At 38.4% G+C, this 72,089-nt stretch overlaps 1 protein-coding gene across 1 annotated transcript; it reads right to left on the reverse strand.

Moving 5' to 3' along the window:
- Positions 1–614: 614 nt before the first annotated feature.
- On the reverse strand, positions 615–24,005 carry pcdh11 (protocadherin 11). Its single transcript, XM_067599413.1, has 4 exons — positions 23,297–24,005; positions 16,860–17,439; positions 8,099–10,606; positions 615–2,701 (listed from the first exon to the last, which is right to left on the reverse strand). The coding sequence occupies exons 2-4, from the start codon at positions 17,397–17,399 to the stop codon at positions 2,618–2,620; spliced, it is 3,132 nt and encodes a 1,043-aa protein (XP_067455514.1). The 5' UTR covers positions 17,400–17,439; positions 23,297–24,005; the 3' UTR covers positions 615–2,617.
- Positions 24,006–72,089: the final 48,084 nt, after the last annotated feature.

Consider the following 72,089-nt stretch of genomic DNA (forward strand, 5'->3'; position numbering starts at 1 on the left):
AGTATGAATCTCCCTCTCAGATGTGTAAAACCCAGTGTGTGTACACAACTGTACATCACAATCGCAGGGTTATCATTATCAAATGATCATTATCAGCTCAGAAACAAAAAAAGAAAAAAGTCATGTTGTTCCAAAAAAAGCTACTGTTCTGCTGTTTTCTGTCTGTGCACTTCAAAGGATGTTTCTTCCACAAAATTTCCATAACTTTTTATCTGTAATCTGTTCCTAATGAGCGATGTATATCTAAACCATTTCTTTGTTTCTTTCTCCTAGTTAAGCACTATATTGTTGCAATATGTAGAAAAAAAAGAGGAATGGGCAGTTTTTTTCTATGACTGAAATCATCCAATTAATGGTGTCCAACCAACACAGACACACATGCTTCTACAAGCCACAGTCTGTTTGACCTATACTATATGCTCCTGCCTAACTGTATATGAGAAAAACAAATGATTATTCCACAATCCTCAACATGGGTTTTGCCTCATTTTAGTTTTACTGTTCTCACCAAGCAGATACAGTTGATAGTGTGCAGAAAACTGAGCTGACTGAAAGACACAGAGTGATATTAAATGCTCAAAACAATGAATAAGAGGAGTCGTCAAAATATGCAATACAATGCAAAAGACTTTAATAAATTTCAGAAGCGCACACATACATAAACAAAACATTTACAGTTTTCTCCACACTGGCAAATCAAAGTCAATTACAAAGATCATGTAAGGTGCATATTGTACTTCACATTGAATAAAAGTGAGGTTGTCTGTCTCCCTTACAACGACAAAAGCTCTCCCCATGTATGAGTTTTTTTTTTCTTTTCCCCATAGATCAGGCAAATCTAATCATTACACAGTGCTAGGATGCTATGTATATTTCATACTGTGGCTCCTACGCAGTAGTGAATACATTTGATACCATAATTACATGAATATACCTTCTTCAATAATAACAACCTGCCTCACAAGAAGGCAACACACATAAAATTAAAAGCTTTAAAATAGACATAGTCCGTAGAGTCATGACATATTAAGACTGGAACAAAATCAAAAGGGCTACTGGTCCATACAGTAATTTCATTTAACTATATATAGTCTCTCAGACAAGGCAAACAGCCTCTGGTCCAATCCATCTGTGCATTTCCAATTGACTAAACTGACTATGTCTATTTTACTGAGTCTAATTCCATGGTTATATGTATATGCCTTATCTATCAAAGCAGTCTTTAGCTTATCAATGAACAGGACTATTGAACAACAATGCTGCTAACCCATCAAGCCAGTTACTGGTGTATACTGTAGAAATTATTCTAGTCAAGACATACTGTACCATAATGATCCTATAGGTGTATAGAAACAGTAGAGGCAAATGATGCTCTGAACAAGAGACCAAAGAAGTAGTAAGTGCACCGTTGTGGATTTTCTGTCAAATGTTAACTTATTGCTGTTTTTAAACTGAAGCCTGGATTACCTTTTCATTTTTGTGTTCAATATTTTTCTCATTTGAAAAAAAATATTTTGTCAGTGTAAATAAGTGCACAAAGTCAAGTGATTTTTGCTTAAGTCTACCAACTCATATTAAAGACTGCCTGAGGATTATTACTATTCTTTGTTTACCATCTGGGGTCATTTTAATATGGATCTCACAGGTTAAATCACTTCCGACTTAGGAATTGAAAGCGACGCACAAAAGGTTAGGCTTAGTGCTCTTCAAATCTGCCCTACATAAACAGCTTTTGATTATAACCCCAGCAGTTAGTCTCTTGTGATTGTGGCTTAGCTCAAAGTATTAAACTTGTCCTACCATTCCTTCTAGTGTAATGGCGTGAGCATGGCGTTTAGTAACACAGTTGTAAAGAACTACAGATGTGGTCATATTGTGGGGCCATGCATGTTTCTGTTAACATTAGCCACACTCTTCACTAACAGTGGCATCAAAAGTGGGACAGAAAGAGGCGAAAATTGACAGAAAAGGTACACTGTGATGTGGGCTCAATACTAATGTAAGCCTACAGGTTGTAGACCTTGCAGCATAAATACAGTCAATAAAGTCATTAGTTCCATGAGCAAGCCCAGATAGAGCAATGTCAAATTATACAAAAATTGGAAAGTAAGAAAATAAAATGGCCACCAGGCAGTTTTGAAAACAAGGCAAAGAAATAGAATCAATAAATATAAACACCATCAACTCTGTGATAGATATACATACATACATATAAACATACTTTACAGATCTACTGACTGTATTTGACACCTATTTTACAGAGTGGGTGCTGGAGTGGGACATTTTTTTGAGGAGGGTTCAGGGCAAACAGTATCATCCTCACTGACACAGTTAAGTAATAGCATAGGACTCAATAAAGCATTTCAAACTTCCAACGGATTCACAGGAGGAGCTTTGTCAAGTTTCAGGCAGGCAACATGAAGCGTCACTCTTTTTCTGAGATTTTTTTTCCCCCCCTCCAAGTTCATCTTTTCTGTCGATTGTATGAAGAGGTGGGGTTTGAGGCTGTAGAGACAGTAAAGTACTTGTTTCACCTCTTCAGTTCTCGCCTTCCTTCTTTCCTCCCTCTGCCCCCTCTCTTTCTTTTCTCTCTTTTTCTCTCTTTAGGTAGTGGGAGCTAGAGATTGATTTTAATCCTGTGGGAGCGAGTTGTACCTGTGCCACAGAGTGTGCCATAGTGTGGTGGTTTCAGTGCCGTCTCCTGAAATATAGAGAGACAGACAGATATAGGGAGATTGTAGTTACAATATCATAGAGCTCTGAGCAGCCTAAGCTGTAGCCTTATCAGTGCGAGGCTACACTGAACACTGAATAAAAAATCTCTGAAGAGAGAGTAGAAGATAAAAAAAGCATTCTTCAAGGCACCGCTGGCAATCAAGTCATTATCTTGTCAGTTTTCCTTGAAGAATGCTACAGGTGTCACAAGTTTGTACATTTTTCCTGTACTTATCAGAGCATGCAATCTTATCCAATTATCACTCCCAATTTGTCGTTTTTGTCTCCCACCACACTAGTGCAGCACTCTTCATTTCCCCTCAAAAAAAGCCATTTGGATCAATTTAGGCCCACTCTTTCGGACCCTTGTCGGTGGGTCCTCTGATATGTACAGAATATGACATTTGCTATTCCTCAGAGAGTTAGCAACACATCTGCCAATATCTGAATCAGGAAGAATCTGAGCTGATAGTGCTTACATTAGCAAGGCACAGTGATTACAGATGTAATGACTCAACAGAAAAAAACAACAAAAAAACAAAAAAATAATGATAATAAAATAAAATAAATGCCATAAGAAGTCGCAAGGATTTAATACTGGCATCAGATTTGATTAACAAGCCTATTAGCCTTTTAAAATCATGGCTTCTACCACTGGCTATGCACCCCCCATGAGTCAGCACAAGCGCTTTGTCATCAGACCATGGGTGGCTTGTGTGACAGGCTCATACCTTCACCCACACAAATAATTTAGTACACTGCTGCCCTCGTTAACCAAGACTTTTATATTTTATTTTTGTTTGTTTTTTTAAATATAAAGATAATAGAATGAATTGCATTATAAATAGGGCATAATAACAACACGGTGGTGTGAGGAGTACTTAAACAGTATTGTATGTGTATGTGATACTACAAAAACACTATTTTGAGTCATAGGAGGTCAGTTTTCTCAAGCAGGGATCATACGTGATCTGTGGCCCCAAAATTATGGGCCAAACTAAAGAATGCCTTTTTATTCTCTGCATATTCATGGTGATGTCTGAGATCACTCAAGCAGGGTGGTACTCATTTGATCTGCCTCCGCTAAGCACATACTCTCACAAGAGCTCCTCATCACTGGAGGCAGATTGACCTCTAATATCATGGGGTAGGGGTTAAAAGAAAATGATGAGATGCGTAAAAACTGAGAAGGGAGGGGAGGGAGGAGGCTTGCATTTGCAAATATGGCTCTCGCTGTATAATGAAGCCATATGGTGGCACAAATCTGTAGTCTCTGAAGTATTTTTACAAGCTTTACTCTTTATCAGCTACATCTGTAAAGTCCCTGAAAACATTTTGGTGACCTTCAACCATAAGCATCTCCCCCTGTGTGTCCTCCCAATTGTTACTCCATGGGTGGGCTTTTTGTCTTTGCTTTATTTTCAGCTGCTTTAGGTGATTGATTGATGGGCAGTGATTTGAGAGATCACTGTAAAGGCACTAAAGCACTGTCTGTCACTTTGATGAACAAAAAGGAAAACAAGACAACCTGCCTATGATCTTTGCTTTAGGACCTCTGGTATTAGGTTTAGGCTCAAGAGAGAATAAGTAGCTGGCGGCAGCAGACCGAATGCTGCTTTTGTTTTAACAGCCACACTTGAATGGATCTCTACAAATTCTCTAATATTCTCTTTTTTCCTCAAATAAAAGCAACAACCACACTCTTCGAAGAAGTGCTGCTTTTAAAGGGGACCTTTTATGCTCATATCCAGTTCTATGTTTTCATTCTGGGACTCCACTAGAGTAGCTTTGCATGATTCACAGTTCAAAAAAGTTCCTTATTTATCTTATACCGGCCCTTTATACAGCCCTTCAGTTCAGTCCCTGTCTCTTTAAGGCACCCCTCCTGATAAGTCCACTCTGTTGTGATTGGCCAGCTTTCCAATCACGTTAAGCGGTAACTTAACATGACTCTGATACGGCCTTCCAAGGGGCAGTCGTATCAGAGTCATCTTAAGTTACTGCCGATGCAAACCCAACATTTCCTGCTTCACTGCCTCAAATTATTTACTTAAATGACTAAATAATGGGAGACTGTTATTGTGAAGAATTTACAGGAAATGAAATACATTCCTCACCAAATTAGCAGAGCTTCGTTAGTGGCGCTAGAAACTGGTCAACGCAACAACATACAAAGATATTTTGAACTATTTGTTCAGTGGATCAGTTAGAAATAATACAGGGAGGAATAGTACAAGCAGAAAAATCCACAGTGAGATATTTGATGAAGAGCTGCAGACGACCAGCACACCTCCAACAGGTAAACAACTTATTTTACTTTACCATGCTGTGTAATGGAAAAACACTCACAGCGTGCCAACTTGACTCAAGTCATGGCTTGGCGTAACTACCCCCAAACATTGGAAAAATGCCATAATGTTAGCAGAGCAGTGAACTCGCTCACTGTGCGTGGAGCAGATAACCATATAAAGGAACCCGTCAAGAGCCGATGTCGGCTTGGGCTGAAAGTAGGAAAAAAAAAAGGAAACTGAGCTGTGCTTTTTGCTCACAGGGATTACTTCTACATACGTTTACCACATTATTTGACACTTTGGCCATGTTTATTATGAACATTCAACACTGTAACATCATATATATAACTGAAAATAAGGAAAAGCATAATAGGTCCCCTTTAATTATTCACTAGTCTTTGAAAATAGATTTAGTTCAAAGAAACACAAAGATGAAACGAAGGAAATATATTACAAGAAACAAGACTGCTGGTCATCTATTGTCACATCACTTCGGATCCTGAGAATGTGACTCACCCAAGGATGGTACGTGGCATCCCTGATAATCTTTAAGGACGACTGTCTTTTTCCTTCTTTCTTATCAGCCTCATTCGAAACCTAATTACAGTGATTTTAATCATACTGTATTACGAGTGATTAACCCTTTAGTGCATTTAATTAACCTTTGCAGCCACTGATTCTCATCAGGCAAAGCTTCATGCTATTTTTTTTCCATGACACAGGTTTTAAATAAGCACACTTAAAACTAGTGGGAAATCTAATGTCTAAAGTGGGAGGCATCACTTGTCAATTGCTCAAGGGACAGAAAAATGTAGATGTATTATCAGCTTAACATCATTGAAGATATGGTTGGTGAGTAGATCCAATGAGGACAGATTTTTCTTGATAAAATTCAAATACTGGGAGTATATGTGACACCAAAATATGTGGATATTATATGCATTAAACCTAACCTCTCTTAGAGAAATGAATAAATATACCTGGGAAATGATCAGATGCAAGCATAGGCTGATGAAGATTTGGGAGGATGTTTACTAATCATATATTCATTAATTTTAAATTATTCCCACAAAAATACTCCACTCTGATCAGCAACATAAGTGAAAATCAATTTAAATCCATGATGCCTAAAATTCATGATGGATAATAATCCAGAATTGTAGAACACAGACTGAATATGTATGCATATTTCAGGGCAGTCACTACCAGCATGAGGGGAAAATCCTTCTGACAACTCGTCAGTGTGTCGTATAAACACATTATGAATTGAATCTTTGGTACCAAGGGCATGTAGTAGGCTTATGTATAATGTACCATGGCAGAGCATAGCTTTTAACCAGGGTTTTAAATAAAAGGTGGATGAAGGGAATGACTATCAACTCTGTGTGGGTGTCTTCATAAATTATCCTAAGCACAATACTTCATGGGATCAACAGTCATTTACTAAAACTATGCCATGAGGAATTTTAACACTTGCTAGATGTCACACAGAAGCATACTGGGAGCAAAAAGGCAAGAACGAACCAAGGATCTGAAAACTGGGTGCAATATGAGGCTAGGCACAAACAAAAGCAAACACCTCATCAAACAAAATCAATTATTGATGCAATATCATGAAATGTACCCAAAATTGGACGAATGGCAGATGTGATAATTATGATCAAAACAGTAACAGAAATGAAAGCCAATGCAACCAAGCAACAACCAAACCCTAAAAAATCTTAAAAGAAACAAAATGAAAAAAAAAAAAAAAGTGGTTGAAAAAGCCAGCAAAAGCAACTGGATGTTTGACACTATGACAACACACAATATGAATACAGTAAATTGCTATCCTGAGCATAGACTGATCAGCCTTGATTAATTCCATTGTGCAGGTCAAATATTAGCATGTACATACTCATACATCATGATGATAGCATTCTTTAAAGTCATCTCTAACAAAAACTATATCACATCACAGCAAACCTTTGTTGTGATGTCATTACATCAATGTGAGCCAATTCAAACAATGTACAGAATGTGTATCTACATATGCCGTTTATAACAATAATTGGGGTCATTAAAGTAGAGCATTTATGGGCTAAATGCAATGTCGGCCTGGCAGGCTTTTTATGGACTACTGCTCCCTTGGTGTTTAAGTATATTGGTCTCAAGGCTCTGCGTCACCTTGACCCCCTCCCTCGCCCCAAGCAGTACTCAGTCTTCCCCACAGCGCTCTGCTCTGGCTGTCAGCACTGAGCAAGGCCACCTCTCCTTACCTCTGATTTACATTTATTTCCCTCGCCAGCTTTTATTTATTGGGGCACTTCGCATTTGGCACATACAGTATCTCTTAGGGAATCATAAGCCCTTTGCTGTACCTTGGCATTCAAATGAGCTTCTCTCCCACAAAGCCTCACCGACACAGTTAAGACAGCACTTAATATTTTGAGGACGGAAGCCACAAAAAGTGGGATTATTTATCAAGTTGTTTTAGCACTTTTTGTGTGCGTGTGCTGTTACCTTTAGACTTTTTGCCTAAATGAATTGTGTCACTCTGGCTGCCATATTTTTTTTTTTTGCTTGGTTTGTTTAAACGTGTCAGTCAAATATATTAGCACACAGCTTCATTCGCCCTTGACCTCAAATACATCAGTAGAGTTCAGTCATTTCCACCTATCTCAGGCTCTTCTAAATCAGGTTACATTGTCACCAACCACTCACACTTAAGTTTAAAATAGCTAACCATCATAATTGCACTGCTGCAGTTAATCAAGCTTTTGAATATGAAATAAACCTGCACATGTATTTTTGTAAATGATTATGCACTTATTGTTGCTTATGAAGGAGGGTGAATACAGGAAGTACAGTGAAAGGTTTGCTGTATTAATTGTGGAAAATTATGTTTTATTCTTTCATTTTGTTGCAATTCTTGAGCATACTTATTTTCAAGTGCAAATGACATTCATGTAGACATGGTCATGGTCTGTGTGGGAAAATTCCCCGACTCCATGCTGCCACCCTCCCCCTTTCACATCACCTACCATGGGACAGCAAGGGGAGTGTGACTGGGGACTAGTGTGGGTGGGTTTAAAAAGGAAGTCATGAATTACCTGTCGGGTGGTGATTTGCCCCGCAGTCTTGAATCCCCCCTGACAGCTGCACTCTGAGACACTGTATGGGTCGGAGCTAGTCGATGAGCACTTGGAGAGTGAGTCACAGCCCACCACGAATGTGTTGTCCAAGGGGAGTTCCTGGATCACATGGTGTTTCTTTGGGGCCACTGGAGTCTCCGGTTTGATTTGAAATGTAGGCTGAGGGGACGCAGACTTGTAATGCTTGGCTAAGTCTGGGCTGTCGGGTTTGAAGGTGGTGGGCGTGGTGGCCCAGTTGTACTTCCCCATGGTTTGCTCCTCTAGCTCCACAGGGAGATCCAGTGTACCATTAACATGCTCATGGGTGGGGTCGTCAGGCTTGGATTCATCTATGGTCACAAAGTTCAGGAGGAGGTTCTTGGGGGATCGCTTCTTTCTCTTCTTCTTCTTCTTGATCTGACGGTTCTCTTGGTTGGGTGACACCCACTCACCACTCTGCTTGCCCTTCTGTACCACTTTGTGTCTGGGTGTCTGCCGGCAGCGCACCAAGGCAGTCACAAATATCACCAAGATGACAGTCATGGTCCCTGCTATGATAGCTATGACAACAATCACATATCCGTTGGCTTGAGGTGTTACCTCACTGTCCCCTATGTTACGGTCCAAGGGTGTCTCCATACTTTTTCGAAGCTGCTCTTGAATAAAGGTAGCATTTGACACAGTGTCATTGACAAACAAGTGAATAAGTGCAATAGCATGTAATGACTCAGGCTGGCCTAGATCTTTGACCTTGACGACCAGCCTATGCAGCCCCTGATCAGCTGCCACAATTTTCTCCTGCAGTGTTACGTTACCCGTTGTTTTGTCGATGGTGAAGAGACCTCGAGGGGAGACCCTAGATGTTATGATGATGCTGCTGATAATACTATACTGCAGCTCAGCATTCATACCAGTGTCATTGTCAATGGCAAACACTCTTGTGACCACAGCTCCAGGGGTGGTGGTGGTCCGCACTAGGTCATATGAGTAATTGGAGGATGGGATGACGAACACAGGGCGATTGTCGTTCACATCGACTACATTTATAGTGACCTTGGCATAGGAGGAGCTCGGAGGCTGCCCTCCATCAACTGCCTTGACCATAAATGTGTAGGAGCTTTGCTGCTCCCTATCAAAGGTGATATTGGGTTTGATCACACCGGTTTGGGGATCGATGATGAAATTATCTTTCCCGTTCAAAATGGACAAGGTTATAACAGCATTATCTCCTGCATCTGCATCCGTTACTGTGATTAAGCCCACAGTTCCATAGAGAGGCAGGTTCTCAGGCACATAGAAGTTGTACTCAGGGTGTGTGAAAGCTGGGCTGTTGTCATTAAGGTCCTGGACGATTAGCCTGACAGTGACATTGCTCTGCAGGGATGTGGAACCATTGTCCCTCGCTATGACAGTGAATGAGTACCTCTCCTGCTTCTCTCTGTCCAGTCGTTTGCCAACAGAGAGGATTCCTGACCGTCTGTCTATGTTAAACCCATCAGGCGCATCAGGGCCGAGAGTATAAATGATCTCAGCATTATGTCCACTGTCTGCATCAGTAGCGCTGATTTTTATTAACTGTGTAGAAGGGTCATTGTTCTCCGGTATGGAAAGTTGGATTTCCGGCTGGGGGAAGATGGGTGCATTGTCGTTCTCATCCTTGATTTTAATTAAAACCATAGCTGAAGTGTTCAAAGGAGGCGTCCCCCTATCCGAGGCCACTATCTTAATTGCATATTCTCGAGTCGTCTCATAATCTAGGGGGGCAGCTGTCTCTAGTAAGAATTGATCATTAAAGACGGGCTTCAACCGAAAAGGAACATCATGGTCAGTGTAGCAAGCTACTTTGCCATAAAGATCTGCATCCTTGTCAGTAACAGTAATTAGGGCTATTTTGGTGTTGAGAGGCGCATTCTCAGACAGCAGAACAGTCCCATTAACCAGGTTGATAATGTAGCGAGTGTCTATGGAGGGAACATTGTCATTAACGTCTGTTACATTAACAATCACTGTGGCTCTGGAGGGGGTGGAGCTGCCATCGCTGGCCAGAACGATGAGTTTGTGAACAGGTGTTAGTTCCCTGTCCAGCGGCTGCTTCACAGTGATCAGTCCTGTAGAGCTGTCAATGGCAAAGTGACGTTTTGTTGAGGCAGAGATCTGGTTGCTGAAGGCGAAGTGGATCTGTGCATTGGAACCAAGGTCTGCGTCCGTGGCATGAAGCTGAACAACTGATGTCCCCATGGGAGCATTCTCTGGTACTGTGACCTCCACCTCACTGTCCTTGAAGATGGGACGATTGTCATTGACATCAGAGATGGTGACTTGGAGAATGGCAGTGCTGGACTTGGGAGGGTTGCCACCGTCCTCCACTTTTATCTTCATGACAAAGGTGTCCTTCTGCTCACGATCCAGGTTCTGCTGAACGATTAGCTGCGGCCACTTGTCACCCTCAGGAGTCTCAATGATGTCTAAGCCAAACTCGCTGACACTCTGCAAAGACAAGACAAAATTTTGAGTTGCTTTCACTCACTAGTAACTAAAAAACTTTTTGAAAGGACTAACTATGAAACTATGAAAGGATTCATCCTCTTTTTCTCACAGTCATCCTTTTTACAGAATTTATTTTTCCCCTTTTATATTTTTTGTTTGTCTGTTTATTTGTTTATTCTCCTTATTTAATGCATGTGTGTAAGGGTGTCATATGTTGTGCCAATTCTGAGGTCATCTCGCAAACTTGACAGACTTATTAATACCATAATGAATAAGAATATCAGATTTTCACTTGGGTAATAACACAGAATGTTACAGTACACATTGCTACAGAGATAAAGAACGTCTGAGATGTACTTGATCTTGTATTTAAGAGTGTACATTTTTCAGTTGTCTTAGAAAGCCAGAATAGGTTGTTGAGGTATTTCCTTAGGTTACTCAGGTTCATTTTTAGCCCTTCTTTGGATCAGGCTTTTAGGGAGTGATGAATGTCAAGAGCAAATTAAACAGCCTGGGACATTCTTAAACAAGGCAGCTGGTTCTTGGCTCTGCTCTGCTCATCTCAGTTGGGTACCCGTAAATCAAAAGCATTTTCAAACATGCTAATCATCAGCTCATTTCAAAGTTTTATTCATTTCTCTTATACGCTATACAATACATACTCCAGAAACAGAAAATGTCATTTAATTAATCCTTTTAAAAATGTGACCAATCATTGCAGTAAATCAAGTCCCAACATCCTTCCTTGCGACCACTACTTGAAAGGATCCTTTTACCTCCTCATCATATTTATTCTGTCTTCACTAAAATTAGATTTCATTCTACTTTCCTTTCTTGTGTCAAGTTAGAATAGAGCAGGCAGTCTTGCAAGACTTGATCACCATAGATTAAGAAAAGGGGAGTGAAAAATTCTGCATATTAGGAAGGGTTTTTGCTCAAGAAGGGCTAAATCAAGGCAAGAATAGAGCCGGAGGAAAATGAAAACAAATGCATAAGTAATCCCCATGAGAAACTGAAGGAACTGGCACTGGCTGTTAAGAGTAATTGCCTTCCACCCAAAAAATGAGCACTAATATTTACAGTTTCAAATGGAGTATGGTATGGATCCATACACAATTCCAAATTAGAATAGAGAGGAAGGATAGGAAGGAAGAGAGAGGGAGAGACAGAGAGAAAAGTGACAGAATAAGAGAGGAAGAGAGAGGAGTAGCGGGGAGGAAATAAGAAGATCAAGCCCATGAATGAGCTGCATGCACATTATGAAACAAAGAAGCCCTTTGAAGCTCTTTCAGTCAGTAGCAGTTTCATGGTAAAACAAGAAAAAGCATCCTCTTTAAAGAGATAAGCTTCATGCTGCACATAATGTTGGAAGAGATTACTCTGTCTAGGCACAGCTATCAAATGAGATTAAGATATATACATTCTCCTTGTTCAAGGAAGGAACATTTCAACCAAATTGTGAGCACAAGTAGGTTTTAAAATCTAGAACCGTCCTTGTGCCAACATAGCGTTGTAGCCGACACAAGGAAACGTGCAGCTGCAGCATGTAAATTATTGTGTACTCTGAAAATTGCTTGCCGAGGGAATGTTGTCAACATATCAGTGATTGACAGAACTACTTAAAACAGCCAACACTGCAGCAATGATCTTTCAGACCTTATTTTGTGATCCTTCTGGCAACCAAAAGTCATACAGGGATAAGTAGACATGGCATATAAAACTATGTGTGGAAATGTAGAGAAGCTGCCTTATGGATAAACTGTGCTGATTCTTTATGCACATTGCAGAACTATTTCTGGCATAACTGAAAGGTCCAGGACAGCATTCTGAGGGCTCTATTGCTAAGCACTGCTCCATCCACACAGAGCTCCTCAATCCTCAGTTGTTTGAATAGTTCACAGATACAGCACAGTAGCTGAGTATCTGCACACTGATATTTGGCAAAGCTTGATGTTAATAGTAGGATGTTGAGTTAGGATGTGTCAAAGGGAATGCTGCATAATGATTTATGAGCCAGCATTTCCTCTATGCTTTTGTCTTGGTTTCACACAATTTTACAACTGACAAGACAGCACTCAGCGCATTTCAATAAGTTGAAGAGAGCTATCTCTCAGGCTGTGCATCCTCCTGAATGCAAAATTAGTCTGGTGGATTGTGATAAGATCTAGGGCAGGCTAAGAAAAGGCCAAATACTAGCATGAATCACTCACTGGAAACCCTAAGGCTGAGCAAGAGGGACAAAGCTTTCTAAACGGCTAAGTGTGCACGTTATACTATGCCTCACTCTTTCTCCACACATACACTGTACAGGTGCCTGTCTCCTTGAACTTTGATGACTTGCCATTCATTCCACATTTCAGGGCCACAGGTCTCTACAGTGATAAGAGAGGAATCAGGACACTGTATACTGTATGTGGCATGTGTGCGGTACACAATGTCATCAGAGTTGACTAATTTAAATGAAAATGATTGAGAGACACTGACAGAAGCAGAGGTGGGTGATGATGAGGGAAGGATGACTCTGAATGCCATTCTGCAGACATTGCCTCAGATTATCAGTGGATGCATCTTTCAGTCAAGTTGATGACCTTATTAAAACTCAGAGGAGACTGAGATTGGGCTGTGAATATATCAGGAGGACTCTAGTCACGGTGATGGCCATGGATGGGGCTAACTGGGGAGGGCTATTCATCACAAGCTATAGCACCTCTTTATAATGCTGATAGAAACTCACTCTCTCTTTGTCTTCCTCTCTCATTCCTCCCTCATTCTTTCTCTCCATCCCTCATCCACATTTGCCCCTGGCCATGATCTCATGCATATAATTAAGACAAAAGAAGCTTGGAAATGTTTGTCTCTTTTTGTCAACCCCTAGAAGAGGATAATGTGTCAAAATAAGATGCTAATGAAAACTGGAAATTCTTGACAGTGAGCTCTCTGCCCAAAACTCCTTTTCACTGCCTATAGGCAGCATGCAATGCATTAATCAAAATTTTCTTGCTACTTGGGAATGGAGCTTGAATAAATTTTGCATCTTCAAATGCAAAGCTAGATTCAGTTTGCAAATGAAATTATTCGAGCTCAGACTTGGAGTACCAGCAAAAAAACCACTCCATCCACTTAAATATCTTAGGTATATTTCAGATAGACATGTAGCAACCAAGTAGATAGAAAAATACCCCAGGAAAAACCTAGGTAGGAGGCAAAAGGTGAAGTCCAAGAGCCCTCCAGATTGCCCAACCAAAATACAGACATCCACTTCATCATCCTGTTTATCAGTGAGGCATAGTCTAGCAGCACATTGATCTACACGGAATGACTTGAACAAGACGCCCACTTTAAATGTGTCTGAAGATGTTGACACAGATGCAACTTGGATTAATGTAGTGTGTGATGCTGCAAAATCATACATGACTGGGATAACTAAAGAGGCCGATGTGTGTGAAAAGCCAAAATTCTAAGCAAAACCAACAGCAGAATCTCCTTTAGTCTTAAGTATGTTTCTGTGTGGGCTTTGAGTTATCCTGTGAATATGTAAAGTGATAGAATCTGCTTTCATGGGGGATCCTCCTCCATCCATGCATGTGATTGCTTTTTCTGACCTTGACCATTTCTTAGGACGCCTTTTCTGCAGTTCAGGTGACGTAACACACCACTGCACTACACTGATGACAGAGTTTCACTCAAAGTGTGATTATCAACCATTATGTGTGATGCTGGAGCACTGTGTAGAATGAAATTACCCATTGCCCCTCTTTGCTTTGGAAAAGGACAAAGTTATACAAAAAGAGGCTACCATGTTTCTTTCATTTGTGTTGACAACTAGACAACTAAGGCATGCTACATGTGCAGTGGCAGACCATTGAGTGTGTCTCACTGTGATACACAATGGTTGCAATTTCAGCATCGTGCCCTGCACAACACAAGAAAACTGGGCAAACTATCATTCTGGGGGAGCTTCTGAGACAAATCTCACAGGACCATACAAAGATAGTCCAAGGGTGGCTTAACGGCTAAGAGCTATTCTAGGAAATGCTTGCACATTCCTTCCCCACTAAACCCTTGGCTTTCTCCTGCACTCCTGAAATAAAAAATACCAAAGGTTGAAAATGTCTCTGGCTCCTTTAATGCTTCTCCCTGAGTTTTACTCATATGGAACCTGGAACACAAGGAAATTAATCTTGAGTACAATGAGAATATAATGAGAAGAACTAAATCAGGGACGCAGTGCCAAGGATGCTGTAAGAAGAATTTCCTGCAAAAGATAATACAACTGCAGCCTAGGCAAGGGTTTTAGAAAGCTTTATATTGTGAAAAGGGCAAAGAAAATGATTGCAGATGATCATTATAATGAGCAGAACATTTGCTTGGTGATTTTCCAGGCATGAACAATTCAGGACATTGCGCTGGAGAGGCCTTGGCAGTAGGGAGACTCTTTAAAAATGCAAATTGGTATTCAAGGCAGACACGGACAGCAACGATTCTGTTCATTCCAACCCAGTGTTAACTTCATCTAAGACTCCAAGATGGACTTGTCATTTCTGTCTCGCAATGTGCTCTCAAATCCAGTAACCTTTCTTTATTTATAATGTTTAGGCTTTTCTCCAGAGTGCTTGCATCTCCCTCTTTAATTACACTTCATTTGTAAGAGCTCATGTCATCTCCAATATTCATCTATCCACAAAGCATAGAGTGTTGTCTAGACTATAAATGAAGAATGCATGATATTATCCTACTTTTCTGGATTTAGGGCTGACTCCATTAAGCAACGGAGAATATTGCACTGCAGTATAATAGCGCATCAATTAGATGATGAAGAAAAGCTTTGCCTAGTTCTGCATGAGACACCTATTAGCATAATACAGTACATTCGTTCTCACTTGCTTTACTATGTTCAGCACATGTAACCTGTTGCAGGAAATTGGACATGCCTTATATGCTGTGTCTGCAATTTCTACTGCATGTTCTCTGATATTACTATACATGGTGAGAACCTCCCTTTCTTCACAGCCTACGCTCATAATGAAATAAAGCACAGGGAAGTATTAATGGCTGGTATAAAACATTGTAGGCTTCATGACATATTCCACTTTATGAAAAAGTAGGTCATATTTTCAACGTAGAGGCAAAATTAATTTCCTATATGGAAATACACCACAGCCCTATAGCACTATACTGTAGCAAGTTTACAGAGGCGGGTATAAGAGCGGAAATCAAAATCATATTGCATGAAGACCAAAAAACAGGGAAAGAAAAATAATGTAAAGATTCACCGATTTAAAAAGTCTCTAATAAGACCCAATGCATCAAAGATAGCAACCCCCATCCAGACAGGTGGCCTGCTGCAGGCCTATCAGTGAGTCAGAGCTTCATCAATAATGCGTTTGCTGACTAATATACTGCCTGCGCTGGAGACAGTCGACCATTGAGTTATTTGAAAAGAAAATTCATTACTTCCTAATACTTCCCATTTCATCTCAATGTAATTGTTTCTCCAAGACAGATTGTTACAATGGTCTTTAGTTTATCAAATGTATTGTAATTGTTCTTTGCTTGGATTTTCAAAAGAACAATTTATTCTACTAAAAGCTATTTATTCTATTAAGTCCATCAGGAAAACCAGTAATTTCTAGACTGTTCCAGTATTATAAGGCTTTGGGCACGTATCTTTCACTATCAATATCTTTCACTCATTCACCATTTAACTAAATTAATTTGTACAAGATGGCTTTTAGTTTAGAGATGAGATTGTCGACATACCGTAATAGCCTCCATCAACTTCAATTTTAGTGAAGTGACTCTTTATAAGTATTTGTACTTAGGAATTCAGCTCCAGGTACTTGGGTGCTTTTAATTATCATTTAACTAATTTATAGAACAGGGGGTATATATCAAATTAAGATATATAGGGAACTTGATTGGCATATACTCAGAAACTATAAACAAATGCGTTACCTCCCATGGTGATTTAGAAAAAAAGGTTTTTTAAATATATGTAGTCACATATGTCACATTTACAAATTAACCAAGGTTCCAACTAACAAACCTTTAGAATGGTTATCGTAACTACATTTGTGTTGTACACCAAGACTGCTAACAGTAGACAACCCCCCCCCCACACACACACACACACATACACCAAACCATGCATCTTCTATCAAATTAAGATAACTGAGGCCACCCTAAACATTAAAAAAATCCCCATTCATTTTCATTTTGTATGTGTGAGAGATTAAACAGGAGTGATCCTCACCTTGACTAGTTCATAATGTTGGATCCCATTGATCCCTACATCAGGGTCAAATGCTGAGGGCACCGGGTATCGGGTGTTGATGGCTGTGTTCTCTGGGATGGAGATGTTTATTACAGTGGACTGGAAAAGGGGTGCGTTGTCATTCACATCCTCTATCAGGAAGCGGATCTTGACCAATCGGAATATCTCATCGGGCAGCACGGCCACCTCAATCTCATAGTAGCAGCGTTTCTCAGCGAAGACACCTGAGCACAGCTTCTCCCGATCGATTCTGTGATTGGTGGTAAAGATCTCCCCCGTGTTGGCCTCCACCCTCACCAAAGGCACGTCACCTGTCTTGTACACAGGCTTGAACTGCAGCGGCGAGGATAGCCTAATGTTGGGGTCTAGGTTGAGGTCCACATCCTTGCGCAGGTTCCCAATGCGGACGTTCTCTGGCTGCTCCTCTTTCACCGTGTAGTCCTTCTCCTGGGCCAGGCATAGCAAGACCACGCAGGTGAGCAAGACCACCAGCACATGAGCCTGACTTGCTAAGTCCATACTCAAGAGTGGATGGAGCTTCACCTCTACAGCAGCAATTCTGTCACAAGAGAGGGAGACAGAGAAAAAAAAGAGAAAAGAGAAAGACAGAACACACAATGTCAATCGACAAAATTACATGGCATTCAAGTTCTGCTGTAATTAGTACTATTTTCCCTCACGGAGAGTTTTCAACTTGACCTATTCATCCTAACTAGTTATGAGCCCACATCCTTCCCATGTCTTTGAGAGCAAATTAATCGCAGTTTTACACAATTAACCTTTGATGACTTCCACTGAGTAAGCGGACACGTAAAGGTTAGTAGTTCACGTATTCCATCAATCCATTTCATCACTGTAATGAACCATTTCATATTTGTATTGAGAAGTATGAAATCAGTTGAATTCACTGTTGCGATAAAATAGTTTGCTTTGAAAGCTTGTTCACAAACTGCTGTGCACGGCACAGAGGAAAACTTAATTTCATATTTGAGTCAATGCGAGACAACATGGTGCAGTGGTATCTTCATAAACTGCACCTCACATCCAGACTTCAACTGATTGGGAAGCAGCAGAACTGAGCCTTAAGCATTGGTGTTTGCATGCATGAACACACACATACTTGCAGTTGTACCGCTTGACAGCAGCTTTTAATGGAGAGCCTCATTTGCTCTGAATGTAAACAATTGAGCTCTCAAATATTTCATGAACGCCCATGTGTGTAAACATGCACAGTATGATAAGAGCACTGTTTAGAGTAACTGTGGTGGAAGGAGACAACAATACAAAATTATTTATTGTGGGAGCTGCCATCAGTCAAATTAGAGAAATTTAATCATATGTCATTACATCCTGATGGATGTGTGTTCTCCAACATCAAATTTAAACAGCATGCAGTTTACTGTTTGTACTGAATGATGCCTATGATAAAACCCTTAACAGAAAATAAAGTGAAATGGGTTTATAATCACTGAGCATTATTCACTGCTCAGTTTTCTGGAGTTGGGTGCCAATTCATTTGATGCTGCAATTGCACAACATCTTTAACTGTTTTATATGTTCAAAAACTTGCCAAAGGGCAAGAACTCCATTTGCCAAAACTGAAGTAGGTCATTGGAAGTCATACTCTGCAAAGACTTCACTGTCAGTATAAGCTAGCATGAAATATTGACTGCTTTACACCCGTTAGTTAGTAGGTTTCCTCACCAGTTATCCAGGTAGTTATTTGATGTAGTTTGCTAGCTCATATTTTGACTAAATCATTAATTTAATCCACTCTCAGAAATCCTTTAAAGCTAAAAGTAAATTCCATCTCTTCTACCATAATGACACTGGTCTCCATACATGCTTGGATGACGAGGCTTTTTGACATTATGGTGGTGGTAATTCAGTGTAATTATTACTGTATATCTGTGCTCAGTTGATTTTATTGAAACAGCAAGAAAATTACATTACTGGTCTTTAAATTGTTCTCAGCGCGCAATGACGTATCACGGTAAAGCCACCAATGCACAGCTGTTTACTTCTTATGATAATAACTGACCCCCCATGTGTATTCCAGTGCAATATATTTAATAACTAATATAATTTGATTTCATAGTCCACAGTGTGTTTAGGTCAACCAACCCCCTGAGTGTTTATTAACCTCATAAGATTTTCCTCAAGACATTGGTTTGTATTCATAAGGCTGCTGCCTTGAAATCAAACGTCCATTTCCTTCAAATGTGGCAAAAGTGTATGACAGCCATCACACAAACGATGTACAGCTGGTGCTGAAAAGGCATACATACCTGCAGTAACAAGGGACCACAAATAGCTCTTTGGGAACCGCAATATCCCCTGCTTTATGAAATTTCCATCCATTTACATGAGTCAAACAATATCCTGTAGAAAAGGTATGACTACCTAAACTGCACTACAGGGGTCCTCTAAATTGGCAAGGCAACAGCGTTCATAGCCATTGAAGCTCTCGGCCTACTGACAAAGGGGAATTGATTAAAAATAAGAATTTAATTAAGCTAGTTTTGAATCAGCAACAATTGCAAGGCATTCATGCAGCCTGTAAAGACAGATTTCTTTTCACACATTTCATAAAGCAGTCACATGAGACTCATTAAAGAGCAGTTGGACAGAAATAACATGGCTGACATGGATCATAGGGTTATTCATTCTACACATATAGCACAGGCAATGCTGTACTGTCATGTCAAAATATTGATGAGATATATCCCATTAGGGTCTGTGACACACTTTACTTTGAAGTGTGCATCTTTTTTAGAGTGAGCAGCGATTGCTTTACTGTGATGATCGCCAAGCAGTCCAAGGCTGAGCTCGCACAACGCATAATGAAGTTTAAATTACATCCTTAAATGGGATGTGATTCACTGAAGTGAAAAAACAGAAAAGATCAAAGCATGATCTAGATTTCGTCTCTCTTGTAAGTGACAATAATGTTCTGCAGGATGAAGGGGTGTAGTATGTTTTTTGACTTAGAGTGCATGCAAGAGTACAAATGTAGTAACAGAAAGGACACCCTGGCAATGCTAATATGATGTTAGGAAACTACATTTTACTAGAAATATAGGAGTACATATGTGCTCGATATATACATACATACATACATATACATACATACATATACATATATACATATACATATATATATATATATATATATATATATATATATATATATATATATATATATATATATATATATATATATATATATATATATATATATATATATATATATATGTATATATATATATATATATATATATATATATATATATATCAATAAATTATGGCCAACTTGTTTAGTCTTTCAACACTAGTCACTAATGCATGCTCCTTTCTCTTAACTGTGATTTTCCTACATTTGCGCGGCTTTTCACTTGTCACAACTCTTTATAAACCTGTCCATGAGGGATAGGCTAGGTGAGAGAAGGAATTGTGCTGGAGGGAAAAAAAGTAAGAGGGAGGGAGAAAGAAATTCTAGGTGTCAGTCAGAGTGTCTCCTTTGCTTACATTTCACTAGTCTCCTGAAATGCTATTTTGAGCCCCAGACAGCAGGTTGAATCCAGTAGGCAAACTCAAGCCTCCCTCTTGGGAGACACAGAGTGAAGAGGAGCAGGCCTGCCCTGGATCACTTTACACGACAGTGTGATGGACAGGCCTTCCTGGTGTTTGTATCCACTGAAGGTAGCAGCGAGAAGGGAGACATACAGCTACTGTCACCCCCTACATTCACCCCTAAAGATACCCCCAACTATAAACTTTAGTGTGGTTAGTCTGAGGCTGGGACTCAAGACATTTGGAGTCCTTTAACTGTCAAATAGGTTTTCACCACTGTTGTATCTATCAATATTGTCTGTGGATCCAAAGAGATTTTCAAAAGAGGGTATTAAGTAATACTTTTGATTGTCTTGGGCTTTTTCTCTTTTAAGAGCTTTAAGGATCGCTGACAGCCTGACAGACCAGGTTTCTGTCAAGATCAATCAGTTCTTTTTCAGTCCACACAGCCAGAACAATTCTCCTTACACGGTGAAGGAATAAAAGTTGTTTTCTCTTGGGAAACTTCAACAATGACTACATTACCTAAAGTCGTGCTTGAAAGCGAGAAAGTGCAAGAAAGCAATGTTTGACATAAGTGGCCACATTGACAATGTTAATAATAGATTTAATACTGACAAAAGATGTATATTCAAGTTCAAATATCACTGGGATTTTCACATTACACTTTATTTTATGAATGAAAAAAGAAATAGAAGACATATCAAAATTCTGACACATAATTTGTAGCACAATGTTTGCATAAAGTCTGGCAGTGCTGTTTGGCTGAATATCCCCGTGGCTCTTCACATTTCAATCAGTTTTTTGATTTCTTAGATGGACTTAGATTATGAAGAGCTGTACTTGGGCGATTAAATGGTCGCTGGGTAATATTTCTTACCCTCTGCATTAACAAAATGACTAACTAATTCACAATGTTGTAATCATGGACCTCAAGAGGGCAGTCTATACATGCAAAGGTAATCGTAATGCTAAATGTAAGTGTGATCATTTCGCTGTGGCTTTGTGTCATCATCAATGTTAACCCGGACTTTAAAATCCAACATTCATCAAATGAAAATGAGGGAAAAAACCTTGAATTATGGACAAGTGAATTAATTGTCAGATAAACCATTCAATTAATTAAATCAAAGTCAGAACATTTTAAACTGTAGTCTGGAGCCACTAATATTAAGAATAATTGCTAAAATAGGTTTTTCTTTTTTATTAATAGTTGAAAAACTATGTCACAACATATTAGACATTTTGCATATGTCACAGTGGCCATATCTCAAAACAAAATAGTGCTGCAGACACGATCATGGATTCTGAAATAGTCATATTCAATATAGTTCCCTTTGTGGGAAGTTAAAAGGACTATTGAAATAGTCCTATATATAAACCTATATGGTGAATATCAGAAAACTATGCAAGAGAAGATCTAAAATGTTTGGTGTAAATGACGGACAAACTCTTCATTGACCAGAGTTTTTATAAAGACTATTTGATTGCTAAAAAATTCATTTTTAAGGGTATTGAATGTGTTTAAGTGGAGAAACCAAACGTGCTGTAGGATGAACTTGAAAAGCAAAACAAAAAAACAGCATCATTGACACCTAGAAGGCATCTCTGAGACAACAGGTTAGTTTTGTCCAGGATACATAGTTTCCTTACAAGTTCATGACTTTCAAAATCTGCAGTCAATATTTAGTTGAATTTATCAGAAGCCTAAGAAGTAACTGGAGATATACTGTTGCAACAAACAGTATCGCAAAGTATCGCCAATTGCTCTGTACCTACGGGTTTATTTGAAGTATGGATGCGCATTAATATACTGTTTTACTGCTATTTTCAAATTAAATACAAAACTTAGGCTGCTTCCATTTACTCACTGACTCTTCTTTTAATATAAATGCCTCCACCTACATTCAAAATATGCTGCTCACCTTGGGAAGGTTCACATTACCATTTGATTTAATTCTCCAGCAAATATTGAGTTCAGTAGGCCTTGTGGGGGTCTTTTAAAAACGGGCCCAATAATAATAATAATCTATTGCATATTGAGCAGGTATAACATATTGGGTATCCAAACAACCAACTGTGGCGGTTAATCTCCAGGCCAACGGGGAATTACATCGTGCCGACCTGTTATTCCTAAAGGCAAACATTACATATTTATTTATTTTTTCCTAGAGTCTGAGCGTGAACAGACTGATGGCCCCCGAGGTTATGGTCTGTGACAGCTGAACCGCTTGACCACGAGTGCGCTGTTGCCGCGCACCCACGCACCGAGTTTAGCGGCCAAGCTGCTGGGAAACACAGCACTGAAAAGTCCCCGCAGTTGGATGCTGTTAGAAAAGTAGGCCTATCTGTTTAGCGATCAGTAGTGAACAAGACTGAATAACGCCCGAAGTCGTGACCAACCGCACACCGCACATTCATAATGCGACAACTCAGCTTACATTATCCACGATGTGCCGTGTCCATGAACAATTTCTATTTACATAAGGTGCACGGGGACGCCTGTTATATCTTTGGAACAGCTCTAGGAAAACCCACGGAACATCAACATGTCCCACTATCGCAACACAGTGATTTATCCAAGTGCCTCGCAGACCATCACTAAATTTTCACCCGGCTTATGTTGCTCTCAGTGACTGTAAATACAGCGAAGGTCCTCGCCGGTGCTGGGACATCAATTTGATTTTATACGGACCACATAAATTGGACTGCTGGGCGCTCTCCAGTATTTCTGAATGCGCTCAGGAGATACACCAGTCATGTGCTTGCATATGCACATAGACCACTAAAGTGAAACACATTTTGATCACAACAGTAAAGTCAATGTAAAGAGCAAAGCTTACCCTTTCCACTCGAATAGGATGAAAAATCAACCGCGAGTACCGTCGCGTAGAGACATCACTGATTTACAAAAAAAGAAGTGCCATGAATTAAATTGAAGTGGGGGAAAGGGGGAGAAAGGATCCTCATCAGAAGCGGCAGCAAAATGCAATGCAAATAGAAAAAAAATGTTATCCACTACAAAAACTTATCCATGCGCTAAAACAACTGTGGTCCTCATGTGCAAGAGAAAAAAAACACGCACACGTCAACTTTGTTTGAAAAGGACGCTGTAATTCCTCTTCGGATGTCTTGGGTTCGCAATCCCACGGGCGGAGATACGCATTGATCCAAGCTTGTTTTACATAAACTTTGTATCCCTAGCCTACGTTTGCCTTGAAATTCCTACTTTATTCTACCAGCAGTGAAAATCGCTGGTACCAAACGGACACGTGTGCGTTAAAACGCTTCTTGACCCGCGCGTAAAACTTCAATCCAAAGACGCAAAAAATGGACTTCTGATGGAAAACTGAAAGCTTACACCTAATTAATTTTATAACCACTTGTTTAGACTGATTAGAGGTTGTGCACGCTCCCTAAAAACTCTAAAAGGAGGGATGCAGAAAGCGCCTCGCCCCCCCAAATGGAGTTGGATCAAAGTGTGCCTCAGTGCAGCATCACTTACAGGAGCCCTGATAGGCGGTTCACCGTATCTGTCTGCTAAGCTGTAGATGTCTCAGTAGTATTGTATGAACTCAGTTCCTCAATACTGCCCACCTCTCTCCTTCTCGCTCTCCCTCCGACTGACATCATGGTGGAAGGAGGAGCCAGCCGCAGATTTAAGAGCCCCGGTCCTCTTAAAGCCGCACTGCGTTGGAGAGATGCTTGCACTGAGATGTAGGTGGATGGCGGGGTATGTGTGGACCACAGATGCCTCTGCTGTTTGCAGTAGCCACACTGATCCAGAAAATCCGCCTGAAAGCAAGAGGGGGGCACTGTTCACTTTTATACTGAGCCTTGTTTCGGCTTTTCATTTCTAATGGAGGTCTACTGTATCATCAGCACCTCTGAATAATGATGAGGTTCAAATTCTTTTCAGACATTCCCGAGAGTGTCAACAGGCCATGGCAAAGCTCTTATCAGGGATGAGAAGAGAAATTAGCCTGATAATGGGTTTGTTCACAGTTTCCATAGTTTCCATGTATAAAATGGTATCAGCTAATTTCTGTGGTGTAGGAGCCTATCACAGTTCAGCTTATTACCATCAGCACATCGAACACTTTAAATGATAGAAATGATAAAATAGCAACAAGGGGTTAGGTGAAAATTGAAGGAAATTTTCATCGTATTAAAATTGACAAGGCAACTCAAATACCTCATTAAAATGAAACTGAACTGTGAATCAGAAAGTCAGTATCAGCAAAGTGCTAACAATTGTAAAACAGTACTGGCCAATAAAACCTATTTAATTCAATCATCAAAAAAATCTCATTGCAGCTGCAGGGCACAAGTCAAACAGACACCAATCAAACATATTGATCTGCTTAAATATTGCTGATCATGAATCATCAAGTTGAGACTTTCTGGCTGTGGTAAACTGAATGGGTGTTCAGTCCCCAAATACCATAAAGTAGATTTTAACAGGTCCTTTTATGGAGGGGTCATAAAGGGTTATGGTCACACAAAGGTCACCATCATCACCACCACCAGGTTACAGCCGATTACCCTTGTCCCTCTGACATCACCGCATACAACAAATGGCCGTAACTTTGCATTTTAATAAGTTTAGCCTCTGGCAAAGGTTCATAAACAGCAGTCTTCACCTGTTCATCATTCCCCTCCAAATTATTTCATGTCACACTAATCATCCCTGAGGACAGTGGGGCAAGGATTGAGCCAGATTATGTTTTCTGTTTTGTCAAAATAAATTGTTTTTAGTCTGAAGTCTACTGCTAAAAAAATTACAGGGGCAGTTTTTAGACCACTAGAAAAACACTTATCTCACACGTTCCAGTAAGAAAACAAAGCACACTGAGTTTTCTTAATTATACTGCTTGTCTATGAGGATTTCTTAAAAAATATATATATAAGCAATGCAAATTAAAAGCCATAAAGCAATATTATGAGGCACACGCATATTTGTTCATGCATGATGCATATGGCTATTTTGATACTTTAATAATGAACTTCCAGGGGAAACTTTTGGCATGTCTACTAAATTGAGTGAATTGCCAAAAGGTCTAATACACACGCAGAGTAAAATTTCATATAATCAATAGAGAGTAATAATTCATCAACTTGAAATATAGTTATTTACATGTGAAAAACTTGTCTGGTGCTTGTTTACACTTGATTGATCATTCATAGAAAATCAACAATCCTCAGTTATAATATTGTAGCAGTTTAACCAAAGTACAAGATTAGTGTAAAGGTCCGCTCCCTGATTGTTTTTTTTTCCACAGATTTCTGTTATAGTGCAAAGTAACCAGCGGCAAAGTCTAAAAATTTTCCCCAGCCCTTTGCTGTTGTTGCCAAAGTTAGCACAGTTCAGGGTTGAGTTTCAGTACATCAATACTAAGATGGGAAATTTGGGGATTCAGAGGCACTGTTGTGTGCTGTAATGAAATCAGGTAATGTACCACTACTGTTTGAGTCATTTGTTGCAACACAAATCAAAATAGTTCTCTGGAATCAATTGGAGATATGTAGAACACCAAGGCTTGCTTTTGTTTTTTAAAGATATGATCAAATAGACCTTTCCCTCAACATAGCCTTTAATCATGCTTGCTGTTGGCCTCCCACTGAATCCATGACTTGTTATGCACACATGTAAAAGAAATAATTGGAGGAAAGAGTATACACACTAATATATCTTATCAGTCAGGCACAGCTGGGCAAGGGATGGGTAAAAGAAGAGGGTACAGGCTAAATTGCAAGGTCACCGTGCATTAACATTCAGAGGTTTTGTGAAAAGACTGATTATTTGCATACTATGCTTGATTCAACGCCTTTCTGTGGTTTTGTATTATCCTTTCAGCTTAAACAGCATAACTTGTCCAAAGAGAGCACAGGGCAGTTGCTGCTGTACCACCGCCTTTGTTCATTACTCTTTTTGCCATGGATTTTTTTTCTAAAATACATTTGGGCCTAAATTGTTAATATTGGATCTCTCCAACAGAAAAAAAAAGATGAACACCGTTCCCCACAGCTTGTCACTCAGCTCACTAACAAAGACTCATACCTTTTATACGGTATAAGAATAGTTTATTTGGTTTGGCAAGAGGATTTGGGAAGGGTTGGATTGGGTTGTGTACGTTGGGACAATTGGGGGTCGAGGAGAGGGATGAAAGGGGTCAAGTGCGAGGAAATGAATGGGGGTTGTGAAGCATCTGGAACGTCAAGGAACCCAGAGAGCAAGATACTGGTTAGCTTCAAATAACAAGGCAAGAGCGGGCTCTTTGGAGAATTGTGAGGGTGTGGTGTGAGATTCCTTGTCTGAATGCTTTGGATGGGTTTGAAAGGACTTGGATATGAATTTAGGTGGAAGAGAAATAGAGAGAGGCTGAGCTGGTCAGTCTTGCTTTGTGTGAGATTAAATATGGGGGTGTCTGAGGAGCAGTTTGATAAAGAAGGTAATGCCGTTGATGTACACCTGGATGGAGGATGTTCTCATTTGAGAACTGAATGGGCATAAGTGATATGAACCTTAGTGCTGCTCTACCCTGGGTAGTGTGATGTTGGTTTCAGGAGCAACACTATTTAGGTTGATACAGATACTGAGTAGTCTGCTTCAACCATGACATCACTAGTGCGAATGATGGCCTTCATAGTGTTTACTGCGAAAAAGGGGCCGGAGAAGTTGAAGGAGCTATATTAGCTGTGGCTGGAGGAGGCGAAAAGAAAGGGATGCTGGGATGGAGGGATGCATCTGTGGAGTGCAGCCTGCGGACACGGGGATGAAAGAAATTAAGAAAATGCACAAGACAAATCAGATAGAGAGGGAGCAGGCACGGGTGAGGGATGGGGGAAGGAGGGGAACAGAGATAGGCCAGTGGGAAACTGCCAAGGTTCGGTGGAGGGAGCAGCATGGCAAGGGTGGCATTGGGTGGTGAAGGAGGATTTGAGCGGCTGACCAGAGGAGTGATGAAAGTAGAGTCTCCGTAGAGTTGGACAAGTTTGGCTTTATAATCGTTTTGGAGGAATGGGGTGTCCTATTCCCTGAAAGCATATTGGAATTGAGCGAGCATCCCGCTGGAGATGTTGATTGTGCGAGGAGGACCCATGTCCAGGACCTGTAAGTCAGCTATTGAGTGGATGCATGTGGAGTGTCTGGCTCCCAGTTGACCAGCAGTGCCCCATCTGGAGAAGTGGCTTTCCTCCAAGGAGTGGCAGTGATAACAGCCTCTGTATGGATGTGGAGGTGAAGGAGGTATCTCGTTGGTAATTCTGGACTGATAGATATGGACGGTATTTTGCCGAGGGATGTTGATCACGGAGCACAGGCATTATGGCTGTGGCTGGCTGCAGGGATCAGGAGGCAGCAACAGATTGATCATCAAACTGTCTGAACGATTGAGAACCACTTTGTCGTCAATGGTTAAGGTAAGCAAAAAAAAAAAAGACTCCAACTTGATAGCGGTAGGTCTGAAAACGAATGTGAGAACTGACACTAACATGAGATAACGGGGTTAAACACACCTATATAGGTATGCACAGGTGATTGAATTAGCAAGAGAGACGCGTGGTTTTGTTCTTGAACCTTGGTTATGATAACTTCATAAAGACAGCAGTGCAAATGTGTCCAACTAATATTCTGTAGCAATACAACAGACATTTTTGAAGAGTTGGAGACATACTGACAAAACATTTTTTTTATCTATACAGGCTGGGTCTGTATCCATGGCAACTTTGAAGAACCACTGAGATTTACCACAATAAGTTGAAACTATCTCTATTGCCTCATGTCTTTCTGTCTGTTTCTTTCTCTCCCACTTTCTCAAGGATCTCTGGAGAAAGGGAAAGATCTGAAAAAGATGGAGTGAACAGAGTGAGGACAATTCAATATTTGCTTTTACCTTATTGGCAACAGAGGTAGAATTTCAGAGAAATGGCCTAGGAACCTAAAACAGACAAAAAAGATAGCTTGAATGAAATAATATTTGAACTTTTCCATACAGTATGAATATTCAGCATGCGTGGTTGGCTTACTGTCTGTCCTGTCTGAGGTGAAATGGTTAACGACAGAGAAATAAATCATACGGCATCAGAAGGTCATCCATATCTGACTATTGCTATGAAGTTTACGAACATTTATCAATTATGTACAATATGTAAGGTCTACACATAGGAAAAGAACATTGCTAGTATTGTTTTGATATATTTGATTGTTTTGAAATTGGTTAATTTATCGAATACTTTGTGTTTACTTTGTATTTATTTATACTTTACAGAAGCAGTATTGGATTGCAAATCACATCCTAGTGGCAATTAGATTTAGGAAGAAAACAGAAAGTTATTTGAAGTAACTATTAAGTGGAATTTCTTTAGATTTTAACTTTTGACAGTGCTATTACAGCACTTTTTTTCCAGAAGCTGCATTGTAGGGGTTTTGCCAATTAATCTACTTTAAGTAAAAAGACACCTAGAGTAACTATTGTGTCACTCCAATGGGAGAAGTTACAGTAAGCACCTTAATCTGTCATGTCATACCTGACCCTGCCCACTAAAGTCTGAATGAAAAAAAAAGATTATGTATTTCAAATGGGTTGACTTAAAGGGAAGGAAGTTGTTGCCTTTCTATATTATCAGCAAATGACTGCACATGACCTTCCAAGGCTCTCAGCACAGTTTCATTTTTTTATGAAACACATCCTTGTATTTGGTCTCTATCAAACAGTCAGCATCAAGTTGACATGAAATTATAATTCTGAAAAGACCACGGTCATTAATATCTTGTCAGATGAAGTTTATACACAGTTAAAGCAAGATGAGGGAGACTTCATCACAAGGCACAGAACTCTTAAGGCTAATGAAGGGTCTAACACTGTATTTGCAACACACCAATTAGAGTACATCCAGAACTGCAAACCACCATTATTGTCATTTGACATGTCCTCACCTAATGTTCCACTGTCAAATTAATATGTGTGTGTGTTTGGGAGAGGGATACAGGTTATTGTTACAGGAGAGCTGATTAAATGTGAGTTAATGTCTTGCAGAAAACTACTAATTGCATATACAAGCAATGTACAGATTTGGTTGACTTCTCTGTGGTTTTGTCATGTCATGTACATCCTTGAAAGGCATTGGACTGCTAATTGTTTTGGCAAACTAATAAGTAAGGCTACTCTTATCAGAATGTGTTGTGGGTGTGTTTTGATAGTATGAACAGCCATAAAACTTTTAATCTTTAAAAAACTTTTAAAAATATGGTTATGACAGATTTGGCCAAAAAAGGAAACAAATGTGTTAAAAATTATTTTCCTGGCTTTTTTCCTTCTCAATAAATTCTGAATATGTCTTTACATGTGAAATCAGCAATGCCAATTAATAATTTATGAATTACCTGTTTACAACTGACATATCACAGTCTGCGTGCTAAGAGCTGACCAATAGTCTGTTATAAACAATGTAAGCTTAAAGCGATTATTGTATGATAAAGCATGGAGTGGAAAAGTGTCAGTTAATGACACATACACAATTAAACAGTAGGATTGTGTTGCTGTTCTGCTCTGTTTCATGTACATCACACTTCTGCCTTCTGTAACAGTACAGTGCAAGATTAATTTGCAGTGCAAAAGAAGAACAAATGTTTCACCTACTCACTTTTACTTACTCACTCTGTCACTTTTTGCTCAAAATAAACACAAATATTACAAATGCTCAAAATCACATGCAGAAAATCAACAGATATCAACTTGACAATATGTCCTTTTTAGGGTAGATGACTAAACTATATCAATTCTGCTTTCTTAGAAATCTCTCTCATTCGCAATAAGTAAATGACTGTTAAAGCAGCGTTCATGTGTAGTTTCATGAAGGCGATTGTACATGCTGTGGTGATGTTTCCTTCCATCTGTCTACTGTGAAACAGAGCCTGGGGCAACACTGTCAGACGAGAATGATTTGCTTGGCTGTATACTGTACATTCAGTTGAATAAAGTTCTACCCTGTATTCATGTGTATTTGTGCATTCATTAATTCTAATGTTCACACAACAGTGGGGGGAGGGGGGGACATTAAAATCCTTAAGAAAGGCAATTTGGACTGTGTTGATTTTAAGCACCCGCACATACTAAATATTTAAATCAAAATTCTATTTTACAAAGGTTACTACATGTCCTTAAAAGTGAAAGACCGAACACAATGAAGTTTTAACCTCTTCAATATCACTCACAGAGGACTGATATATATGCAACACTTGTTTAATACAGTGCTTCAAATCAGGATGGGCTTGACAATGTGTTTGCCTTTGCATGCTGAAGGTCACTGAATTGATTTCAAATAAAATTTTATGTGGGGAAGATTGCAATCTAAATGACGATCCTTTGTGAGGTCAGAAACTAGGCTGGACCTTGTGGCAACAAAAGCAAGTAGAAAATACATTGTACAGATATGAGTTAAAGAGGTAGAGAGGGATTTTAAATCAATCACTGTCTATGAATTGACAGGTTTTGTTTCTTGGTGTTAAAAATTTCATGCCACATGATTCATGATTCTCCTTTCCACACAGGAAAGACCAATGTCACAGGAGCACATGGCAAGATCAATGCTCACAAGCATTTCCCCCTCATTTTTGGGGTGTGACAGGAGTGAAAAAGAATAGTGCTTCCATAATCACTAAGGACTCATTGGCACTCTTCCTCCCCAGATGGCCAAATGCTTGATGTTCTTGTCACGTTGTGTTGCATTTTCCCTGCCTTGAATGGGCTGTGTACACAACCATTGTTTGATGAGTAAAATTGAAGGCAAGCCTTGTAAACTGTGGATACCCCCTTGCCAAAGACATGGCACTGCAAAGACAATGTGTGCAGACATCTCTTTTGTACTCTATGAGACTTCATGCTCCTTAGCTTGAGGCTTGAGAGAGGAAGCAGACTGTATTATGATGAAAAAAATTGTATATGCCATGAAGCTTGAAAACATTTATACTGTAAGTGAAGAAAAATAACCATTTACAACAATGATTTTTTGTAAAACTACCATGATAAGCCACATATTAGGTAGCACTGAAGTTTAGGTCTAACTCTTTGTAGTGCACAAATTATCTTCTCAGTTGACAGAGAACAGATTTTCTCATCTGCCATGGCTACATCTGTGCCTGTGCCAGAAAGAGAAAAGATTAACATTTCATTTTATTTATTTTTATTTGATTTATTTATTTTTTACATTCTTACTGATATAAGTGCTTTTAAGAGTACCAGATAAACATAAAGCATAGCCACCGTCAGTCAACTTCCATCTAATGAATTTATCAATCCATCCATCCATCCATCCATCCATTTATCCATCTATCTATGCATTCATGCATCCATTTTGTTGTCTCTGGCAGGGTCTCAGTAGCAACACAGCAAGCAGTGCAGTCCAGACATCTGTTTCATTGCCCTTTAGAAGCAGATATTGGGTTTGATTTCAGTGGGAACAGCGTATATCTACATTTTGGTCTTGTTCTGTTTTTCATTGTTGGGGCTAGGCACGTTAGTTCCATTTAAGGGGAATTTTGATCTTATCATACATTAATTATTTAGTGTGTTTCCAACATGGCAACAGTTTGGGTAATGCCCTTTCCTGTTTCAACATGTCAGTGCCTCATGTGCACAAAGGGAAGTCCAGCGAGAACTTGACTGGTCTGCTCACAGCCTTGACCTCAACTGCGCTGAACACCTGTGGTATGAACTAGAACACCAACTGTGAGCCAGGCCTCATTGCCCAAGATCAGTGCCCTGACTTTACTAATGCTCTTCTGACTGAATGGAATCAACCCCCTGCTGCCAGGTTCCAACATCTTAAGGAAAGTGTAAAACAGTGGAGGCTACAGCATATCAACGGAATACTAATAATTTTTTTTTTACTAAAAAATTAGTAGTATTGGAATGAGTTGCTCAACAAACACATATAGGTATAATGTTCTGGCGTTTACATAATTTGTTTGGGGTCCACACACCTTTGTCCAGGTAGTGTACTTTGGTTCTGACACTCACTCATACTCAGCATCAGACTGCTCCAATGCAATTTTTAGTGAAGCTAGAAAGATGGCATCATCTGCAAAAAGCAGACATATTGATCCAAACGTTACCAAGATACAGACTCTCTAGAGCTCAGCTGTACTTTAATATTCCATCCATGAATATCTCACACTGGAGTAGTGAGAGGATTCCTGTCAGAGTCCAACTGCTGAAGAATATCTGGGCAAACTGCAAATTTAAATACACAGTTCCAACACTGAGAAAGTAAACACAAAGTAAATATAGTGCAGTTTATTTATAAAAGGAGGACTATATCTTTGTGTTTCCAAAGCGGTTTTTTACTTTTTGGTGTGCCATAATGTAATGTTGGAAAAACTGTACAGTATGTATGTTTTAGTTGATTTTGACTGCCTACTGTAGTTACAACTCATTAAATGCTTGGATTTGATCATTGGCATGATATGATACAGTAATTTACAGTTACTAACAACAATGTAGAACTGCTGAAATGTGTTTTTATTTTCTCTATTCTTTCACACCACTTTAGGTAATGCTCCCTGTGGAGCTAGTAGCTAGCTCTTTAATTCCACAAGATGTTTCCTTGAAAACTCTGGCTACATGAGTAATACTGTGTATGTGTTTGCAGAGACCCATTTGATCTTATGTTTAAATGATACTGATGCAAAGCACAGGTGATGATGGGCCCAAAGGTAATTCACTGGTTTCTGCTCCCATTCTCACTATCAAACAATGATATTAAATTATTGATATGTACAGGTGCTATTATGTCCTTGAAGGAATCAACCTGCTATGTCTGAGAGAGTTCACACAGACCAGACATAGTGTACAGACCTTTCCTAAAGAAGGACTAGTGGAGCAGAAAGTCTAAGTGACAGCAAAGCAGGGTTGAAGAGGTGTAGGTTGACAAGCAGAGTGGTTAAGAGGGAATAAGCATATTTAATCATCAGCCATACCCACTTTTTACATTTTTTGCTAGTGCATTTTGGTGAGAGGAGGGGTGCCTTTTACTCAGGGCACAGTTTACCTTAACTGACACTTTTCGATTGATTGTTTCTCTTGCAAAAATGAAATTAGTAAATCCAGTTGAGTAAAGAAGAGGAACAGCTAAAATGTGCAGAAAGGATACACCAAATTCATGTTACAGGATAAGTTCATAATATTTCAAGGCTGTCCTAAAACAACAGACAGGTGCCCAAATGAACACTGACACATGTTTTTCTTGCTGTAATTATTCCTCTTGTTCGTACTGGCCATTAAGAGATCCTTTCATAATGCACTTTCAATGTCAGTGATGGGGGACAAAATCCACAGCCCTCCTTCTGTGCAAAAATGCATTTAAAATTATATTTGCTAATAATATAATAGTCTAATATGATAGTCAAATCAATTCAATATCTTTCAAAGTTACTGTCTTTTTGGTGCCAAATTCCCTCTTTTTGTAACTGTCCATCCATTATCCATCGAGAATTTTCACTAGAAAGACTGTGGAACTGTGGAAGATATACACTTTATTTGATGAACTCAGGTTGCCTCATATTATCTTAAGATAAACTTTTAAATACATTTTTGCTCAAAATGAGGACTGTGTTAATAATTTGTTCTTTCCTCTGGGAACTCTCTTTAACATAAGTGAGTCACTGTCTAAGTCCACACTAATACAAATAAGCACTATTCACATGTTGACATGTTTTCCGTTACTAATTGAAACCCTATCCACACTATGTGGTCAAACAATACAAAAGATAAAAAAAATCTTTCTCTTCCTGCTATTGCGCAGCTGGCGTACATGGAAATGGTGCATTACCGCCACCTTTGGAAAACAATGTGATTGAGAGTACATATGTATGACAAGAGTTACACACTTTTAAGACTAGTTCAATGACCACAGGCTGACACCACACTTGAATTTGCGTGTAGCTCAGGATATGCTTGATCCTTTCATATGACACCACTCCTATACTAAATATTGGTTGGTGTATGTGCTCATACATCTAGTAACAATGAGTAACCTTAATTGTATTTTACCCAAGCTTCCCTCTCTAACAAGCTCAGTAAACTCTGGGAGAAAAGACTGACATCGTCAACTTAGAGATTGTGTTAATATGCAAGAGAGCAAGCCTGATTGACACATGTATGAGGAAACCCATTGTCCTTGACAAATCAAACAAAGACCTAGAGAGATACCCAATGTTGACGTTTCTTGAAAAACACCATTCCACAATGGTGAGCGACTTCCACACTTGAACAACCCACCTAATAAACAAGCAGATGGTAGCATTTTACTCTGCTTGTCTAATGCAGCACCTTTGTCGACCTGTGCTGGCATCTTCATAATGTAAAACACTGGCAACATTTTGTTGGCACTGAACAAGCATAGGTCCCATATGTGTCTTTGTACACTGTCTAATCCTCAACTGTAGTTGTTCCAGTTGTTAATTGGAGGGTGCTTAAATTTTACCAACGAATACACTAAATACCAATTTAGTTTGGAATATTGACAGAAAACCTTTTTTTAAAAAAAGAAAGAAAACCTCCATGAGAAAATACACTGTGGAGCAGAGGCTAGCTTGAAAGTGTCATTAAGTGAGTGGAGCAGGTGGACCCAAACGTAGAAGATGGCAGGCAGGCAGGATCAGATGCAGAAATATTTATTGAAACTCAAAAGACACAGGAGACACTGAGACTCAGGGACAAGGAAGACTGACCAGATATGCAGACAACTCGACAAAAACTGAACACAGGTGAGTGAAACAAGACACAGGTGAAACACATGAGGCAATCAACAAAGGTGGGAAAATACAGGAAGTAAAGGTAACAAAACACAAGGAGAACCATTTCAAAATAAAACAGGAACTAAAGTAATCAGATAAAGAACAGGTGACACAACACAAGGGCAGACTGGGAGCTGATAGACTGGGGAAGACACACTAGGAGCAGGGCAGGGCTAACAAGGGTAATGCAAGGCAGGTGAGAGGAGGAGCACATGAACACAGGAGGAGTGAAGGAACACACAATGGAAACATAGAGAAAACCAAATCCCAGAATACATAATACAATCCAACCGAAAATGCAAGAAAGTCCCCCAAAGTCAAACAACATAGAGAAGCTCGACCAAATGACTAGGCAACATAAATGTAACAAAGAAAACCCAAAAGAACAAAAACACAAAGAGTCCAAACACAACAGAAAGTCCTGGCAGGATGTGACAGAGAGGTGCACTCTGGATTGTCCACAAAAATAAAGGAGACAAACACATATTTACCTGCCTGTCAAGTGTCATATGGGCGGATCCCTCAGACATGGCATCTTTCCTATTGCGTAACTAAGACCTGAGAAAATGCCCGACAGAACTGGGGAATTATAGGCATGGAAGTAGAGCTATATCTAAATCGTTGAAGACGTACAGTCAAGTTTATTTTCTAAGGCTTCTTGACATGACGTCACATCAGGGACAGGGAGGAAAAACTGCTACATAGATTGAGTAAAAGGTTGCAGAAGACCAGTGTATCAAATTTAAGTAACAGCTGTGAGACAAACCCATTCTAGTTACATAAAGAAAAGCAAGATAGGGTTGCTGAACAGAGAGCCCAAATAGGATTGTGTGATTGAGTGAACAGTGAAGATACTCACCGCTTGTACTCAGAGGAAAACTTTCCAAGGATGAGAGAGACCGAGCCAGATAAAGTTGCCAAACAAAGTTGAAGCTTATTACAGAATGGGACACACACTGTCTGAGTCAATTTTTCTTCTGACTACTTGATGGCCGCAAATGCGTAGAGACGTCTATGTTGCCACAAAGCTGTGGAACCAAATTGCATCCCTTTGTGAAATAGCCAGTGGGGTGTTGCTCTACAGTCCGGAGATTCTCCTGGGGAGAATGTTTGATTCACAGGGGTATGCGCATGAACACTGCCTCAGCTGGAAGAATGTTTCTGAAGAAGGCAGTCCCAACAAAATGACTAAGGCCCTGTTTACACCTGGCTTTAACATCTGTCTTGGGTGATCCGATCACAAGTGGATAGCTCTAAGTACAGGTGTGAACTCACCCAAGGCGCACTGAGGACGCATTGAGATCTGATCACTCAGACGACATTCGGAGGTGGTCTGGGTCGCATGTGACCACATTCGTTTAGCAGTGTAAACGCAATTCGGCCTTGGCCACACTGAAGGACCACCTACTCAACTGATGTCCTCTATTTTCCTGCAGACTAGGCACAGGAATTGCATTGCTGCCTCCTGTGTTCAACTTGTTTGATAACAGGACAAAGAAATGCATTATTTTGTTTTTCCGTTTTTTCATGTTAATTAAAAGAACGTAATCCACCTCCCGTTTTTTCCTGTTTTTTTTCATTCCCCTAACCCGTTTTCCTCTTCACATCGACAATTAGAGTAGTAATTAAACCAAAAATAGAAAATATATTGTTTTTTGCTTGTCTGTCTAAAAAATATTTCAGAAGCTAAACATTGCTGGATATGTTCCTCTGTCCTGTCAAGTTGAGTTTTGCTGCGCTGCTCCACATAATGAACTCAGTATTTATCAGGAGGACGATCACAGGTGATCACAAGTGGTCACTCAAGACGCATGTGGAGACACATGTTAATACCAGGTGTAAACAGACGTACTTAGAGCTGTCCACTTGTGATTGGATCACCCAAGGCGCATGATAATGCCAGGTGTAAACAGGGCCTAAGTTCATCTCCCTCTGCTCTGGCTGATGGTGGCATAGAATGGAGAACAGCTCACACTAGACTAATTGTCTATTGCTGCCCGGTAGGGTGCAAAATAGCTAGTTACAGGCAAACAATAACAACTCCAGATGTGTATGGAAGAACCTGTAGACTCCCAGCTGCAAGAGCAAAGTTCTATTAAAGTGGAGGCTTGCCTGGTGGAGGAAGGGACAGCACCCTTCTTCCTTCACCCAGGTATTCTATTTCTGATAATGGCTGAAGTGTGAGCTGGAGTAGCTGAAAGGGACAATGAGGTCTTAAGTGCGGAGATCCTTCCACGGGTTGCATCACCCTACATGGATCCTCAAGTGAGGTAAGAAACCAAGGCACCTTTCCAATCTAAAAAGTCCTGACACCAGTAGCAGCAGAGCTCTCAGGCAGATGTAGTAAGCCAGATGGGGCTCACCTTCCAGTATGAGGCCTGGGCAGGAGGGGCAGCTTCAAATAGCAAAAAGGTGAGACAAGTTCATCCTTGACTGGAAATAAGTCATATGAAGGTGGTGTATCAGTTGCTAAATAAAAGAGAATACATATTTGGTTTATGGTACTCTTCATACAAAGGTGAGAGAAGACCATGAGAAAAGAGTAGCGAGTCTTGATTAGCCAGCTCAGCACTTATAGATTTTTGTACACTGCTTCACAGAGGAGAGGGGTCCAGGCCATAGATCCTAACGGACAGCAAAGCCTGTATGAAACAGAACATGTTTGTGACTGCTTTTTTGAGTATTTCATGGTACTGCCATTGGGAAAGTCAAAAGTGGCAAATGTAACACCATCTTTGACATGTCAAATATGTGTCCTCTCAAATATCTATGTTTCTTTGACATATCTGTCTGTGTCTGTTGCAATATAACTACAAATTTAAAATCATAACTCAATGGGTTGGCTAGCTACTAACCAAAGCAAATAGTAATTCCTGAATTCCTATGTTGGGACCTGAGATGAAATCTGTAATGCTGGCTTAGTCCAGAGCCAAGAGCAAAACATTGGGAAAAAATACATGTTTTCAAAACTGCCCACATTAGTGTGACATGGTCTAATAGCAGGAGGGTGACAGAAGAGAAGTGGGAGAGGAATGGAAGGAGGATGGCAGGCTGGATGCCACTGCCAGGACATTGATGACCAAATGAATAAAATGCATCCGCACTAAAGACATTTGCAGATTGCTGGTTGGTAGACAACAACTCAGGGCCAATGCTGCCATCTGTGTTGCTTTCCTTCATAGGAATTTATGGTATGCCCTGTAATCAAAGTCTAAGAGACAACTGACAAAGGGTGATCTCTATATGGTGTAAAATGGCCTTGAGTAAAAAAAAAAATATATCTATATGTATAAATATATTGCAGTCTCTGCAGTAAACATTGGTGGGAATGCAAGCAGCACAAATGAATGATGCTGGTATTCAAACACATATGACATTAAGTTATAAAAATTAATATGAAGATCCAAAAACAAGCCCACTGGCCTGAACCATAAGACTGCTACTTTGTGTTTAAATATTTTGCAAACTTGTATATCTAATAAAGCAATACGAAGACCATCTAGTTCCAATGTCTATACACTGACTGTGGTTAATTTAATTTATAATTTGCTAAAATAATGGAGTCACTATCCAGATGATGTGCTTTTATACCAACACATCCTCATAATTAAATGACAGTATAGGTCTAAAATTCAGTCGGAAAAAAATTACCTATAGGTACATTTACACTATCTAGGGGCCATAGTAATGCACTCCAGCATGACCCATAGGATCATAATATGCCGCTTTCCAAAACCATTACAAATCACTTTTAAAAATATGTTTTATGGTGTGACAACGTTATGGTTAGGGTCTGGTTAAGTTTAGGCACAAAATTGCACTCGGTTAGAGTTAAAAAAAGATCATGGTTTGAATTAAAATGATCACTTGAAACATGGTTTATATTTCCTTTAAGTTACGCAACCTTCATCGTCATGACAGCAGTAAACACCGTGACATTATGGTTTTTAAGAAAAATGTCCTGACTCACGTTCAGAAACATGACACTCACGGTTGGAGGAGGTAGGAGGCAAATGGTGGTCTCCTTAAGCAAGGTCCACATTTTGCCATCTGACTATCTAGCCAGCCACCAAATCTGTCCCCTCCTAATAAGGCAAAACCATCTTATCAAGTCACCTTATACGTCACTTCCTCGGGTCATAATTGCTAAGGCCGTGAGATGCCATAAACATAACTATAAATTATTATAATTATGAATTTTAGACGTATATTGTCGTTTTTCTTGAGGATGGGCTGTTTTATACACCATGTGGACAACAATTTGTTTACATAGTCCTCTCATTTGGGGACAAAATATAGCAGGTAAACAATTATATTTTAGGTTTAGGATGGCTAGGTTAATGTTTGGGAAGAGGTCAGAGTTAGGTATGTTGTGGTAATGGTTAAGGTTGGGATAAGTTTCCAGGGTATGAATATACAGTACAGAGGTAAGTTTGTGTGTGTAAGTAGCAGTTATTATTTCATTCCATGGTGAGGTTTTATCTCACATCATATCAGCTACAGAATACAGTATAAATATTATTCACATTTTGTAACCAAGCACGTCAGTTATACTTTTAAAGTGTTTCTGCCTGAAGCAAGCACGTCATTATTAATATTAAGTTATTAATATTATGAAACTAAACAAAAGATATTCATTTGAAGTACAAAATATTAACAAGCCTATGCCATAGCCTTCAAGAGTAAAAAAAAAAAAGCTTTGACAAAATGAAATTTTCCACAGGACATCATTTTATTTCAATTATGCAAATTTATCCTTGGTCTTACAGGTACTATGCTAATCTCCATTTATGTGACTGTGGTGACTCTCAACTGGTGACCATGCAACCCGCAGACTTTCATGTGACATCAGGGTGTGAATCACCCACAGATTAAATCCTAATCAGTGGGTTAAACTGATGAAGCCTCTCTGACGAATAATGAAAAGTCTTCAAAATTACAAAAAATGTCTAGTTGCTTTTGACCTACTATTAAATATTCCATGACCTAGGTTAAGGAGAATCTTTACACAAATCAGCATGTTGTCATTTAAACCAGAAACAAAAGGTTTAATCCAGGGATATTTTGTCTCCAAAAATCTGTTCTTGGAATAGTGTCATCCTTAGTTGCCTCATTTTTAGATAACCTTTAAAATAATGAAACATTACAACAGCTGCCGTTTGCTCTTCTGGCAGATGGAACATGATTTTTTTATTGCACTCTCAAGGAAGTGTTCAGAGATGCAAAATATAAAATTCTACTGTAGCCACCAAAAGATAATTTCTTAAACTTTCAACATATTGAGGTAAAGACGCTAGCTATGTGTCTTGCAACAGTATGGTACAACTTAGAGCATATAACACATTAAGTGTAAAGGTGTAGTGTGTAGAATTTAGTGGCATTTAGCGGAATGAACTTGGCAGAAATGTAATATAACATTCATAAGTATGTTTTAATTAGTGTATAATCACCTAAAAATAAGAATCCTTGTGTTTTCATTACCTTAGAATGAGCCCTTTATATCTACATTGGGAGTGGGTCCTCTTCCATTGCAACCCAATCGCAGGAAGAAAATGCTGGCATTGAACATTTCTGCAAACGTAGCACATAGCGTTGAATAATGATGTTTTATGGTGTGACAACACTGTGGTTAAGGTCTGGTTAGGTTTAGGCACAAAGACCACTTGGTTAGGGTTGGGGAAAGATCGTGGTTTGAGTTAAAATAAAAATAAAAAATAAAATGTCTCACTAAAAACAGCAGGTTTTCTCGCCAGAAAAACGGCTGCAAATGTCCTGACGTCTCACTAAACACACTGGCTTTTGTCAGTTGAAACGGGAAGCGGACATTGGTTTCGAGGTGGTCTCGAGTCGTGCTCTCTGCTGACTTCCAACTTGCTGCCAAGAAACTTACTAACCATCCACCTTCCCCTCCTCCTCCTAACAGGAAAGATCAGCTCATACAGATCACATGTGAACTATAATACTTTGCAAATGTTGAGATGATACGTATTTTGGAAATGTTCATATGATACATTTTGTTGTAATGTTGAGATGATACGTTTTGTTGACATTTTGATATGATATGTACTGTTGAAATGTTAATATGCTACATTTTGTAGAATTGGTATGATACGTTTTGTTGAAATGTTAATATGCTACGTATTTCACGTGTTGAAACATAGATATTCAACGTTTTTGTGGTTTGCAGAAATATTCTGGCGACCAGGCTGTCCATTGAGGCCGCCATGTTGCACTTCCATGTTTCTACAGTAGCCCAGAATGGACAAAACAAACAGTGGCTCTAGAGAGGGCCTTTTGTGATTTCCGTGAGTTTCGTGGCCACTGTAGGTTCTCCTACGTGATTGGAAGGGGAGGGAGAGGAGTATTCAATCTGCAACTGCACCACTAGATGCCACTAAATCTTATGCACTGGTCCTTTAAGTTCATTTATTTGTATAGCACATTTCATACAGTAGTTGTAACTGAAGGTGCTGTACATCTAAGAAAAACATTAACAAGACTAGGTCAAAGCCTAGTATGTGGCTGGACCGTGTATGAAACACTAGAAGGCTTTTAATTTGTACATCGCCTGGTTACCATCAGACATGGACATCACCATCATTTTTATAATGTTTGTTTATATTTAAGTTTAAGTTTATTTATTTGTATAGCACTTTTCATACAGTTGTATGAAAAGTTGTCACTCAAAATGCTGTACATATAAGAAAATATTTATAATATTTTGCACCAGATTTTGGATGTAGACCATATGGTGCTGAGGGGAAGGGTTAAGTTACAATTTAGACTTTTTTAAATATGTTTTATATATTTTTTCACTTACTAACAACCCAAAAATAGCTTTGATGCAGTAACTATCAAGTTAATCATTAATGCTAAGTGTAAATGACCCTAATACAGTGTGTCATGTGTAAAGTTTACATTTGTAAATGTATTTTATTTTGAAAAGACACTAGATGCTTGTAACAATAAGTTACACTGCTGACGGCGCACAGATCCTCTCTTCTCAAATAGGCGTTATTTGGATAAACTGACCGCATACTGAGAATCTAAATGGTTACTTTCTTGCCTGAATAAATATTAAAACTACATTAAGTGACATATTAACACGCACAACTTAATCTCCACCATTGCTGTCCGTTGGTGCAAACTGCATTCTGGAATACTTATCTTCTGCAACTTTTGGTCATACCTTCAGCCGACTGATGGTGTAACTTCATCACTCAGTCAGTCAGTCAGTGAGTGACTCAGTGATGGACAGATGAAGCTATAGGGCTGGCCCTGCTGTCCAGCCAAAAATAAGAAAAACATTAAAAATACTTAAAATACATTGAAAATAACAGAATATTAAGATACATTAAGAATTAGAGAACAAAACATGAATGTAAATTAAAAAATGAGACATTAAGGTGCATAAAATGCAATAAACATACATAGGTAGATGGAAGTATTTTGGAGGGCAGTCTGTATAGGCACAATTTTACTTGGCTTTTCAAAGTGCTCACTGAGATCACCTCTTTAATTTCTGCTGGTAAGGTGTTCCAGGTTCAAGGTGCATAATCAGAAAAGGCTGTGCCGCCAATGTTTTTATGGGTGCAGTTCTGTGAGAGCCACAGCAGGGTATCAGAAGACCTCAGGGCATGGGTTGGGACATGTGGTTTTAGTAGCTCTGCAATATAGGCTGGGGCTAAGCCATTCAGTGCTTTGTAAACCATTAAAAGAATTTTAAAATCAGTTCTAAAAGTAACTGGGAGCCAGTGTAGAGAAGGTAAAATTAGTGTAATGTGCTCACTCTTCCTGGTTCTGTTAAGAGCCTGGTGGCCGAGTTCTGAATGAGTTGTAGTTTTTTTACTGATTTTTTTGAAGAGTCCAGAAAAAAGTGCATTGCAATAGTTAATTTGACTAGAGATGAAGGCATGAATGAGTTTTTCTGCATGTTTTTTGTTAAGAATGATCAGACTCCTGAGGTTGAAAAAAGACTGTTTTTGTGATAGAATTTATGTAGGAGTTAGAATTTAATTCAGAGTCTAACATCACACCCACACTGGTAACTTTTGATTTAGTTTTGTTAGCCAAGTATCCCATTTAAGTTTTTGGCCCAATGACTTATATCTGTTCTGTCCTCATTTAGTTTTAAGAATTTATTTTGCATCCACTAGTTGATTGATTGATACCAGTATCTGGATCCAAGGACATGTACAATTGCATATCATCAGCGTAGCTATGAAAGTTTATGTTATGTTGTTTCTTGGGCTAGCCCACAAGTAAGGTTGTGTCACCCTGACTGGTGCTCTTGCACATTGATACAGAATTTTCTGTCTGATATATAGGAGCAAAATCACTGTAGGAAAGTATTTGAGGCGGTCAATTAAGATACAATGATCAACTGTGTTGAATGCTACAGTAAGGTCTAGCAGAACTAGTATTGATGCTTTGTTGATATCAGAGCTCAGTCGTAAGTCATTCAATATTTTTGTGAGGGCAATTTTGGTGCTATAACTTGCTCTAAAATGAGATTTCATTTTTTCAAGTATGTCATTTTCAGTTAAAAATTGATTTATTTGGTTAAAAACACAGGCAGGCTAGATATAGGCCTGTAGTTACTCAAAGCTCCACTATCGAGATTTTACTATTGCAGTTTTAAATGCATATGGGAAAACGCCTGTCTGAAGGGAGATATTTAATATTTTCATTAAGGGGTCCGCCATATACTGTAGTTAAGAACCTTAAAGGTCGTGGGGAGGGTGGTTATATAATCTCTTCATTAACTTCTTTCATTGACTGTTGGTTAACAACTATTTCTGAGAAGTATCACATTTATAATAAAAAAACACAATACCCACACTAATACATTCACAAATCCACAGCTAATTGCTAAATGTATCACTGACGAAAACATCTGAAATTGTGTGGAAGATACTGTTGTCTGCAAGCAACTTAAAGACATGATTGTGGCCTTGTTCCACACTGCCAGATGCTGTGTTGTGCTGTTAATGAATGCCTCAAACAGTAGATTTTACTGTGCAATTCATATTCCTCAATGGAGATAAATAGTCACATTGTCACAAGCTGCAGTTATTTCATTGTTGGACTCATTACTAAGTAGATAAAACTAAAAATCACTCCCTGATGGAAAATCTTGTGATTCAAGTCTTTCGTTTTCATGTTCCAGTCTATTAAACACAAGCAATGGTAAAAATCAGATTACACTGTTGGACATGTCGTCAGATTTTAAATCAAATCATCTGTCATGGCATGGTGTGGACCTTTGAAAAGGAAGTAACAGAAAGCACAAAAGCAAAGAGCATTTAACAGTTGGAGACAACAGCTCAGACTAGTCCAAATACACTTCCTTGCTGTCAGCAAGAGACTGTCACAATAGATCACACAGTAACTTCCTGTAGAGCTGTCTGTGTCAGTCCATCAGTCACATTAGCAATCTAAGTGGAGCTCAATCAAATGCAGTCTTGGTAAGGGGAATCTGTCTGTCCTCAGTATGTGTCCATCAGAAAGAAAATTTTGAGTATTGATTTCATGCCTGGAGAGCCTACAGACTGCAGCTGGAAGTGACAGTGACTCAGCTCTGTTCTGGTGACAGAGAAAAGCTGAAAGAGAAACAGCTTTGAAGGTGCACAGAGAAACTATCAAGCAGATGTTTATTGTGAAGACAGAAAATAATTTCAATTTTCAGTCACACAAGCACTGGGTGCCAACTAGTTAACGTAGCATCACTGAACTCATAACTATCTTCTAGCTCATTTTTGATAAGAAGAATGACAGTATTATACCAAGTTTATGGCAGTCTGCCAATTCTGGATGCCAAAACAACAGCTCTGTATAAATTCACATTACTCTTCTTGCCAAGAAATAACAACAACAAAAAAGAAAAAAGAAAAAAAAAAAAACTAAACTAAAAATAATGAAAATGATGTTATCGGTCTTGTCCTGTTTTCACGTTTGGTATGCTGCCATTGTTGTTGCTTACTGACTGTTGATGTTTACTTTTTATTGTTTTCTATGTGTTGGCAGGTCAGAAATTTATAACGAGAGCAAATAGAGAGGCCAGAGCTTATAAAAACCAGCCAAGTTTGTGTTCCAGATGGGTTAAATGCTAAATATTGGCTGCCGACAAAAGATGTGATAAATGAAGCTTACAGTGAAGTGTAGAATTAATTTGTGTATTATGTTGTGATTTCTGTTTGTTACATGATAAATATGCTGCGTTTTAAAACTAAAATCATAGCATACTGTACATCCCACATTTAAAAGGGCACCCAATTGTTTTTACACACAAAGTTCAGTTTACATGTCATGAAGAGTACTACTCAACATGTGAAAACAGTTGTATAATGTCTTTTTTTGGCTCTGGAGGGAGCTCTCCAAAGTTTGAAAAAATAATCCTCATGATGTCATCTTCAGGAGTTCCAATAAAAGATGCTATCTAGTTGCATAAGATCTAGTGTTTTTGGAGCTTGACCCATACAAAAAATTAAGTCAGGATATCTCAGCCTCTGCTGCTTCAGTTTTTACCATTCTTTATTAATGTATATCTGTTGTCAGTAGTGAAATACTAAATCACTGGAGTACCCCTACAAAGTGAACATTCTCTCTTTTCACATACATAGAGTATGTTGGTGAAAGAAAAAGTAACATATGATATCTTTCCATCAGGCGAAGCACTGAGTTGTTGACTAACTTTATCAACTGTGAGAAGTTTCCTCCCTGAAGAGCTGTGTGGATGAGACAGACGCATTCCCTTGTTGTCTTGTCTTTGGATTGTTTTCTTTATCATCAAGAAGCAATTCCTAGAGACAACAATTTATTTCACACTCACCCACTGAGAAAGATTCTGTTTGGGGATATCAAAGAGCCAAAAACAAAAATAAAGAACAGTATAAAAGCACATGATAAAACTTGCCTCACTCTTCAACTCTTCAAACAGTTGAATGGGTGAAAAATATCTTAAACAGTTTATTCTATTACACATTTTTACTCGGGGAAAAAAATGGTTGGTCAATGTTTATTAACGAGCTCTTGAAGTCCCTCCGTCTACTTCGCCAATGCCACAATACAATCCCCTTTCAATCTTGTTATTTGGAGAGTTAAACAATTCTGTTTGAAGTGTCTCTATTTTTGTTTTTTTAAGGATGCGGATTTGGATTGTAACCATTGCTTCACATTTTTGTGCCACAAGATTTACATAAAAAGCCCGCAGTCTGGAAAGTTTTGAACAGATTCTGGCGAAAAGTAGACTAAGGATGAGCGACAAAATGAAAGCCTCAAGGACCGGCGGGTGGGGGTGGGGATGTTGTGTGTGTGTATGTGTGTGTGTGTGTGTGTGTGTGTATGTGGGGGTGTTGGTGGCGAGGGCAGAGGGAGGGACACTGGAGGGGGTTGCTGGGTAGCTGAGCTTTAGCCTGGCTGCGTATGAGAGCAGCAAATCCGACTTGGTTGGTAAACAGAGGCTCCAGGGACACTTCTTTTGCATGCAGGCTGCTGCGGACTAGAAGGAAGCCCTCTGTGATTCTAATAGAGTAAGCTCATAGAAATCACCGTAGAAAATGCCAATAAGGCTGTCAGCCACCACTACAGCAGAACAGACTTAAACATACAAACACCAGCACTGGAAATTATACAACACACAGACATGCACAAGCAGACAAATATGCATTCATTTGTGAGTTCTCTGGCTTTCCCGCATGGGTATACACATCCCTCTCTGAAGCAGTAACTTGTTCTCAGCTTTAAGTATCATAAGGGCATCATCTCTCTTTAACTTAACCCCCATTGGCCTCGACTGGGCCAGTTTAAAGGAAGCCAAGTGCTTTTCAGCTGTACACAACAGCTAACAAATTCATTTTATGGTTGTGATTTTAGAAATTCCCAACCTGCATGCTATTCTTCTGCCTTTGGACAGTTAAATCAAAAGCTGACTTTGTGAAGAATTTTTTTTTTTTTAATGTCAGTTTTTACACTCAAATGGGGTTTACATTCTGCTTCACAGAACTAGAATTTTAATTTTATTTTGGTATGAACTTAGTATAGCTGCACATATTCAGGGCTCACAAATGAGCAGCCCCCTGATTTTACACCCCAGTGACATCACAAATTCAAGTTCTGCCTCTGATGTCTTGCTTTAAGAAAGATTGATGCATGTTCACAGACATCGGCCAAACTGTCCTGGGATACCAAAATAATCTATGAATACTCCAGATGGCTGACATTAGCCTTTTAATAAGCGGTTTTCTGATATACTCTTTTAACACGCCACTAATGCTATGTGTACAGTATAGACAGTCTTCTCTGAATGCATAAGAGGATGAGACAGACCTCCCCTGAGATCCGTTTCCTCTGCCTTCCCTTTCCTTTCTTTTCCTTTAGAGGGAAGTACCTGTAATTTGTCTTCATCAACCATTATGGACATCCTCAGGAACAAAACCCGGACCCCAAAAGTATCAAATCAACAGCACATTTTTCAGAAAATGGCAGATCCAATTTTATACATGTCCCTGAGGCTTCCCTCTAACTGTTGGTGTGCTGACCCTTCACTCATTTGACGCTGCTTCTCGCAGCCTAGGAGGAGCTTTTCAAGATTGTTTCTGTCTCTTGCACCTGTGAGATGGGCCTCAATTGGAGGAATGCTAACAAGATGTCCCAATGATGTTCAATATAGCGCCTTGAAGACCTGCAAACGTGCATGGCCAAATTGCAAATAATCTACATGAGACAGAAGAGATGGAGTATCGTCTCATTTTGACATCTGGTGAGATAGCGTTGTCGTGTTTGTCACTTAAAAGTGATGTGAGGTGGAAGAGAAGTGAATGTTGATTTGAATCTCAAAAGAACTTGGTACATTCCCTGTACGGCTTACATTTACTTGCTCCTGTTAACAAAGTGTCTAAAAGGAGGAACACTGAGCTTAGATCAGAGCTTGCCCTGCAGATGATTTAGGAGGATCACATAATACACCATGATATACCTGACTTACTGACACTAAATCAGTGCGTTTAATGTGAAATACAATTTCATTTTGACATTTTCACTCTGCTCAACCACTGCAGCTTTTCTTCTGCTGCAGATCCCCCCACTGTGCCCCATGAAATATATAATTCAAAGACCCATTTTAGTCCTTCAGATATCAAACTGACAGACTTCCTTGTCATCCTGCAATCAATCTTGTCACATGTTTATGTCTTTTTGCAGTACTGTATCCCTTTAACTGATAACTTTGATAACTGTTGAAGATCTGTGCACTAATTTATTGTCTAAAATTCTCCACTATTATGTGTAGCGTTACTTTATTATTGATGTTTTTGATGACATACTGTAGGTTGGCGGACAGTAACCATTGTATCAGTGAGAGCATCTGGAATTCGGACACTAACAGTATGTATACGCCTGAGATACCATTGATAAAAATGTGACAAGAAGTGATGATGGATTGTGTCGTGGCACTTTACAAACATTACTATACACTGTATACACTATTGCTATTACTATACTGCACTTTACAAACCCTATAAATTAAGGTCAAAATCTATAAACTAGAAGAGCTGTTTGTGCCAAATTTTGACCAAAATTACTAAACTTAAAGTAAATCCACATAGACTGGATTGTTAAAAAAAATCATCCAGTGGCTATTCAAGTAGATTCCTTAATCAAAAATAGATGATTTTACAGATATTTCTGTTTTACTGCTATTGCTTTATGTCTTGTAAGCAATGTTAACATAATGTTATCATATTTGCTGCCATTAAGTGGGCTACTGTACACATTTTTCATGTTAGTAGAAATTGATTAGCACTTGCTCAATAGCCTCCAACATTGATATTCTATGTGGAAATCTCACAGGTGCATAAACAAATGAGTTTTTCCCTCTGACAGTAAAATCACAGCATCACCAGCAACTTTGATTGGAATACTTTATGGGTACAAGCCAAGAGTGGTATCAAACAATATGGATTAGGCCCACTCAACATACTGCAAACTGTCAAGTTCAAATGATAAAACCAGACTGAAATTGGCCTGTGTGCAAAGGATTGCTGAGGGCAAGGATTATAAAGGTTTTTCACCCACCACCTTGCCCCCATATTGATTTAAGTATAACTAGGAGATTTATCAACACACAATGTTTGACAGGGACTTCAGAATTAAGTTGCAACTACCAGGGAGGAATAAAAATGCCACCGCAGCAGAGATTTAGAAAAGGACAGTTGGGTCATGTGTCCTTTGCCCACTCTATACATACTGTACATAAATACATAGGGGGGACTGTTGCAGCCTGTTTAGATCAAATTAAATCTCTAAAGCAGTGGATCACAGCACAGAATCTAATTCTGGATACAGCCATGGAACAATTAAAACAAAAATCCTGCTTACACTAATACATTAATCTACAAAGGACAAGGACAACCATTTTGATATTGTTGAACAGGAAAACCATACATAACATTCACTGCAAGAGATGTGACTCATCCCAGACCTTAAAGCTGGGGTAGGCATTTTCTGGAAAAGATTTTAAAAAACAACAACAGACAAACAAATAAAAAAAAACTGCCAGAATTTGAACCTTCCCCCAAGAACCCCCATCCTAAGCCCCTCCCACCAGATGAGCACAGGGTAACAGTGTTTACTGCTGCACTCACTCACACACACAACTTCCTCTCAAGGCACAACAACCTTTAGCAAACAGTAAATGGTAAACAGCACCACCTCTTACCTGTTTGAAGTCTGCCACAAAAGTAATGAGTGTACCATTTCCCAGCTTGAATACGGGTGATATCGCGTCTCTTTCATTGTCCGCCTCTAAAACCCCCTCAGTCATCAGTCCGTCAGAGAGCTGGATGCTCAGCACTTAACTGAGTCCCAGAGCAACGAGCAACACCAGGGCGCAGAGACAGCTCAGTATCCAACCTGGAGCCGCAGTGATGCATAAAATTGTTGATAAGATTATGCACTGTTCACCTTGCCCTGCAATACAGGCAATAGTCCAATGATTGCACAATGCTTTTCATTCTGCTTTCTCTTGATATTCCTGTCTTTTTCTCTCCTTTTGCAATTCATGCAGTCCCTTCACTTCCTATCTGTCAGTATTCCATTGCTTGCCTGGCCTTGTGGAAGACTTCAGTCATGTGCAATGAGTGCACAGGCAGAGTGTGTGCTGATAGGCATGTAGGTAGGTAGACAGGCAGGTCGGCCATCCAATCATTTCATGCGGGTTGAATGAAATGATCACAGGGACTTATTACAGGCCTGTGACAGCCACAGATACCGTTTTTTTTTTGTTTGTTTGTTTTTTATTTTCAGAGCACTGATTTACTGATTACTGTCAGGAAGTAAAGAGAATTTCAACAAAAATGCTTCTAAAATAAATTGCCTACCCTAGCTTTATCTGTAATGTCAAACTGATGTGCAGCTCTGCAGATACACTGGTAAAACATCACGAATTATACACACTGAAAATAGTCACATAAAGTATGTCTTTCTGTACATGCATTGTGAACTTGTCCAAAACCCCAACTGCACTCCAAATTTCATATTTTTGTTGAAAATTCAAGATACTATGTATAATCTTTTCTATCTCTTGGTGTATCTAAGCCAATACTTATCATTGAAAGAACATTTATGCCCCATCTGTTTAACTCTGCAATGTTATCTTTATGGAAAGCAGGCAGTGAGCCTCGCGTTGCCTGGAAGCACATGTGGGATGAGATAGGAGACGGATACAAGAAGATGGGAGGCAACACAGTGCACGGAGCGTTGAAGCAAAAAAGCAGCAAGGGAATATGTCAAGAAATCAAAGCCCAGACAAGTTGAAGGGGAGAGGATTCAGATGCACAAACATACACTGTGTTTTGCTCAGACCTGGAGGTGGAAGAGCGCAGCTCAAATCAAATTCCACTTAGCTATTTTCAAACTTTGGTCTGCTCTCAATGTAAAATAGATTTTCACAACACCTTGTTCTGCCTCAAAGTGGGATGGCAAAGCCTGTAACTGACCCACTTGTGTAAACCTGTGATGTTAACTCTGAAGTCCCTCCAGAGAAAAAGAAGAAAATAAGTAACATCAGAGCCTCAATAATATTAAACACAAACCAACCATTAAGATGTTTTTCAAATGACCATGCCATTTGAAAATTTAAGTGTGTTTTAGGATTTCAGCTTTGGAGAGCCATAGGAAAAGGGCAGATATTTTGGGAGGTAACATTTTTTTCCCTGTTTTATTTTATCCACAAAAACATTTTTCAGTTTAAATAGCGATATGTTTGTTGTCTCTATCACAACTGCTCTATTTTAAAATTTAAAATATGATTCAAACTATACTATGTTTCCTGGTTTGGACAGGATATGACAGTTTGATGATTATCGTTAGACATGTTTCTCCAAGTTAATAGTTTTTGTGATAGCTGTGATGGATCTGGAAGATATTGTTGTTGTTTTTTTAGCTATTTCCTCAAAGATAGCAATAATACAGCATTTAGTGTACACTCAAGCAAAACTTTGCTATCTCACTGGGTCTCCACCTTGTCACACTACAGGCAGTACTAGTAGAATGTTTTTTTAAGGTTAGTTTAATTACCACCAAATCTTTTGGCTGTACCACCTACTAAAAGACCATCACATACATCAAATGTCTTGGTTGCTTCACCTGAGCTTACCTGAGTCAGCAAGCCTTACTAGCTCCATGAATGTTAATTTAGGCTGAAAAACAGACTCGGACAGAAAATGAACCAAAATATGCCAGGTATGAGGTTTAACATTAATTGTTCATCATGGTATCATCAACTTAACAAAGTAGTTAGCAAATGAAAAATGCAAACAATAAGAAAAACTAGAAGAAGATTTCAAAAACAGGGGTCCTTTAGCTTAAATTGAGGTCAAATGAACGAACTGCAACATAGAACTAAACTTAACACAACTGACCTAATAAATGACACAAAGGAAGAGGCTAACCTACACAGACACACAATGGGGGCAGGAATGACAATTAACTCTACAAATTAGCCTTAATACAAATAAAGATTCAAATCAAGAAAGTATTTACAACAAATTACTAAAAAAACAAGCAAAAAAAAACTATCAAACAAAAACACTTACAATGTAATTTAACTGAATCCCAAAAGCAGACTCTCCTCTGGCTCACCCAGTTGGCCTCTCCCACTTCCTGCATTTGATAATATAAAAGCCATTTTAACTGGTGCCACATCTTTTGGCCAGAGGAGGACTCAACACAGACCCATGTAAAAGAACAAAGGTAGAACATTAATGACAGTATGTTAACCAAAATATGGCACTGAAATTAGCAAACGAACTGTCAGGTGTGTGCTGTATGAAAACAAAGGGCTATGTGTCATGTCTTGAAATGTTTGTATATTAACTGGGCTAGACAGAACAATACATTTGGTGTCGGCCAGTGGTTTGGCTGTCACAGAGAAGGATTTAAACTACCTTATCTGTTACAGTACATCTCTTTTGTTGTCATGCAGTGAATGTTGTCTGGTAAATGCATACCAAAAATAGGTGCTGCTTGTGGTAATGGCATACAGTATATTGAAGGAAAGATAACTGTACACTAAACTCCAATGATCGTATTTTATAACCGATGTTTCTCAACCACACTCAATACAAGTGTCCGCCTATATACTGTGTGTATATATACACATCCCACCTGGTACTAATCCACAATCAGTAAAATCATTAACAAGCTACTATAATAGTTCATCTTAATCACTGAACATAGGTAAAAGTTAAGAGAATACATCAACATTTCATTCCATATATATTTTTGACCCCAAGATACACACCTTAAAGTATACCTAAAATGTTCAGAGGTCCAAATAACCCAATTTAAAGGGGACAATCTAAAAGTAAGGGCTACATAGAAATTGACACATGAATATTATTTATATAGCAAGTATTTAGGCAAAAATATATATATATTTTTAGGGGCATAAGCTATAGGCTATAACTAAATATAGACACATAATGTAATACAAACCATACTAAAATATAACTTTAATAAAAGGACAAGCCTATAAGACTATCTATACACACATATTTAGAAACACTTAAGTAGGCCTTTCTAAGTATATCAAATGTTAACTTATAATTAACTTATAATATAGTGAGAATTCTTAAGTGAATGCTGCTCTGCCACACCTTCACCCCACTGCCATCAGTGTCAAGCCCCCATCCGTGGCTCCCCAGAGGAGATCGTTGCACGATTTCATCTACTGCACTGATGCCAAAAATCTTTGAATTATTTAAATCAAACATCTGCAGTTTTGTTTACTTGTTTTCTTGTACCTGAAAGCATCTTCTTCTTTTGATGACTTCTCATCTTTTGTTTGAATGTATGTAGTTATTTCTCTTATTTGTTTTCCTACTGCTGATGGAAGTCTTACAGAGGGATATTTATTTGATGACAGAATGACAACACGTGTGAAACAAAGATACCGCTCTGTCCTGGGATCACAAGAACCTACAGTTCTTGAGACTTGTATGCTTAATGGCAACAATGTCCACTTCGAGCATTGGCCTAGTAGTTTGAACTAAGTTCACTTTCCACTAAATACATAATTTATGCATGTGTAAATGCAGCAAGCTGGAAGCTCTTCTCTGTGCATCAGTCTATATTTTCATAATGTAGTCAATGTATGAAATGCTTATATTGCTTTTTAATTTAGATTTTGCATTTAATGCCTTTTTAATCACTATAATATGGCTTAGAAATTTTAACATTTCATACTTAAAATTCAGTTAGTTAACTTTTTCAGCACTGTAGACAGTCAACAGTCTTTCATTTAGGTGCTGTTTTGAAAACTTGGAAAAACAATACCAACTATTGTAGAAACACACTAATAAAACAATCTCAACTTAAACAAAAATTGTTTTGGGAACAGCATTTGGGTCTCAGGATATGATTGTCTTTTTAAAAATAAGACACATGTGGGAAGAGGTGAATTGTTCACTCACCAGTGCATCTTGCATATCATCCAAGAACATGTTCTTGTTTCCTTATATTTATTGAAAGTAATGATCCCATGAATCAATCATTTATCACCACTCCTAACAGATATGTCAAACATAATTTTGATGGTTTCGCTGATAAACAATAGGGGATACAAAGGTCAGCGGCATTCTACAGAAAACATCTACAATTAAGAACCACAAGTATTAGAGCTTTCTTAAATGAAAGTTATCTTTGCAATTACTCTGCGCTTGCTTATCTCTGATGATATTGGCACATGGCAGCACAGAATAATGATGAGACAGAATGACATTTGGCTATCCTTGTTTTGTCCTTTCTCCACTTCAATAAAGATGTAAACAATGTTTACAGTTTGTCCTTAAAGGCCAAAAACTCCTGACTCAACAGTATTATAATTTGAATGGATGGGTGGTAGGGGACAGCATGCCACATCTGATTTTTTTTTAATTGTAAGGGGAAAAATAAACGAGAAATACTGTAAAATTGAAGAACAAAAAGTGTCCATAATAATAATAATAATAATATAAAAATGCAATTGTTACATGACTAATATCTGGCCTTCTGGTTAGTAACAATCAGTTTAGTGAAAATCTTTTTTTTTTTTTAAATACTACATTTCAACCTAATCTTGTTACTGACTGCTGCAATGTTTACACTCATACATACATTATTCTCTATTTTTTGGCCCTCATTTTAATGCTTAAGGTGTATTCCAAACTGAATGCAAAGCTCCACAGTGATGCACAAAAAGACACCAGTCCGAAGGTTGAACAGCAAATGACAATCTATCATGGGACTGCAGAGCACCTGCTTGGACCCAGATGTGCACTGGCACTTTTTTACAGGGTGGCTGGTGGAGCGGTCCCTTAGGGAGTCAGCCTGCAGCTGTGACAGTGGCTACAGTGCGTCTTCCCTTCTGGTTTATATACAGATGTGCAAAAGCCATTCTGGAGCACGCGTGCATGCTTTTGCCTCAGTTTTATCAATATACTATACATGTTGGAGAAAGAAAATCTGAAGAGTGCGGCTATGAGTGAGGGCACGTCATCCACACTGCAAGAATAAAGCACAGTGTTGGAGGCTGAGTTGCAGCTGGCTGCTGATAGATTCTCTATCCAGCTACAGCAGGCTATATACAGCTACAGTAGTGTAGATATGAATGAAATGACTAATCTCATCTACTTCACTTTACTGCTACTCATCAACTGCTACTACTGATGACTCAGTTTTTCTGACCTGTATATACATTTAAAACAGAAATATGACCAGGTCACTTTTTTTGAAATGTGAAAAATAAAAGCAAATCCTAAAATTAATTTACTGTAAGAGCTCAGCAATTTGTTTACACAATGTAAGCAAGGGCATATCAGTGAGCCTTTGTCACCCTATTTATCCTACATGCTTTTTTTTTTTTATAATTACAGACAATTACCACAAAGCACATATGTTGCAAATACTACCATGCTACAGGATGTTGTTTATCCTATTTATTGCAGACAGCATGGGTGTAAGTGAGTCACTGGAGGGGAGGTATTTGCAGAACCTTTGCCAGGTCATAAAATCTAGTGTTTGTCCCCAGAAAGACAGAAGCGTAGGAGCAGAAAGAGTTTCTCTGAGGAACAATGCATCACTGATTCCATTTTTTGCTGGTGGATGGTTACTGTTGCTGCCTACAGTGTCCCATTTAAGAGCTTCTATTGGCTTTCAGTTGAGTTTTCAAGCTTTTGGCTGTTCGTGCATCCTTTGTGGTTCTTCATGGCACCATATGTGTTGTGTTTATGTTGTGCTGGATTTTGTAATGTTTGAAGAACTGATATGAGATATGACTGAAATATGTGATTTAATGTTGTATCTGATGGTCTTATACAGGCATCTGCTCCACTCTTTGTTCAATTGGTGATTCAAAAGTCATCCTCAAGGGGATATATTTGTCACAGGCAGATGGATTGTTCCCTCTGGTGAAGCAAAATTCTTTCATTGACTTTTACCAGGTGGAATCTATAAGTTCCATGTTTGATATCTTCACTTGATTAGCACAGAAATGTCATCCTTGTAGGTGGAGGTGCTTTACTACAGACTATGACCCATAGTGTTAAAATATTGAAAATTCCTTATAGGGCAACCTGGTATTCAAATCTCATACCACTTGTTGACCTGTGGTTAACCTGAAGAAAATGCAAATGCAGCTCAAAAGTGCCAAGTACAAAACAGATCTGCCAGAGTGCAATCTCATCCCGCACTGATTGTAGTCCCCAAAAAGCTTATAGCCAGTCAATTCCTCAGAATGTACAGAAGGATACACAAGCTGTCACATGAAGGCAAATGGTCTCGAAGCCTTCGAAACAACCAACCAAGTGCTGTCATTTGTCGAGTATCGCCAGCAGCGACCCAGAGGCTCAGCCTGTGTAAAACAGACATTTGCCCAGAGGCCTTTTGCGTTTTTTTTTTTTTTGGGGGGGGGGGGGGGGGGGCGTATTTCTCTTGTATTTTATGTTCTGGAATTTACCTTCATACCTGATATCTTGCTGCAAATTCGGAAGACATCTGCTTTCGGCAAAAACCAGGGCAAGATGAGCACAATGAAAGATGACCTCAAACTCTGTCTATGTCTGGTAGAAGTTTTCATGGCCTTGTGCATTTTGCAAAGTAGTTGAAATGTTTAAAAAAAGAATAAAAAGGGCAGAAAAACACATTCAAGCACATAATAAATACAGTATAAATTGGTCTGCATGTACAAAACAAATCGGAGTCCAAAAATGTTCTGACTATGAGGCCTGTCACATCTTTGCTGGTGTCCTACTTAAAGAAAGAAGGTAGCCAGTGCCTAACAATTAGTGTACATAAGGCAAAAAATAATGAATCTGCAAACTGTACTGTACATTGAGGGCAAAATTATACAGTATATCTAAACACTCTGAGAACTGTTTCACCACCACAACCTATGCACCATTACATAACATTCAGTAGAGTCTTTCATAGAAGTCCTATAGCATGAATTTTCACAAATTATGGCTAGAATAGAAAAAACTGAGTAATTCAGAAGTGCCTTTTCAAGTGTTTCTGGACTGTCTCTTGTCCTTATAAACAAGTGACCCTTCAGGATAGCATCACTTTTTAGTTTTCTAAATTTATAGACCATAAATGATAGATTATGTGTTCTGAGTATAAAAGACAGGCAGCCCTCAAGAAAAGATTTTCAGATTTAAGGGGGGTATTCAGTTGGTTGCAATCTGCAACCTCACCGCTAGATGCCACTAAATCCTTTAAAGGGGACCCATTATGCTGATTTCCAGCTCTATATTTTTATTCTTGGACTCCACTAAAGTAGCTTTGAATGATTCACAGTTCAAAAAACTCCTTATTTAATTTATATTGGCCCTTTATGCAGCCCCTCAGTATAGGCTTTGTCTCTTAACAGGCAGTCTTAGCTCCTGTTTCTTTAAGGCCCCCCTCCAATGAGCCCATTCTGTTCTGATTGGCCAGCTTTCTGGAAGCTGCTGAGGGGCAGCTGTATAGGAGTCATATTAAGTTGCCGCCAATGGAAAGCCAACACTTTCTGCATTACTGCTTCACCAAAATGTTAGTGGAGCAGTGAACAGATGATTATATAAAGAAATCCGTCACGAACTGATGTCGGCTCGGGCTGAAAGTAGAAAAAAATTTTGGAAATCGAGCATTTAGAGCAGTCTGAAGCTGGTGTTTTCTGCTCACAGGGATTATGTCTACATATGTTTACCTCATTATTTGACATGTTGGCCACTTTTAACATGAACATCCAACATTGTAACATTATATATATAACTGAAAATAAGGAAAAGCATAATAGGTCCCCTTCAAGTGCACATACTGTATCTCTCCTGCTGTTCATGAACACCCAACCTGAAGGTCTCTTTTACTAGGTCCTGTTAAAGCTATATAATAATAATAACTTAATGTAGCCTATATAGCAGCTCTAAAAACAGAGCTTACAAAGCGCTTTGACATACAAAGCAAAAGTAGGATACTCAGAAGGCAATATAACATCAGAGCCAAACAATAAGACCAAGCAAAAGCAAGACAAAACTAAAGTAAAGCAAGACCTAGAGACAAAAGACACAAAAACACAGTAGAGAGAAGACAGAGGGATGATGAAAGACAGACAGTAAAAGAGATAAAAGACAACAAAAACATAAAACCATGTAAATATGAATAAATACAAATAAAAAGAATAAAAGCAATAAAAAAACAACATCACATAAAGCAAGTCTATAAAATGGGTTTTACAAAGTGATTTAAAAGAAGTCTCTGATTCTGCGAGCCTTATCTCCTCAGGCAGGTCGTTCCAAAGCCGAGGGGCCCTGATGGCAAAAGCACAGTCACCTTTAGATTTAAGACTCAACTTTGGAACAGCCAGAAGGGCCCCACCTGAGGATCTGCAAACTGGCTCGCAAGGGGTCAATATATTTGTTAGGTAGCTTAGAGCCAGAACCAGACTTGCTTTAAAAGTGATCAGTAAAATCAATTCTGAATCGAACAGGGAGCTAGTGAAGAGAAGTCAGGATTGGGGAGATCTGTTAAAACCAATAAGAAGCTGAGCTGCTGCATCCTGAACTAGTTGGAGGTGAGAGGGTGACTTTTGGTTTATGCCAGAAAGGAGGGAGTTACAGTAGTCGAGTCTATAGAAAATAACAGCATGAATTTTGTTTGAAGGAAGCAGAACTGGACAACTTTTTTGATCTGTGGTTCAAAGCTTAAATGTGAATCAAATAGTACTCCCAAATTTCTGGCAGTGGGCTTCACATTAGCAGACAAGGGACCAAGACTACCAAGACTGATTGGGTTTGGGGGACTAAACAATATGATTTTTGATTGTGAGTTATTGAGTTGAAGAAAGTTTTGTGCCATCCAACAGTTGAAATCACTGAGACAATCTACAACAGCAGCTAGGCTTTTTGGGTCACCAAATGTTAGGGGAAGGTATATCTGTGTGTCATGTGTCAATGAAAAGAGAAATTGTGATTTTGGATAATTTGGCCAAGTGGAAGCATGTAGATTAAAATTGCACTCTACTCCCTGTTGGCTGCTTAAAGGTGGTCTTTGGTTACATTGAGGAGTGCAGTTTCTGTGTTATTTGAACATGGAGGTACTTTTGTGTCTTTATTATGCAATCAAACATAATAGGTCTGCAATCAAAAAAGAGATTTGAGAGCAAAACTATGGACACTATAATCAAAAAACATTTTATTGCAAGTAAAATAAGTTTGTGATTTAAATGCAAATCAAAAAGTTTTGTTTGCAAATCCAAGAGTTTTGTTTGTAAATCCAAAAGTTTTGCTTGCTGTTGTGCTGAATCTCATAGGCCGGATCTATGCTGAAAGATGTAAGACACGTCTCTATTGGCCAGTCTCGATCAGAGTGACAGCTTGGCAACATCCACAGTTAGTAAACGAGAGAGAGAGTTTTGAAGTCCATGGAGAAGACAGGGTGGGAGCGGAGAAGACAGAAAATAAATCTCCAGGTATGTTTACGTAAAATCCATCTTAGTAATAATATCACTCAATAATATGTTACAACTTGTGCATGTAGATTGCTTTTGTTTAACGATCTTTGATGTTGTAATGGGTTAAAAAATTGACATATTATTATTTTGACATATTATTTTGTCATCAACCCATCAGATTCTTTGACCTGAAGTGTTGAAAGAAATACTTACTCCTTAAGTAAAAGTATCAATACCACAATGTAAAAATCCTGCATTTAAAATCCTACTTACTTACCTTACTACCTAATACTTCTATACTTTTACTTAAGTAGGATTTTAAATGTGTATGAGTATTTTTACATTGTGGTATTGATACTTTTACTTAAGTAAAGGATCTGAGTACTTCTGAGTACAACACTGCAGGTCACAGAATCTGATGGGTCACCAAAATTGTATCACCTGTAGTCACTGAACTCCATCTCCAGATTATGTATGTTTGGAGCAACAGGCCTCCGGGGCAGTAGGCTTTTGTTTTTTGGATAACAGGCCATCGGACTCTGGGCTTTCAATCCAATTTTTTGAACTATTGGAGTTTCGGAATAATGTGCCTTGGGACTAATGGGCAGTCCCCATGATGAGCGAGTGACAAGCTAATTGAGCTAAGCCAGCAGCTACAGGCTAACAAAATAATATGTATTTTTGCAGCAGTTCAAACATAACATCCTTGCTATTACTAAGACGGAAGTTATGTGTAACATACCTACACATTGATTTTCTGTCTTCTCCGCTCCCGCTCTTCTTCTCCATGGACTTCAAAACACTCTCTCTCGCTTACTAACTGTGGATGTTGCCAAGTTGTTACTCTGATCGAGACTGGCCAATAGAGATGTGTCTTACATCTTTCAGCGTAAGTCCTGCCCACAAGATTGAGCTCAACAGTAAACAAAACTTTCGGATTTGCAAACAAAAGTTTATGATTCTGATTTTAATCACAAATTTATTTTACTTGCAAAAAAACATTTTTTGATTGCAGTGTTGATAGTTTTGCTCTCAAATATATTTTTTTGATTACAAACCTACTCTGTTTGATTGCATAATAAAGACACAAAAGTACCCCCATCTGTAAAGCTCTAAAACCTGACTGAAACTTCTCAAAGATGTTATTATGACACATAAAAGCTAGGTTGGCAGCACTTTTTCTAAAACTCTTGATAAAAATGGAAGTTTAGAAATTGGCCAAAAATTGTTAAGAACAGAAGGATCAAGGGTAGGTTTCTTTAAAAGAGGTTGAACCACAGTGTGTTTAAAAATAGATGGAGAAATGCCTTTAATGCCTGAAATACTGGGCCCAATTGTGTCAATAACCTCTTTAAGAAATTTGGTAACAATAATATCAAGGCTGCATATGATTGATTTCATATGGGATATGATTTCAGATAAAAAGGACAGTGATACTGGTTAAAAATTGCAAAAATGACTATGAATGTCCCTACATGGTCTGGGGGGATAATTTGTTGCCTTAAATCCTTGACTCTATTAAAAAAAAAAACTTCCTACACATCTCTCGTGAGGCATCGGTAAAATGATAAGGGGGGGGGGGTGATGACCCATTCTGTTACTTTGAATAAAATTCTGCAGTGATTGAGTGATTTGTTCAAATAAAATTAGAGAAGAAGGATGCTCTTGCTTCTTTAACTGCCTTTTGATAATTCTTTATTGTGTCTTGTGTCTCTGAATGTGAAACTTCTCAAAGATGTTATTATGACACATAAAAGCTAAAGGTTAGGTTGAAACCACTTTCTCTAAAACTTTTTGATAAAGATGGAAATTGGACTAAAATTGTTGAGAACAGAAGGATCAAGGTTAGGTTTCTTTGAAAGAGGTTGCACCACAGCATGTTTAAAAATAGATGGAAAAATGCCTTTTGCTAAGGAGCTGTTAATGTACAATAAAATACTGAGCCTAACTGTGTCAATAACCTCTTTAAGAAAAAATAGTGACAATAATATCAAGGCTGCACATGGTTGATTTCATATGGGATATGATTTCAGATAAAATGGACAGTGATACTGGTTCAAAATTGCTAAAATAACTATGAATGTACCTACTGGCATGTGTGTGTGTGGGGGAAGGGGGGGGGGGTCCTGAAATCCTTGACTCTATTTATAAAAAAAAAAAAAGAAGAGGAAATTTCTCACATATCTCTTGTGAGGCATTGATAAAATGATGGGGAGATGGGCTGATGACCAAATCTACTACCTTGAATAAAATTCTGGGTTAGAGTGATTTGCTGAAATTAAATTAGAGAAGAAGGATGCTCTTGCTTTTCTTTAGCTGTCTTTTCATAACTCTTCATTGCATCTTTCCAGATCCCTTTGAATGTGTGGGTTCTTATATTACCTGAGTGAGGTTAAAAGATTCCAAAGTATCCATAAAACTGGTGACAAAAGTCTGAGTTAAAATCACCTAAAATAAGAATTTTGTCACACTTTGATAAAAAAAAAAAAAAGGGATAATAACTCAGCAAACTCTTGGATAAAAACATTGTTTGGCCTGGGTGGTCTGTAAATTAAAATTATCACTGGATCTTTGGAATTTACCATAAAACCAAGATGTTCAAATTATGTAAAACTACCATGTAAAATGAGAGTGCATTTAAAATCCTTTCTGTAAATAACAGCAACCCTCCCTCCCCTGCTTGACAGCTGGGGTTGATGGAGGTGTGTAAAATTAGGGGTCGGGTGTTGAGGATGGGTTGCTTCAATAAGAGGACTGCAGTCTCCCTGAGATAACCATGTCTCTGTGATGATAAAACAGTCTAAATTATTAAAAGTAATAAAATCATGACATAAAAAGATTCATTATTTAGGGATCTGATATTTAAAAGACCAAAATTTACAGGATTACAATTAAGAGCAGAGGGTAACAGAGGTTGCTGATGGGCTTGAATTATATTGCTATGATTAGCAGCAGAGGGGTGTGATATTGAGCGTGCTACAGTGGGTCTATGATAGGAAATGATGGTGGTTATAAAAGAAGGCATACCAGTCCTGTTTAGGAGAGGTGAGTGGGGTGCAGAAGTAGGGGATGGTAGTGGTGACGTAACATTTCCTACTGTGCTGCTGTATCATTCCCTCAGGCTAGAGTCCATGTTCTCAGACCGTATTTGGGATCCCCTCCTGTTTGGGTGGAGGCAATCACGCTTCAGAAGGCTGTGCCTCACCCAGAACAGGTTGAAATATATAATATATACACTGTAATGTGCAGTATCACGTTTTCAATCCACATAAATCCAATTTATTATCCTCACAGTTTTCATGGTAATTGTGTCTTTGGGTTTTTGTTATGCCAACAAAAAACAAAATATTTTATTGTATCTCTATTTCAATTATCTTCAGGAACAAGTTCTGTTTTTAGAAAACTGCTCAAGTGAATGTGCACTAAACATGTGCTGTAAGTCCAAGCTTAATGTTTAACAACACAGGCCCAATTACCCTTGAGCATAATTGCGAGTAGTTTTAATTGGATTATCAAACCAAGGTTTGGGGATTATCCATTTTTTATCAGAGCATCTGAACATTTAATTTGTCCACTGCCACTTTTTTGTACTTGTATTTTTCATTTTTCTTTTATCTATTTATCTGTCTGAAAAACAGCAGTCTGCCATACTTGAAAACAAAATATTGTTGTTTTTCAGTGCATTCCAAAATGAATTATATAAATGTTTTACTGAACTGCTGCCCTCATCAGCAGGACCCATTAGTGGTACGTTTCTCAATTTTGACAAACTATTTGGTTCAGGTTAGTCAAAGATCATGATCATTTTTGAATTCTTAGAGGAGGTCACAACCCTGGTCTCTGGTATCAAAGTCACACTACAGCTATGCATTCACCCTGCCTCCCCCCCTAAGACTTAAATGTTGGTATATGAACTACTTTCTTCCTGACATAAATATTAGTCATTTTAAGCTGTTTGACAAACAACCAATGTTCTCTCTTTTTTCGTAAGAGAACAGTCTCCCAGGAAGAAAAGTAAATAAATAAATACATTAGGAGACATTCATTCTACAGGTGTTTTACTTAACTTAAAGTGACTGTCACAATTTGTTTTGTGTGATCATATTTATAAATATGCCCCTTACCTCACTGTGAACCTCATGTTATTTCACCACTTATTTCTGCCCTTGTGACAAATTATCTAGCTGAATGGGTGCATGTGCTCACATAAATAATAATAACAGCTATAAGGGTGCCTTGGTTTCTGTGACTGGTGTTAATTATGTGTTGTCTTATACTACAGAGGAGCCAGACAGAGCTCAAGTGTTACTGGAGGATCATCTATTTACTTATGATTTATTTTAAGGGCTCACATTCACAGTGTGGCTGCAGCTTTTCTTCTTGTAACAAAGACACAAGTACCTTAACCTCATTTGTGACTATATGCATGGGCATCATCCCCATTCAGAGTTTTGAGATTTGATGGCTTTAGAAATTGTTCATGTCCCACTCCAGTCAAAAATGTGTTATGCTTATTGTTCCTTCTGTTGGATGTTTGAGCCTCGCTGTGCAGAATGAGGCATGTGCTTAGTTTAACACTTGAAGACTGTTTTCACATTCATCTGATGACTGGGGAAACTTCTGAGTTTCCGAGTAATCTGAGTTTAAGGCATGTACCTTCAAGCATGATTTGTGACATTACAACTAGTTTGGATCCAATTGTGGTCCAGTATTCAACTTACACATGTGTGATGTGAAAACTTGAAACCTCCAGTGCACATACACTGAGAACGGACTTTTCAGTGAAGCAGGAGACATTTGGCCAGCAGTTAAACTTTTGAAATTAACAATATTTACATATTCGTAAATTCTGGAATAATTAATGATGGAGAAGCAAGAGATGTAATTTTAAGGATTTTAACAAGACACTTATTTTGTATTCAAAGTATGTTATATACATCTTATGACATTTTTTCACAATAAGTGTTTTTAATTATCTTTAATATAATTTAGAAACATAAGTAACTTTTCTGTATGTTTTTGTTTTTTTTGTTTTCTTTTTTCATATTTAACTCTGCCTGGTATATTTTGGTCCTTCCAGCAGAGCTGCTGTCATTACAAATCGCGGATGTGTTAACTTCTGTATGATGTTTGAATAACCAATCTCATATGCCTTTATTGTAAAGAATTTGTAAATTACCTAGAGCCTCAGAATGTCCCTATTTAAATTTAGTATCAGTGGTATTAATTATAGCCCACCAGTAATTAATGATTGTTAGCTTGTTGTCCTTTGCTATTATAGCAATACATACTAAATAGTTGCAGTACTTTGGATCTGGGAAACATTTGGCTAAACATTGTTCACATTCTTCTTCTAAAAATCTTGATGTCCCATAATGTCCCATATGTTGCTTCATTTCTTTTACAGGCTCATTCTTATTCAGGGTCTAGCTGGTGAAAGGGTGGAGATGGGCTCCCAGCATGCACTTGGGCAGAAGGTAAGGATGCATCTCTGACATATACTGAACAGGTTCAGGTTGCCAGTCCATTACAGGGCTTATAGATCAACAGACACATATGGACAATTTAAACTAGAGAGTGCATCTGACCTGCATAGAAAATAAGCCACATATTTGACATGAAAATGAAACACAAAACTAAAATTTAAACCTAATAACCTCAGCCCCGTTCCAATGACCTACCCTCATGAGTTCCTTAAGAAAAAGAAATTCTTCTCATTTCTAAACTATTTTATTAGCACTTCTCTATTTTACATGATAATTTCAGGTTTAGATAGATATTTTGTTACGTCAAAGCGGTTTGGCTCTGTCTCTTGCAGTAATTGCTGCTTGTAATGTTGATGAGCTATTCTCCTATTGTACACTTACCAGCAAATAAAATAATGCTGTTTTACAGAACTGTGCTACTTGCATACATATCCATGGTGATGTGTGTACAGTACTTCAAACCTGTGACCCACATGGCAGGCTTAGAGATATTTGTACATCATTTTTGTACTCTGCTCTTGAATGGTCATCATCACCATTGTAATGATGTTTGTTATAAAGTAACAAGTAAGACTTTCTGCCAGTTTCTGTATCCTAGAATTTTGTATACTTTTTTTCCACCAATTACATCTTAGCAAACATAATTACTGCCTGGATTATGTTTACACACAATGTTTTTTTTAATGAATGAAGTGTTATATTTTATGTACCACATTGAAGTTGGAGGGAGGTGGTTGGGGTGGATGGCAGATGGCATCCATCAGACATACAGTATATTTGACTTGTTTGAAGTAAATAGGACAAGACAGGTCTACACAAATGATGTGCATCCAAAAACCTACACAATGTATATGATTGATTTTTTTTTCGTGCCAGACATATTTTACCTGCACTAGATTTGTTGTTTCAGACCCTGCATAATTACCACTCATCCTAATCTTTCTATTTCCACTTTGAATGCTACTACTGCATACATACAATATACAGTAACTGCTGTTTAAAAGCCACAAAATGCATGGAGTTGAATGGCAAAGATTATGATTCCCAGCATCAGTATGAAAAAATGAACAATAATAGAGTAGACACTTTTTAAGAGCTAAATATGTTTTATTATTTTTCAGTATTTTATAATGCTTGTTTTAAATGCATGATGTAGGATTCCTTTCCTCTTACTAATTGGACTCTCAGCGAAGCAGTGACTGTAGAATCAGGTTTAGAGCGGAGTTGTCAAAATCTTTGATAGGATGGCTCAAAGTCAGCTAACCATACAGCTGAAGTGTGCTTTAATAAGGTCTCCTTGAAGAGTATTACAAGAGGGAAAAAAAATGTTTATTTTTCCTCTCTGTGTTTCAAATGACAAACTTGCTGTTACTTTCTTAACACTGTCAGTATATAACTAATAATAAGGAAAGATGTTGTAAATTAGTATTATATTGAGACATTGTGTCATTGGACTACATGACTCAAAACAATATTGTATTAAGTGTTAAAAAAGTTTGGGCATTCTTCAAATAAAACACTGAAGCAATACGGACACCAAAGTAACACTGACATCAAAGGTGTATCATTACAAGCCATGGATGATATTTTATCAAATGAGTATGTCAAACATAAGGTGGGCAGACATCTTTAAATGTATCAGTTTTACCTCTATCATCATCCTAACCTTATCTAGTTTAAAAAAACACTATTGTTATTTTGTGATTTAATGTATAAATAATGTGAGAAAAATAGACTTTTAAAGGAAATAAATAAATAATGTTGTAAAACTGCAACACTTTCATCCATCTAGCATTGTATATAAAAGGCCTAGCATTCCTCCCATTATACGCAAGCAAGAATTCTTCAAATGGATAGAGAAGCTCAAAAACTATGGTTCTTGCTGCCATTTTAATGGCAAATTTACTAGCAACTTTACCAACAACCACAGAGAGAAAAAAAAAAAAAAAAAACATAAAAGTGAAAGCTGTTTTGTTTCACAGGCTGCTGCTCTTGTGGGTTTACCGAGACATACGGTTACTGCTTTTTTTATCTGCTGGAATCTTTTGTGTGGGCCTCCATCATTATAGCTGACATGTGATATAAAACAAGCAAAATGATTTGTACTAGTTTTTGTTTAGTGTGTAGAGAATGAAAGATTAAAACCATATTCAGACACAGCTGATGGCAGGGACCCCGTGTTTGTAATTGCTGTTTGCTCTAAGCGGTCTGTGTGACTACATGCAACTGTGTACTGGAGATCAGAAAATACCATATCATCATATCAGACAGACTCTCTTGTGAAATCTTGTATCCACAGTCTGAGTCGGGTGTTCACCCTGCTAAATGTTTTGCAGTCAATATTTCACAGCTGGAAAAAAGGACACAGCTACTGAGTGAATAATGCTGCCAGATAAAACAATGAATCTTTTCTTTTTATCAAATGCATTATCGCTTGCTTCAGAATAAACCTTAGTGCCACACCTGACCTTAAGACTAACTTTTCACTTACAAATTAAATTGAAATCTATCAGACGGTAGCATCAGAAACCTTGGGAAATATGATCACTGGATCCAGTTATTCTTATAATGCTCAGGATAAAATGTCAATGGGCATTAGCTAATTTCATCAGTGATGCTTTTTATTAAATTCTTTTAAAAGCCATTCCAGTTTCCTTGCCAAAGATGTCATATTAATTTAAGGCTGGAGACCTTGAAAGAAGGATAACCCAATTTGTACATTAACATGGTAAGTCTATGGTACATTTTGTGGAAATTAAAAGCACACGCAGCAAAACATTGCCTCTGATACAGAGATACTCAATTGTAGGGTAAAGTCACAATTATCAAGACACTCACTTATTCGATGTTAGAGTATTTATTTATGTAGAATGGCATCTAAATGGTATACAATAAAATACATTGGTTCTCTTTGTTAGGTAATAGAACAATGTGTTGCCTCAGTAAATAGACTGTTAATAGGATACACGGGGTTGCAGAACAAGATGTAAGTAATTATGTTCTTGTAACTCTATGAATGTCATGACTTCATAATTACTACCTGTTGTTTTGCACTGTGTTGTTGTTGGTCTTGGGATTGTCAGTTTTCTAGATGTTAGGTCAAAATTAACATACCAATTGGGCAGACATGGCTCACTGATGCTGTGCAGAAAAGAAACAGCATCAGTCAAATGTACCATTTGCCTGGGTCAAGTCTTTTTGAATCTGCCCACTCAGTCAAGTCGACTGATTCTGTTGGTCCAATGAGTGCCTTGGGGGGGCTAATGATTAGCTAATCAGCACCATGGGCGGGACTAACGCCATTGTCAAGCAGTTGTAAAGCCAAGGAACCAAGGAGGAGTAAAACTATGCAAAATGAGCAGCCATGTTGAAAATGGACGTTGAAAACGGGAGAGCCAAAACCCAGCACTGCCCAACTCGCATTACATCACCCACCATATCACCACATTATTGAATCGAATCTCCCTCCCCCATGGAAATGGGAGTGGAGGCGATGTCAGACTGAAGATGGAAACAGAGTGTAACGAGTTGACAGTTCTGTCTGATATCAGGCAAATGTACCATAACTTTGAGAAGCAGATTATGGTGTGGTATGTGCACACCCTTTGACATTGCTATATGTTCCTATTAAAAGAAAGATGAGGTTGAAAAAAAAAAAAAAAGCCTTTCTTGTTCCCACTCACATCCTCAGTGCGTTTCTGTTTGCATGGTCTCCATGGTAACAAGTGTACTGCTTTGCTCGTCCTGATTATTAAATTTCAAAGAATTGTTAAGTTCTGTAATTCAAAACAGTTTACTGTTTGATTAGGCAGTTTTACTGTTATATCATCTTCCAGAAAACAACTAAACCTGATATCCTGGCAACTTGTAACATTTTTTAGCACCACCAACACCAACTGAGACAGCTAAAGTTATGCAAATACTTCTTGTAAAAAGGAACACCACAGAAGAACCACACACAGTTGATACCTAGATATGGGACCTAGATATTTTATAATCATTTTTTCCCCACTTAAAATGCTATTTGCATTTAATTCTTACATGTATCATTTAACTTATTTTGACCATAAGGTGCATGAGGTTTACTACAAGTTTATGCTTTAAGTTATTGGAACATATCATGTATTAGATAAATGTATGTGTTCCAGTACAATATGGCATAACCAACCAGTCTGGCTTTTTAAGTAGTTCACATATAATATAAATGGGTGATGGTATGACTGCAGAAGCTGGAACTAAACATTTTGATTATAACTAAATGAATATATATGCATTGTTCTTCGATTGGACTTCCTACTTGGATCAATAATATACCTGTTATGTAGAGTTCCAAAATGCACAAAAATAGTGAACTAAACTGAGATAACATTTAAGTCACATTTATTATCATCACAAGTTTGACCATTAAAGTACAGTGATGTTAGGACTTCCCCATGGGCCTTTCATGATGTCCTGCTGTGAAACACCAGTCATGTCACTGTCATGTCAGTATACTCTAGGTCACACTGTGTGGATGAATGGGTCTTAAAGGGCATGAGCACATCACTGACAAAACTTGTGATCTGTAACCTAAACTGAAGTCAAAGAGGGTTGTGTTAGACAGTGCAGTATAATATTACAGAAAGCCAGTTGGTAGTAGTGTGACATTGAAAAACTGCATTGGAAAGTGCAGGCACTGTGTGCACACAGTGGACACAAACACAGGAACCAGTTTGTTTCTGACTACAGTCTAATTAATGCAAAGTGATATTGGCAGACAATTGCCATTTAATCGCACAGAGTACCAACAGGAAAGAGGGTGCATCTTCACTTAAAATAGTTGATGACTTTTTTGCCACAAGGCAGAAACAATTGCTTAACAGACAGATTGTGACTTTTAATTTAAAAGAACTGCCAGTAAACAGAGAAGGCTGCGTGATACACCAGTGAAATTATGGACCTTACGTCTGCTGGAGGGTATGAAGACAGTGACAAAAAGAACAGACAAAAGAGGAGACAGAAAAAACCCTTTACTCTTCATTTCCTTGGGTTGAGAAATTAAACAAGGAGGGCAATAAGGAAGCTGGTTTCAACAGAAAGTCTCCAAAGATTTCTTAAAATGCCTCCAAGCAACTCATGAGTGTGACTGGTAATATGAATGCTCCTTTATATTTTTAGCTGCTTTTTATTGTCTGAAGTTATAAAAAAGAAGCATATTATATTAAAATACAGAGCCCAGCAGGTATCAGTGGTAAACCTTTTGATAATTTGTGAGTAGGTGATAATGTGTACCCTCAAATTGCTTAATTTGCTTCCTTGAATTAATCATTTGTGTGAATCACTTTACAGAAATAAGCTGTTACCCCCTAAATGTGTTTGAGGGATGTTGAAAGGTAGCACAACATGGTGTTTAAAGCAAATACAAGGAGTTCTTAACTAGTTATGAAACAATCTCAATTTAATAATGATGCCTCTATATGACCTATGTGTGAATGCAGCCTCACATGTAACCTAGCTATATGAAACTAAAACAAAGTTTACTTTGTTTCATCATCGTCATATTACAATCATTAGTCTTAAATAGCCACAAACAGATACATTACTTCATTGCTATGCATCCTGCAAACAGCTGTGTTTAAAAAAAGAAAAATAGAAAATAAGTTGTGTCTTTCTTTCATTTGCTTCCAAAACAAACGCACATGCTAGCCAGATCAAGGTCTTTATGATACAAGGCGGTGGTACTCATGGGAAATGCAGTCTTCATTCCAGGAAACACTTGTCCACAAGGGCCGCCAAAATCATAACAAATTAAAGCTTGCTGGCACTATGTAGAGTTTTTCCTCTTTTATTTTGATATATTTTAATGCACATCGAAACACACACACACACACACACAAAAGTCTGTAGGTGTGTGCTGGTAATACTTGGGGGGAATGCTTCTACCTATCTTTTACTACTTGCAACAAAGATTAGCTAGCAAAGCAGATGCTCTTGCAAAAATAAATAAATAAGAGATTTGATTATGTTTTTCATACAAAACTGTTAATATACTTAGATGTGTCAAGTAGGGCTCTAACAGTTCTAACCAAGTTGTTTGTGTCATTTGTGAGTCATGGGCAACACAATACAGATACAGCAGTTGTGAGTTAACTGAAAAATCATTTCTGATGTACCCAATCAGAGCTCATAATGGCTAGGGTGAGTCTCTCATGACTAGCAATCACATATGGCAAGGGGAAGCTTTCAGCAAAATCAAGATTGCTTATTTTGTCATGGGTATTTTTTCAACATTGAACAGTGCACACATTAAATGAAAAATGCTGGCATGCAGTGCAAATGCTAACTCTGTGATGAAGAATAAGAATATTTGTTATATATTTAATAATATTTTTTATATTTGAAATTGTTTTTTATCAGTGTGGCTCTTCTGTAATCAAATCAAGTATATTTAAATCAAGTTATACATATCTTTAACTTTAACTTTTGCATGTTCACAGTTAAAACATTTTATGCTTTGCAGCACTGACTTCAAGATGCTCTTTGTAGGACTGTGATGGATTCTGCCTACACACACCTGGATATTGCCTAAAAGTCACATCCAGCATGCTTAATGACCTTGTTTAACTGAAGGGGGATGAAGGTGTTCTTAGCCTGCCACATTTTCCTAATTGTTTTTTAATTACACCTCAGACTGTATCATCTGCAGTAATTTGAGACAGCAGGTCAGTTTCCTGATAGTGATAAAAAGCATTAATACAAAATTAGGCATAGTTCTTTAAAGGCTTCTAATCCAGTCCACTCTAAATTGTCTGTGTAATTTTCTTTTTTTTTTTAAATGTCTAAAAACCAAATTAACAATAATGTCACTTTTCTTATTTATTTAGGTATGAAAAAGTATTCAATGGAAC

This window comes from Thunnus thynnus, chromosome 9 (assembly GCF_963924715.1).
Source record: "Thunnus thynnus chromosome 9, fThuThy2.1, whole genome shotgun sequence".
NCBI lineage: Eukaryota > Metazoa > Chordata > Actinopteri > Scombriformes > Scombridae > Thunnus > Thunnus thynnus.

Excerpts from the sequence above, each read along its gene's own strand:
- pcdh11 (XM_067599413.1), bottom strand. The coding sequence starts at position 17,399 with ATGGACTTAGCAAGTCAGGCTCATGTGCTGGTGGTCTTGCTCACCTGC. Across the intron at positions 10,607-16,859 it reads AACATTATGAACTAGTCAAG|AGTGTCAGCGAGTTTGGCTT; the intron begins GTGAGGATCACT and ends TTGTCTTTGCAG. Across the intron at positions 2,702-8,098 it reads GGCAAATCACCACCCGACAG|GAGACGGCACTGAAACCACC; the intron begins GTAATTCATGAC and ends TCTATATTTCAG.